At 40.4% G+C, this 56,175-nt stretch overlaps 1 protein-coding gene across 6 annotated transcripts; it reads left to right on the forward strand.

Moving 5' to 3' along the window:
- The first annotated feature begins 246 nt into the window (after nt 1-246).
- Nucleotides 247-53,161, forward strand: LOC137177374 (aryl hydrocarbon receptor-like). Of its 6 annotated transcripts, XR_010926090.1 has the most exons (15): nt 247-1,547; nt 1,918-2,105; nt 3,004-3,209; nt 10,592-10,707; nt 13,702-13,791; nt 15,335-15,461; nt 16,558-16,694; nt 19,324-19,535; nt 19,633-19,742; nt 22,004-22,145; nt 22,231-23,752; nt 28,705-28,908; nt 33,081-33,232; nt 48,167-48,279; nt 53,047-53,161. XR_010926090.1 is itself a non-coding variant. In XM_067583644.1 (11 exons), the coding sequence occupies exons 1-11, from the start codon at nt 2,065-2,067 to the stop codon at nt 28,861-28,863; spliced, it is 2,862 nt and encodes a 953-aa protein (XP_067439745.1). In that variant the 5' UTR covers nt 247-2,064; the 3' UTR covers nt 28,864-32,481. The 6 variants fall into 6 exon arrangements, 1 of the variants encoding a protein (XP_067439745.1); XR_010926088.1 differs by having other exon boundaries at nt 247-2,105; nt 28,705-28,937; XR_010926087.1 differs by having other exon boundaries at nt 247-2,105.
- The last annotated feature ends 3,014 nt before the right edge of the window (nt 53,162-56,175 follow it).

A 56,175-nucleotide genomic window follows, 5' to 3' on the forward strand; every position in this document is an offset into this window, starting at 1 on the left:
AAATCAAAGAATACGTCAAATACATTTTTCTCAAAGATGGTTTCTGTCATTTTAGGTAGTTCTTATTATGCTGATGTTTGTACAAGTACTAATTTTTCGGTTTGTTTTTAATTAGTTCTTTGACGACATAGAAAGGGGGACTGACGTCATGATTGACAGCTGTGACAGCCTCTCTCAAACCTCCGTCAGGCCGCGGATAGGCTGAGGGGGCGTGTTCCGTGGGTCGTCATCCCGCTGCCCAACTAGTGCCAAATGACATCACACAAGCAAGATGGCAGCTCCCAGAAAGGAGATATTTTGGCTTCACTTTTGCATAGCGGCAGGAAGCAGGAAGTGGAGACCTTGGATATATTATAAGAGCTGGATACCGGACTAAAAATGGCGCCCATTCAGTTCAGTAAGAGCTGCTCGGCTGGCGCATATGCCAAAAAAAAAGTTTCGAGCTTCCGGGTTTGCTTCCGCGTTGTGCGGCCCACTGAATATATAAAAAGTTCATAATAGAAAAAGTAATAATTGACGTTGTTTGCAGTTCGAGGTGTCCTGTCAACAGTTTTACAGACGTCTGTTTTACAATGGTGGTCTATGGGGAAAATGCTTTTTGGGCCGCAGGGGGATTTTTCGCTGCAATACCGCGAGTGGCCACTGGGAAAAATGGCTACAAGGCTGAGCGACGGCGCCCTATACAGCTTTTATTATACATCCGTGGTGGAGACATGGATGTATACAGCACTGGAGGCATGGCTGTATTATACATCCATGATTGGAGTGGGGCCCGTTCATTCCTATGAAAGTTGCTCAGTGGCGCATGAAGCCAAAGAAGTTCAACTTCTTCCGCATCTGTTGGGCCCATAGAGCAAACGCACTAGTGACTTTCACCGACGAGCCGGCTACTTCCGGTTTAGCCCTCCGGCTAACTTGAATGGGGATAAAACAATTCAGTGGTGCGGCTCTTCTGGACTTTCGAAATGTGATCGGACTGAACGGATCAAATTCTGATAGTGAGACGAGTCATTTCGCGGGGGGTTGTGATGCTCAAAAAAATTATCCGCTGATTTACAGACATCTCTTTCCCTAGGGATAGTATTTTTGGGCCTAATAGCGTCACGTGACGTTGTAATTACACGGGTTGGCGGCTATGTCAAATTGGCTTCACAGCCCGGCGCTTTTCCTGGGGGCTTGGTGGAGGCGCGTCATCCGTATTTAAATTCAGTCAATATTTCAACTCATGAAATCTTTATTTTTAAATAAAATTGGCGTGAGTGTAAATATTAACACCAACATTGATATGTTACATTAAAGTACACTCATATAATTCAAGTTACAGCTCAAAAAACACGTTTTATTGAGCAGTACCTCCGTAATTTCGACCGTTATTTTTTCCTGACGTCACCTTTGAATCGCTGCGCGCTCCCGAGCCGTTGCCAGGGAAGCGCGCGCCGCGCTGCTGTGGACTGACGGGGAGACTGATGAGAGCAGAGCAGCAGAGAGCTCCGGGAGGAGAGCGGAGCGGGACCGGAGAAGGATGCAGAAAACTGAACTTTAACCGGGTAATTTTTGTGTTTTTTTTTGTCTGAGCTTCACCTCCAGGATGTGAAGTTTAAACGGGGCTTTTTAGTCCGGAGCGTCGGCGGGATTTGACGCACCGTGGACGGGATAACCGGATAGTCCTCCTGTTACATCCCCGTAATACTTCAACTGGGAGCTTTAGTGCGTCTTTTCTGTAGTGAAACCACATAGTGACATAATACATCTTTAGTTATTACATCTATTTTATCTCCTGTCATACTCTTGTAGTTTAAAATCACAACAGGAGCTTGTTTAAACGGTTTTTCCAGGCGTTATTCGGCTAACGGTAACGGGATATTTGACATTTAACGCGATCTTAAAGCTGTTTGTCATGTCTCTGATCCCTGCCAGCTCTACTGCTTTCTATCGGACAGCTACTGCTTTCTATTGGACGCTTTCTACTGGATTCTACTGGTCTTTTTGGGGCATTTTTTATATTTAAAGTTCAGTTTGTTAATGGATTTCCTCCTGCTTCACTGTGAGTAAACTGGTCCCAACATGTATGCTGGACGAAAAAGAAGAAAACCGGCTCAGAAGGGGTAAGAGATGGAAGATTGATGCTTATTTATTTATTTTATCAACTACTGACACTGATTCTAGTCATTTAAGACACATTTCACTGTGTCTGTTGAATCATTACAGCCTGATAAACAGCTATGTGTTATGAGCATCTTGCAGGTTTGGCATGTAGCCTATATTTGTATTTTTGCATATTTATCCCCTCAAAATGACATTAACAGAGAAAACAACCCATTATTAACACCACACAAGCACATAAGTAGCATGCTAAGGTCATAAATATGTGAATTATTCAATTTTAGTGCAGGAAAACATGTCACCCAGTCATGTTTTGTGGAAAAATTGAGATTAAATGCAGCTTCAGTTGTTGTATTTGTGTATATTTTTTATGCAAAACCACATTAGACAAGCAAGCTGATGGAAATAATTGTGCCATTCTAGATTACTTGTGCAGATAAGATTGTTTTCATTGTCTGTCAATCTGTGCAATACATTTTTTTCCACTTTATTGATTATTTATTCACTCTGTTATAAATAAATAATGAAAAATGCCAATCACAGCTTCTTCTATTCAAACAACAGCCCAAAACTCAAAGATATTCAAATTACTATGATATAAAAAGCAAATAGTCACATTTGAAAGGCTTGGATTTGCTATTTCTGCCTGTTAAGCTTGAAAAATGACTTAAACAATGACTCACTTATCAAAGTAATTGATTTCTTGTTGCTCTACTAATCATTTCATCATGACAATAGATCAGTATGGTATTAATATAGGATTATTTATCAGCCTATAGCTACTGTAACAAGATATATCTGATCTTAATTCAACATGACTCGATATTGGCCCACATCTAACCCTTGTTATGACTCACTTTCTGACACTCCTGATGTAACACTAAAGGTTTTATATCACAGCGTTCCTCTCACATCCAGAGTCAAACCGACCCCGGCTGAAGGCGCCAAGTCCAACCCGTCCAAACGCCACCGCGACCGTCTCAACTCGGAGCTGGATCGTCTCGCCAGCCTGCTGCCCTTCCCCGAAGACGTCATCTCCAGCCTGGACAAACTGTCCATCCTGAGGCTCAGCGTCAGCTACCTCCGCACCAAGAGCTTCTTCTCAGGTAGGAAACGCTGCTTTTTTACTACTGATGCTTAAGTCACCATTCCAGTTAATATAACAGATTGTAAAGTACTGCAGCAGCATCAGCAACAGTTTAAAAGTGGTGACAGTGAGCTGGTGAATGTCGGTCTGTAGTCTTGAAACAGCTGCTGGCGCTGCTCCTTCCTCGCCTACTGAAATAGTGAAATGGCTTTTCACACCTGGCAGGACCTGCGGACACAGAGGTAGAAAACATGCAGAAACAGAAAGAGATGGAACTGGTTTCAAGAAGAGAGAAATAAGGTCAGAGAGAGTTTTCTGGAGGCCGAGTTGGACAGGAAGGTTTCAGGTGGATGTGGAGAGTCAGGAAGTTTGGTGCAAGAAAAGGTTCAGTTGGGGAAATGAAGTTGAAAAGCTTAACTTAGATCTGTAAAGATGTTGGTAACAGGGATCTAACTCATGTGTTGCAGGTAGTTGCTCTAAATCTCTCATCCAGCCTTTCTTTTATCTGTCTCTCTGAAACAATGAAGCGTCTTCCTGGAGTTTACTCTCCATATTCTAAGTCAACACTAAAAACTACAGCTCCCATGAGAAAACTACAAGTGCAGCAGCGTGTTTTGGTTTCATCCATGTTTCTAAAACTCCTCAACGCTTTCTTCTAAAGTTATTTCTCAACTCTAGCTGTAATCTTTGCTGCTCTCATGACGTTTAGCCTGCAAACATCTAGGGCTTATGGGAAATGGTGTTCGTTAAAGGCTGCAAAAAACATAAATATCGACTAAACAGTGATATTAGATGGTTTTTCTGAAAACGCTGTGGTTGGATTTTTAGTTATTAGCATAGTTACACACGTCAGCTCTCTGTAATGTCTGTACACAGACAGCGACTGTTAGTGGATCATATTTGACTTGTTTTACTGATCGATATCACACAACAAATATTTAATCTTTGCTGTTTTTATCCCTGTTGGATGTTTCTCTCTGTTGATGTTTATCTCCATATTACTGATGAAATATATTTATATGCTGTTAATTCAACACAGCTTCTCATAACAGCAGACAGTTAAACACAGGATCATTCATAAATCTGACAAAATGACCCAGCCAGGTGTTTGTTTTTAGATGGGAAATCATCTTTTTTATATATTTTTTCAAATGGTTGACTGTAACAACATGATGTTAGAGGTCGTGACCTCTGTGTCTGTGCTGTCTGTGATTTTGAAGTCTTAAAGTGCAGAAGGTTGGCTTCGTCCAGGAGTTAGCAGGCTTACAGGCATAACAGATGTAGGTGTGTGTGTGTGTGTGTGTGTGTGTGTGTGTGTGTTTGGCTGTCTTGAATGTGTTCACAGATTTGGCAGATTGTAAATCTGTCCAAAAAACAACAAAACAACAACCTTCAGAAATCTGCTCAGCCTGAAAAATCCTCAAATCACTGCGAACATTTGGAATATCTGACGTTTGCATCTCTGATCAGCGTTGTGACTCTTCCCACACCTTCATCACCGTTACATTCACTGCACAGCACAAGCTTCAACCCGCGACTCTGCGATTAAAAACCACATCAGACCATCAGTGTCACATGCCGACCCTGCAGAAACAGGCCAGCGGACCGGCTTCTTCATCTTCTTCAATAACACACGTCTAAGTGCATGAACTCCGGACGAACCTCGTCTCATCGTAACGTCTTGTAGGTCAGCTCCTCTCGCCCGTGGCCATGAGACGACCCTTGTCCCGAAGTCTCAGCCTCGCAGTAATGTCGGTCTGAAGAGACGGCAGCGCTGCAGCGAGCAAGGAGGAGGAGGAGGAGGAGGAGGAGGAGGAGGAGGAGGAGGAGATGAAAGCCTTGGAGAATAAAAACACGGCGGGATAATCCACTCACGGCCGGTTTACAGACCTTTTGAAGAGAGAAGGGGGGAGACGGGGGCCCACTTTTCAACTTTTGACTCCCGCAACCTCAGAGAGGCGCCTGTTTTGAGCTCTTCATGTGTTTAACTAACATGCTGATCTCCTCTGCAGCGACAGGGAGGAATAGGATTAGGTTAGGTGATGCTATGATAGGTGTAGGGTTTGGATTTGTTAAGCTTCCAGTAAGCTGCTGGCTGTTTGTTGGGGGAACCCTGATGTTTTATCAGAGACACTGGTCTGGTCTCTGTCATGGTGGATGGATGTTATATATTCAGAACGGGCAGAAAACACGTAGCAAAGACAGAAGATGTTGAAATGTGGACTGAAGTGGCTGGAAAAGTGAAGATTTTACTATGAAATGTGTGAAAATGAATGAATGTAGCTGTGTATCTTCTAGTTGTCTTCATTTCTGCTTTATTATTGTGTTGCTCGTTACTAAAATCAGGGAACAAAGCTTCCAGTTATTACTGTAGTTGACGTTAATTAACTCTTCTGTCAAAGTATAATCAGTTTATATCATGAAATTGAGTTTTTCACCACTTAACTTCATGAAGTCTGAGATAAGAAAACACGTTTTGCTCAAGTTTAAACATTTTCAACTCGTGCAAATTCATCTTTGACGTCAGTCTTGCTGCCCAGAGTGAACAGGTGTCTTGTTTTTGTTCACTTTTGACTTTGAATCTGTTTACACTTCCTTTTAAAATGCGTTTCACAAGTGGACAGCACTAAATACAAGTGTAAACGGCCACCAAGACACGTTGTGATGGTGGTCTGGGACGTATTTGACCACATATCTTTTATAGTGTAAACGCTAATGTCTCCCCGACAAAGACGTAACAGGAAAATACGTCATCAATGCAGGACTCAGTCGTTGTTTTGGTGACGGCGCACCAACGCCAAATTATTCTCCTGCCGATCTCAACAGCTGGAACAGCCTGTAAATGACAGGCTGATGTAATAACCTTCGACCTTCCAGCGGAAGTGACGTAGGCAGCAACAAAACCTGAACACACGTGGTCAACTGGACACTTTGGAGACGCCTGATAGACACAGGTGTGAACGGCGACGTGTCTCGACTGTCCGCTTGAGTTCGGATCACCGCAACGCGTTTTAAAACCGAGTTTAAACAGCTTCTTTATGTGCGGTCGTGTCACATCTTCATCACTCTGTCGATAGCTTTGTCACATCTTCATCACTCTTATTAGTACTTAGACTCTGATGACGTTAAACAGTTCCCATCATAACTCTTCATAACCTTCAGATTGAGGTCTAATCAACAGCTGTGGAGGAGCGTCGGGTCTTTAACTGGTCAGATGATGACGTCACATGACTCTAAACACATTTATAATATCTTTTACAGTGTGGTTGGTTCCATGTATAAACACAATGATATTGACCTTTTTGACTTGTCATAACATGAACAGTAAAGCTGCTGTGACTGGAGACACGTTATTAATCACAGCTTCCTGCCCTGACAAGTCCAATTATCTGATGCGTACGTACTCAGTTATATATTTATATATAATATCATTTATGTTTCATCTGCTAGAAACATAACGACATGTTCAGTCAGTTGTCGCATTTACTAAATTTAGTAAAAACCACAGTTTAGTGCTGCAGGGTTTTTAATGTTTGGATGGAAGGTCTCAGCTGTCGGACGAGAGAAGCCGGCTGGTTCCTCAGGTCGAAGGTCACAGGACTCAAAAACACGGTCGTTTTACTCCGAATTCGGATTTAATCACGCACGCACGCACACACACACACGTTGTCCTAGGTCACTTTTGGGGACGTTACATAGACTTACATTCATTTCCTGGAGACTGAAAGTAACATTAACCACCCAGAAACTTTGCTGAGATTAATTTCACAACGATAAACTGAGCCGAGCTCGTTTGATTCTGTGTTTTGAAAGAGTTTCTGGGAATATTTTCCACAATCTGTGGTTGTGAGTTATTTTAGTGAAGCAGAAAAAAGGAAAAACTGTCTTTGTAATTGTAGTTTAATTTGATTTGAAGTCTTGTAATTAAAAAGAATGAATCATGCTTCCTTTTCGAAGCCTTTGATATGTGTCAGGGATCAGTCGGTCAGATGTCAACAGGCTTTTTTTTTTGAAACTTCAGATCTCAGATTGACTTTCTTCCACCTCACGAAGCAGAAATCAAACATATATAAATATATATTTATATATGCTGCATGACTCACCTGCACCGGACGACCTTTATTCATATATCTGGAGAGTCCAGTCTCTAAGTGTGTGTGTGTGTGTGTGTGTGTGTGTGTGTGTGTGTGTGTGTGTGTTAGCCCACATCTGTCTCCATGTGAAGCCATCTGCCGAGCGCTTAGAGCAGATTAACGCTTACTTATGTAATACAACAGCATTGTATTTTCTATAATTTTCTACCTCTGTCACATGCTGATTCCTTGTTGTTTTCATCCGTAGAGAAACAAAATGTGTGTGTGTGTGTGAAATATGAATCACTATAGATCCATATCATGCCATTAATCTGATATTTTGAGCTCAATTTGTTCCTTTCCTTCAAAATAAGAGCAGCGTTACATTAAATTCAGCTATTAAAACACAATTTGAGAGTATAAATAGACATATAGATTAGATATAGATATATATCTAGATAGATATAGATTAGGTTTGAGGTTATTCATGAATATTTAACACAAACCTCTTTGTGTCCAACACCCACGGACACGCCGCCGTCGTCGTTTGGGAGGTTCCTCTCGTCCCGTCGACTCTGCCGCCCGCACTCGGTTGAACCTTTGAAAAATTAATTTCGGCCGGAGAGACCTCGTGAACGCGGGACGGTGAAGGAGGGGGGCGGGGTGGGGGGGGGGGGGGTGAGAGGTTGAGATTAGACGGGTCATTGTTTGTGTCACCTTCCCTCCAGACTGTCCGTCGCTGGTGTTGAAATATCTGCATAAAGTAAATGAGTCAATCAGGCTGTAGATGTAGATGTATGACACACTTATTAATGCACTTATATATGTGTTTTTTTCACTATATGAGGCTTTTAATCAATAAAACCTTCCATCTTTTCTTCTATGTTTCCTGTGTGCACTGAGTCAGACTGAAGATCGTCTGTTGTGATGTTTTTATCGACTGTTGTTGTCCTCGTCGCCCTCCGTTGTGCCAACAGAAATCCCCTCCTCCACATCCTCCTCCTCCTCCTCCTCCTCCTCCTCCCGGTCGCCTCGGGGTGTTTTTTCATGCCGACGGCTCCCGTTCATGACGTCAGGGCACAAAATACCCCTCAACCCCTTTTCCAGCTCTTAATTATTGATAGTCGACATGCTTTTTCGGCTCTCTCTCTCTCTCTCTCTCTCTCTCTCTCTCTCTCTCTCTCTCTCTCTCTCTCTCTCTCTCTCTCTCTCTCTCTCTCTCTCTCTTTTTTGGGCCTTGTGAGCTTCCACTACGCTGAGCTCTGCCGCCATCTGACTCAGACAAAGGTTGAGGATTTATTTTTGTACGAGGAGTCGGTTCTTGAGAAAAGGTCATTTCGGTTGAAGTCGGGCTAGAGGAGACGTATTTTAAAGGTGCAGTGTGAAGAATCTAGTGGCGTCCAAACATGGCGGAAATGGAATATAATATTCACAAGTTTTAATTAGCGTATAATCACCTGAAAATAAGAATCGTTGTGTTTTCGTTACCTTAGAACGAGCCCTTGTTTCTTCCAGGGAGCCTGCCATGTTTCTACGGTAGCCCAGAATGGACAAACACTAGTTCTAGAGAGAGATTTTCACATTTTTTCTTCCTTTTTTACTCCTCCGCCCTCCAAAAATCAACTTGCGCAGAGTTGAAACTTGTTAATTAGTTGTCAATCAGGTCATTAATGGGAAAAGTAACACCTGTACTGACTCCAAACCACATTTATTTACATTTCTAACCTTCATCTGGTTGAAATTTAAACAAAAAATGGTTTCCATGCCAACAGAAGTGCCCAGGATCAGTAGTGAGTCATAAAGTACATCTCAGAAATACATAAAAACATACATGTATACTGAAAAAAGTGGTCAGCTGGGTCATAACATTGAGATTTTTAGCTTCATCCTCCTCATAATTAAACCAAAATGATGTTCCTCTCTGTGTACGAGCAGCTTTTAATAAGATTTGTGTTGTTTTTTTTATCACAAATCTTAACTCTGGTAAGTCTTGACACCATATCAGGCTCTGTGGTTTGTTTGTGTCCCATGCGATTACATCCCAGGCTGGTGGAAACAAAGACTTGATTCATGATAATAAATAGATGTGGGGTCAGAAGAAGCGTTTTTAAGCTAGTCGAACCTTCGGCCTCTGTATTGTCTGCAGCCCCCGAAAGACTTCCTCTTCTATTAACGTCTCCACCGCTGCTTCAGAAAGGCTCTTTGTTTCCTTCAGACTCGACCCACTCAAACTGATTTTATCCCCGCGGGGTCAAAGGCACAGAGCTGGCCTCAATGTTTTTGTCTGAGAGGGTCGAAGGTCGCGGAGAAGCCCTTTGGTTGGTTTTGTCTGCCTGACTGTACAGGAAATGTTTTAGTCACAATATCTGTCAATAAACGCGATGAAAAGACGACCGGAAAACCTCTTCTCGCCCTCTTTTTTTTTTTTTTTAGGTGTTACTCCCTCCATCTTGTTGCCTTAAATCCCCTCTCGCTCTGTAAACGTGTTACTCCCTCAGGTTTTTTCCTTTTACATAACAGCTGACCTTAAAATCCCCCCCCCCTCCTCCCCTCCTCCCCCCTCCTCCCTCCTCCTGTCTCAATCTGCGGTTCAGTCCGGTTCAAATGTGCTTCTTTGCCTGGAACTGTTAGAAGCTGCCACATGATGCAACTGCAGAGGATCAAGTCAAAATAATATTGCAGTTTATTACTCGCTGAAAACGACTGACTGGATGTCTGTATCAGATTTCAATCAGCTGTTCGTTTCCACACTCGTCCTGTATGAGAAGTGAGATACGGTGAAATATTTCCATGAAAGCAGAATGTAAACATCACATCTCCGTCTTCAGTAAAGACATTTGGAGACGTTTTATTCTTCAATTTATTTCCTCCGTGGCAGAAAAACAGGTTAAACGAGCCTTTAGAAACTTAAACTGAGCTTTAATGCTAACAGGCTAGCAGCATTAATGCTACAAACAACCCATAATGCATCACTCTCTGTAGTATTCAGAAACAATATCTGATCTTGTGAGCACGTAACAATCAACCACATAAAGTATTATTATTATTCAAACCAATACAGTGTTTACTTTACTTTGCTAATATTAAAATACAATCCAGAGAACAAAACACACATGTAAGCTATAAATATGAGATCAACAGCTACTTTAATATTCTGTGTAATTATCTGTAATCAAAGAGGATTCAAATATTTCTCAGTCAGAGCTGAAACTGACGATTATTTGCATCGTTTACTTACATTATTTAGTTTATTGAAGGAATATTTTCTTTTAGAGTGTTTTGTTTTTTTTTTACTAAATGTCGATCTTCTCATCCTCTTTCTCTGAAGTTGCTCTGAAAAACCAGCTGTCCAACGGCGTGACCAAGACTAGCGATCACCATGACGACGGCAAGACGTCAGGATCGGCGGAGAGCCGCGTATCCGAGGGGGAACTGCTGCTGCAGGTAAATAAAGCTTAACGGCGAGTCATCCTTCATGCTCAACGCCTCGCTTAATCAGGGAATTAGTTTGTATTATTATGATTAAAAACAGCTGATGTGTATGTGAAGGTATGTGGAAACATCTGGATCCAGTGTGTCTTGTCAGTGTCTTTCAATACATCCTGGATGTGTTTATAAAGCTATCAACACATAGTTATCATCCAACCACCAATTAGCCCGGCTCTGAGGCTCTGAGGCTCTGACTCACTCTGTGGGGTTTTTTTTTTTTTTTTCCTGCATCGTGCGGAGAGTCTGAACACAACAACACGACCTGAGCTGTTTAAAGTCAGCTGATGGAGGAGAGGCCGCTCCGCACAGCTGGACAGGAGGACGAACGGCTCGTTTTCTTGGACTTTACAGCAGAGACGTCTCTCTCTCTCTCTCTCTCTCTGTTTGCTTCTAGCTGAGAGAGAGATAAGAACATCTCACGCTATTATTACCAAGATTTAAAGTTCATGTATGTGTTAATTAACTTCCTTTTAACTATTTGTTATAGACGATCAAGTGTCTCTGACTGGATTTAATTCACTACATGGTTAAAACTCTCATCTGTTGCTAACGGCAGCTGTAACCTGGCAACAGCTCAGGCCTGCGTCATCATATTTATCCCAAATCAGGAATGTGATAATATGCATGTCATAGATACGACTACGTAACGGACTGACTATAAACAGTAGTAGTCAACATTAGCGCCGTGCGTTTCATACTGTTTATTGAATTCGACCCTTTGATGCCACATAATGTGTTCCAGATACGTCAGGAAGTGGAATAAATCCATCTAAAGGGAACTTTAAAGAAACACACAGTGACCCAGTTCTAATCCAGCGTCTCATGTGTTTGATGATTCATCTTCAACTCGGCGACTTCGGCCGACCGGTTAATCACAGCCGTCGTCGTGTAAACCTCACTCGGAGCAGCGTCTTTAGAGTGTCGTCGAGGTCTAATTGAATCATTTCTCTAATCACGTCTTTTGTGCGTCACAGCAGAGACGCTAAAGATGCTCCAAACACTCTGGCAGCTTTGTGTGATGCAGTCTGGAGAAACATAAACACAGCTGGACGGTGTCATAATTAAAAGCAGCGGCTTGTTTTATTGTTGTAAGGTTTCTACAGACACACAGACGAGAGGTAAACACAGATCCCTCCAAACTAAATCGACTTATTGATCCCGGAGGAGTAAGTGGGTCACCGCAGCCGTGAAGAAACGGAGGATGTGTCGGCGTGGACGGCAGCAGCAGCTTCCTGCCTTCAGCTGCTCTGTGCCATTACAGACACCGGCCCATGAATTATACAGAGCCGGTGAACACATCTATTATTGAAGTGAAGGGGGGTGATGTGTGTGTGTGTGTGTGTGTGTGTGTGGACTCAACTAAAAGCATTTCAAGTATTCTTGGATGCTTTTGTGTACATCACCAAATCTTAAACAAGCCCCTCATGTTTTCATATCATCCACTTATAGACCAGTGAGTTGATGCTGAGTGTGTGTGTGTGTGTGTAGAGAGAGAGAGAGAGAGAGAGAGAGAGAGAGAGAGGAAGGACGGTCGAGTCAGATTTATTTTAAGCACTCGATCACAAGGTCAAACTGAAACGTGGCGACCTTTACGAAAGCGTGGAACAGGAAACGTTTCGGGGGGAAATATATTTCTTTTCTAGTAAAACACAGAGACGGAGAGAGAGAGAGTCTTCCTTCTCTCTCTCTCTGTCTCTTTCTCGCCGTCTCTAGAGAGAGAGAGAGAGAGAGAGGTTGACTAAACATGCGAGTGAGAGAGACGGATGAATCTACAGTAAATATTTATACACAGCGTCTGTGCTCCTCTCTCTCCGCTCCGTGTGGTCATGTATGTATGTATGTTGTTACGGGCGGCGCTGGGTGTGGCCGCACGGACTTTACAGCTCAAATCTTTAATAAATAATTCATTTTATAGAGCTGATTGACAGAAAATTCACCTGCGTTTGCCATTTTCCTTTTAGAACCACTGTTATTGAGGTTATTGTTATTGATCATGAGCGATAGATTCTTTAAATAGTTCTGTAGGAGGAGCTGAGATGAGTTTTTGTATCTGTAGGTCGACGACGTCAGAGCTTGTGCGGTTAATATTCAACCCCTGATTAAAGCACAGATGTTACAGCAGGACACTAGAAAACAGTGGTTTTATGAAAAGAAATCAGAGTTTCGCTTTTTTTTTTCGAGCGAGACCGTCTTGTCTCCAAAATGTCAATTATTCAGCAGCGAAGAAAGACTGTCTTGTTTCAGGCCTGACTGTAATGCATTTTTGACATCATTTAATGGCTTTTGAAAGGAAAGTTTTAACCTGACGTGAATCTGAGCTACAGACGCGGAGACGAGGAGGAGCGTATCATCGTCTTCATCGGTGAGGAGGTGTAAGGAGGATGCTGGAGAGAGAGAGGGACACGGTGTCATCACCTCCTCGCCGAGCCCCGAGGCAGGAAGACGAGCAGGGGGAGAGGAGGAGCGATGATGGAGGTGTTAGTCATCCAGTAGTGACCTCCTTACTCCTCGCTCCTCCTCTCCATGACTTCTCTTTGAACTGACGTCTCCTCCTCATCCTCATCCACCTCCTCTCTCTCTCTCTCTCTCTCTCTCTCTCTCTCTCTCTCTCTCTCTCTCTCTGTGCCTGAGGGGGGAGAAGTCTCATCCATGTTTTCGTATCCTATCATCTCTTATATTCCTGTTTCCCTCCTTGAGTCACAGCTTTTGTTCTCATTCAAACATTAAATACATTAAAACACAGACGCTGAATGATGTTTAATTGATGTCACAGCAGCAGGAGCTTGTTTGTCTTGTGAAATATTTTGGGATTCAACAGGAAAATCCACCTTAAATGCATCTGTAGTAGATAGTTGGTACGTCAGGCTCCACACTCAACACTATATCATCATAAACTCCGTACCGTAAAAACACGAAACAGGAAGTGAATAGCGTGTGTTCTCTCTGCAGGCTCTGAACGGCTTCGTCCTGGTGGTGACAGCTGAGGGAATCATCTTCTTCTGCTCTCGTACCATCCAGGATTACCTGGGCTTCCATCAGGTAAACGCTGCGTCTGCATCTCACCTGTCGCTTAAGAACAATGTGACTCTTTGGACGCTGCTTTGGTTTGTTTTGATGGAGGTGAGATTTACTACACGACGTTCCTCCTAAACATCACCGAGACACTTCAAAATGACTAAAAACACCGTCCAGTGATTGAGCTTCGTCTGATTCATGTGATGATGTTTAGTTAGATTGTAATTGGTTAATGTGAAGCAAAGAAGATTAAACTACAAAAATGCGCTTTGGTGCAGATAAAAAAACCCTCCAATAATCCAGTTTTCTCCACTCTGTTAATTCATATGCTTTGGACACCTTGATGCTTTGATTGTTTGTTAATTGTTTACAGTGTTTTATGTATCTGAACACCTGTAATATAAATATAAAGAGGAGGAATTAGCATTCAGGCTTCAGAGAGGTGGAGCTAAGGAGCGCGCGAGCGAAGGCTTTGTCCTCAGAGCCTGGGATTGGATTGAAACAAACGCACATATGGAGCCAGAGCTTTAATCCAATTGGCTGTCACAACGAAGCGCCGTCGCCTCCAGTCTAATCTCATTTTGGAGAATGTGATTATCAAATTATCCAGAGTCTGTCTTGTCTTGTCTTGTCTGTCATGTACCGTACATAGGTGAAGTCTAAATCTAAATGCAGACTTATTTAACGCGCTCCATACAAACACACGTCTTCCCTCCTCCTCCCCCCCCCGGACAAGCTGCGAACATCACCTCTCACCTCTCGTTCCTCCTCCGCCTGAGGCGCGTCACCGCTGCTCGACAGAACAAACGTAAATCGGTGCTGAAGCTGTTATCGCCGCTCGCGTGAAGTGTTTGGAAACAATATGACACAACAGGAACCTGAGGGGCGGCGGAGGTGGTAACGCCTATAGCAACCCTGTAAACTAAAAAAAAAAACAAAACACTGTTGTGACACCTGTGAAATGAGACAGAAACACACAGGTAGAGAAGATACAGTCAGGACAGGAGAAGAAGAAAAAGTATTGTTGGTCACAGACACAGTCCGATACTGTACGGCTCTACAACAGTGGTTAATTAATTGTATAATTGTCTTGTGCTAAGCTAGGCTAAGCTAAGCTAAGCACCACACCATCCTTTCCAGGAGGTTTGTCAGCTTAGCCACCAGCTAGTCCAGCACAAATACGGTTGTTGAGGAAAAACACCCCCCTCCCCCCTCCTCCCCTTTTTTGTCATTTCAAGCACCACTTCTACCTGTCAAAATTCCTCTCGGGTGACCTGAGTTTGACCCCTCCCACGCCGGGCGGGTGGTTCCACTCTGGTGCTCAGCCAGGTCATGCTGGGTTTGGATCACAGATATCAGGGTCACAGCGAGTCTCTGGCTCGGTTTCAGCTATTTGAATTAAACATTCGACGACACTTGATTTCTTTTGGCTCCACTTCAAGGCAAACGGAATCAAACGCGCCCCTCGGGGTACCTGCTGACGGTCCGCGCTGCAGCAAAACACCCACCTAAACACACATATTCATAAATGAGGACTCACTAAACCAGAACTGTCCTTTCCTGCCAGACTGACGTGATGCACCAGAGTGTGTTCGAGCTGATCCACACTGAAGACCAGCAGGAGTTCAGGAGGAACCTGCACTGGGCCCTCAACCCCCCCGCCAGCCTCGGAGCCCCAGCGGACCCCACCGCAGGTCTGTTGCCTGAGGACACGACCCGTGCTGTGTCTGGTGATGTGATGTTTTCACTGTTACTCTGAGACTAAAACAATCTGGGTTGTTTGAATTTCGTTACACAAAACAGAAGTGTGTTAATCTCACAGCTGCTCTTATTAATATCAAGCTAAGACGGGGGGAAATGTCACCGCCTGAGTCACAATTCACCTCTCCAATTGGCCGTCATTAGCGCAGGTTTGCTAGCATGCTAATCAGCAGCTGCTCGGAATGAAAACATGATCAGAAGAAGGATGAATGTAGAGCTGCAACGATACCTTGATTAATAGTATTTTAATAAACAATTAATCGTTTAAGTCATTTTTCACGCAAAAATGTGTTGGAGAGCTTCTCAAATGTGAAGATTTTCAGCTTTTCTCTGTTTTATATCATTGCAAATTGAATATGTTTGGATTTTACTGTTTGTCAGACAAAACTAGACATGTGAAGAAGTTACTGGGACTTGGAGAAACTTGAGTGGATGGATTTGACATATCATAGACTAAGTGATTCATTAAGAAAATAACTGGCAGATTAATCCACAACAAAAATAATCATTAGACACAAAACTGTCTGACTGTTTCTCTGATCAGTGTAAAATTTGGAACATATGATAAGACATTAAGACAAAGCATATTGTGCGTAAACTGTTGAACTGCAGCTGGCAGGTAAATATGTTATTATCATCCAGTAGTTTTTAGTTTTTAGTGTCCCATGAATGTCTTATTTCTGTGAAATTTCCCAGCTCACGTCCGACAGACAGAAACTGTTCTGTAAACAGATTCGTAGATGTTTCAGACATTTTTTTTTGTCCCTCTGAATCTGAGCCGAGGTCAGAAAAAGGCGAGAAGAGGTGACCTTTAAATAAAACCTCCTGAGATGTCTAAATGTTACAGTACACACACACACACACACACACACACACACACACACTCTTACTGTACATCCAAATACTCACCTGTCATTTTCAATGAGGTGAGCAGTCACACACACAAACACACAGCGGTCACAAGTTGTCTTTATAATATTTATATACATCATAATAAAATAGTAACAAAAAGACTTTTAACGTCCTCAGACGGCGAGTCCGTGTCGACCTCTTCCTGCCTGGTGAGCTACAACCCCGACCAGCTTCCTCCTGAGAACTCGTCCTTCCTGGAGCGAGGCTTCATCTGCCGCTTCCGCTGTTTGTTGGACAACTCCTCCGGCTTCTTGGTGAGACCTGGATCTGCTTCATTACAAGTGTTTTTACGCGTATAATGACCGTTTTTAGAGACATTATTACGTGATAAAATGAAACTACATCAGAGGCTTGCAGTGTTTCCAGGCCGTGAGCGGTGTAGGCAGTATGGCGTGCCACCTCAGAGTCCCTCAGGGATCAGAAGCCACCATTTACTCCTGTAATCCGCCTTAAGAGAGCCTCAGGGTCGTGGGGAAAAGGGCCTTAATCCTCCCACCACCCAGAGGGGACGAGAGCAGAGGGGGGGAACTTGCTTAGTCAGGGTTGGTAGCTCTACACCGGCCCCGCTGCTGCTGCTGCTGCTGCTGCTGCTGCTGCTGCTGCTGCTGCCCCCACTAAGACAATTAGCTGCAGATTGAGAAAAACAAGCTGTGGTTCAATGGCGGCGCAGGGATCAGATCCTTTAAACCTGCTGGGAAAACTGGGGCAGGGAGGGGCTGCCCACGAGCAAAGCACTTAATAGCCGTAGCGTAGAAACGATTAGTCAATCACCAGAACAGAAGCAGCAACTATCATTAACGAAGCAAAAATACAAAATGTTTCACAAATATGAAGCTTCTCTGTTTGCTGTCGCTGTGAACGTAATAATATCTTTGTTTTTAACTGTTTAGCTGCTTTTTCTGACCTTTTACAGAATGAAAGATAATCCTGAGTAATTGTTAGTTGCAGCCTTACATGTCGTAGCTCATTAACTACAAATCTTATTACACACAAATCTTATTAATGCCAATCATTTCCCAAAGAAACTCACTTTAGATCAGAGAACATTTCATGTTTTTTATCTTATTAAGTTAAATGATCAATACAGTTTGAAACAAAGAAAGAAAGTTGGAAAGAAAAATAATGATTAGCTTTCGGTCTTTGTTTTTTAAGCAGACTTGTACAGAGAGGTCAAAGGTCAAGCCCCGCAGCTGTATGTGAATGATGGGCAGGTCTCGTGGGAGGGGGGGAGGGGGGGGGGGGGTTCGAACCCGCGTCTCCCTCCCAGTGCGTTTGCGTGAGCGGTAAGCCAGGTTTCTGCTTGTGTCTACCGGTCGCTATGGCTTTGTTTTTCGTAATCCCTCCTGCTATTCAGGGCTAGATTCCTGACATCACGGCTGCAGGCCCTTAAACCCACCAAGGTCAATTAACCGGAGCTAACTGAGGACGAGGAGGAGGAGGAGGAGGAGGAGGAGGAGGAAGAGGTAGGGTCTTCACACGAGATGCCACGGGGTGAGAGGAGGACGGCAGACAGGATAAAGTGTTTTCAGGTTGTTTTTTTTTTCCCCTCCAGCTGTTAAAACCTCCCCCGTCGTTGATCCAAAACATGAAAACTAGCTCGACTTTAAGGTTTCTGTTGCTTTCACGAAAGGATTTTTCACCATCGGACACAGTTGAAGGAGAAACATGGAGCAATAAATCCAAATGGAAACAAATCAGTTGAATGTTGAAGCTGACGGAGTTGTTATTTCCACCTCCTCTGATGTCTTGATGATGATATTTAAAATGTTTTTTGCTGATTTTAAGGCCTGAAGAGCGACATGTTTGTGATGTTTGAGGTTCATCTTCTTGCCTTACTGGTTTCTGGAATACGTTGGAAATAATTAACTAGTTTTTCCTCATCATCAGTGGGAATTTTCACCTAAATTTGTAGGTTTCTTGGAGCACAAAACATTGTATTTTTACCACCAATGAGTCTGGAAATAAGTTTCATGTAAATCCAGACATGATCAGTGACAGGAAGTTTAGCTTGATGATGCTTTAAGGTCACTAAAATCTTACCCTGAGACTATTAATGTACATGAAATATTAATGTTTTTACAAACTGAATCTAATAAATGTTTTATACATGTTGGTCACAGCATAAAATCTGCTTAGAAAAAGTCTCTATAATAAAAGATTCTTGTTTATACTTAAACATATTGACCTGAAGAACCGTAGTGGTTGAAACGTCGTCACGTCCATGTGGAATTAAACAAGATTTAAGAACAATTTAACACTTTTTTTAAATTTCTCAGCACCTGCAAATGTTTATGGATGTGCTCACTTTTATTGGCTGTATTCTAATCACATCCAATCAAATTACTGCCTTTGTTTCTTTGGATAATGTTTCCTCAATAAGCTACACGAAGGAGCTAATTATTAGAAACTAGAAACTGTTGTAAATGACGCCATTGATTCCCCTACAAACAGCCTCATTTTGGATGATAATGGGTCATATTTTCTCTTAAACAAACTTGAGTAAACACAGATTCCCCACAACAATCATGTCAAGTCTTATATAGTATAATAGTGTATTTAAATGGTGTACAATGAGCCATGTGACCAGAGGGAGTGTTGCTGGCTTTCCAGTAAGAGACACCGATGTTTACAGCGTATAGTGAAGTGGTAGCGCTCTCTACATTACCCAGCAGGATAAATAAGATTAATGGTGCTCGACAGGGAGAAAAGAAACAACACACTCTCTCTCTCTCTCTCTCTCTCTCTCTCTCTCTCTCTCTCTCGTCCGCTGGAAGCTTCAGAATCAGACGCAGAGAAATAGAATTAAAAAAAAAACGATTCAGAGCTTTTTCGTCGTATTTGTTAACGTTTTTTTAAATCTGTCCCGCTGTCCTCTCCTCTCAGACGTTGAACATCCAGGGTCGGCTGAAGTTCCTCCACGGTCAGAGCCGCCAGCAGCAGTGCGACGGCGAGCAGCGTAGTACCCCGCCTCAGCTCGCCCTGTTCGCCATCGCAACGCCGCTCCAGCCTCCGGCCATCCTGGAGATCAGGACGAGGAACATGATCTTCAGGACCAAACACAAGCTTGACTTCACTCCGATGTCCTGCGACGCAAAGTACGCCGTGTCAGAAATATTGTTTATATATTTTCTTAGAACTTGTACTCGTGGCGGTAATTTTTTGAGCGTCTGTTGTGTGTTTTCGGGTTTTCAGGGGGAAAATCGTGCTGGGATACACCGAGGCGGAGCTGAGAGTCCGAGGTTCTGGATACCAGTTCATCCACGCCGCCGACATGCTGTACTGCGCTGAAAACCACGTCCGAAGTAAGTCGCAGCTGTCCGCAGTCTACATGTTAGTAGTTCACAGTTCACATCATCGTTAACGAAGCACGACTGAGACTGGAAGGTTACTGGTGCAAATCACTGGAGCAACTGGAATTAAAACGTACGTGTGAGGGAAGCTGAAAAGGTCTGTCCATCAATAATCAGCTGCTTAAAGACTAGAACAACTTTCTTTAGTGGAAACAAGTACAGATGAGAATGTGATGAAGACAAAAAGACACAAATGTTTGTAGCAAGTTCAGTAAATACATATTAAAAAAAGGACAACGAGCACTTAAAACTCTTCCTCCCTTAGTTTTTAACATATATATTTCTTTGTTCATTGATGCACTGTTTTATCACTGCTGGCTTGTCAAACAGCATGTTTAGGGGAAAATGTTGACACAGCAAACATCTAAAAGATCAATAGCAAGTCTATTTTAGGCAAACATGACCCAACGTCTATTTTAGGCCTGGACACAGAGTGATGTTTATCACATCAGGCTGATTTATTGGTCTTTTCATCTTAACAAAATGTCACTTTTGCAGCTTTAAACCCATCTAGGATTAGTATATATTTAGAGTAAAAGTGTACTGACCCCTGTCTCATGTTTGCACAACGTTACATCTGTGACACATGCAACAAACAAACAAACAAACAAACACTCTGTGTGTGTGTGTGTTGATGGAGGAAATCTCCGAGCGAGAGTGTCCTACTTAGCTTGTGTACCGGATGACCCGGTTAGTCGTAACCATGGCGCCCTGAACGCCCGCATCACTGCGATCAGACACGCTCAAACACAAACACACAAACACACACACACACACACACACACACACACACACAGACGCAGTATGCTTGTAGTCATGCATACAGAAAGGGAAATACATGAATATGCATTTGGAAACATGTAACACAGAGATACATACATGTTCAGCTCTAATGCACTCACAGATGGGACGACAGGTTCCATATTACACATAAACACACAAACACTCACAATAAATCCAGACAATAATATCATATGATGTCGTTTTCTCTCTTAAACATTATGAGCAGAGGTGTAATATTAATAATTATATTAATTTGGAGGAAATAATTTATTTAAACAAAGAGAATCTAGAAAAAGGAGAAAGAAATATGAGGAAATTTGAGTAAATCATACACAGACTAATGCAATAACTGTATATGTTATTTACAGTAATGCACTAAGACAAAGGAGTAGATTGACTTGATGATTTGTACAACACATATTCAATCATATATTCAGTAAAAATGATAATAAATCATGTGTGGGCTCAGTAGAGATGATCAGCTCAGGTGGAGAAAACAAACATTTTCTCCTGTAATGCTTCAGATCACAAGCAAAAACTTGTGGAAAGGCGACTGTAGGCAAAACTAAATGCTCATCATTCGTCTGTCTGGGTTGGAGCTGCAGGAAAAAACGAACAGAAACAGCAACTTTACAGGTCACAGAAGCTTTGAACTCAGCTGTAGTCCACGTAGATATTACAATTCCTGCTAAAGTTCTTCCAAAAACATGCAGTGATGTTTCTGAAACTCTCTGCAGATACAAAAATAAATATGTCATAGTAGATGTTATTTATGAGTCTAAAACAAATGATTTTATCATCTTTTACTCAGTTTTTTTTCCTTGACAGGGTGTGAAAGCCTCTAAATTGGAACATAGTTGGAAATTTTTTAGTTTAAACCCAAAATAATAATATAACAACATCATGTTTGATACCATATTTTAAAGCCTCTGAAAAAACATCTGCACTAAACATTAAAACTCTTCTTTGACTGCAAGAATAATGAAATTCTTTCATCAAATTAGACAATATTCATCAGCTGATGGTAACTTTGCCATCTGGTGTATTAGTCAGACCGACAGTCTTTCTATTAAAGCACCTGAGACCGTGATTCACTTTAAAAATTCTTCAGGAACTAGAAAACACAGAAACATGAGCTCGCACCACATTTCACTCTCACCGGCAGACACAACACTGAGCCCTGGAGATGAGGGATTAAGGGGAAAGAGAGGTTTGGATGGGTCTATGTATGTGTGTTGGGATGCAGACGTGTGTGCAAACAGTACTTGTAACATGTGCATGTAGCCAAAGTGAACATCAGCGTGTAGCCTCCGTCGCAGCGGCACGCCTGACCGAGCAAATGCAGTGTGAGAGTGAGCACACTGCAGGGCGTACAGAACGTAAACAGCAGTGACACGGAGCCTCCTATGTCTCGTCTGATGTTATTTTAGTGATAAAGACGGGCGAGAGCGGCCTCACCGTCTTCAGGCTGCTCACCAAGGACAACCGGTGGAAGTGGGTCCAAGCCAACGCCCGGCTCGTCTACAAGAACGGCAAACCGGACTACATCATCGCCACACAGAGGCCGCTGGTGTAAGTGGACGACGATTCCAGCTTGATTTTTAAGTTTTACCTTAATTATCTGTTAATTTTCTTTCTCCAACATCTGTTTCCACAGGGACGAGGAAGGAGGGGAACACCTGAGGAAGAGATCTATGCACCTTCCCTTTACCTTCACCACTGGAGAGGCGCTTCTCTACCAGACAGGTTATCCGCTTCATGGCTTCCCTGATTCCTTCCAGGGCAAAGCCAAAGGCAGCAAATCCAAGAAGGGCAAACTAGACAAGAGCTCCTCAGATGACCTGGATCCAAAGTCCCTGCTGGGAGCGCTGATGAGCCAAGATGAGTCGGTGTACGTCTGCCAGCCGGACACGGAGCCTAAGATGTCCTACCACAGCAGCCTTTTCAGTGAGCAGCAAGGTGAGAGCGGTGGTTTCGGTGGCTTGTTAAGCGGCGACAGCTGGCATATCATATCTAACGGGGAGACGGGGAGATGCAACAGCAAAACGTCCAGCTATGATCCGCTGTTGGCCACCTTGGACTCTCTGTCGTTGGATGGAGACGAGACGTGCTCCAACAGCGAGCTCTTCAGCGCCCTGGAGAACCTGGGTCTGAACGCTGAAGATCTGGAGCTTTTGCTGCTGGACGAGAGGATGATCCAGGTGGAGCTTGACAGCAACCACATCCCAACGCTTAGCGACCTTCTCACCAACAACGAAATCCTCTCCTACATCCACGACTCACTGGAAGGTGGGACCAAGGGAGAGGAGCAAGGGGACACAAACGGGTTCGGACCTTCGACCCATGCGCCAAACCCAGTCTCAGCCCAAAGTGCCAGCCAGCAGTCCCAGGCGTGCCCGACGCCTGCCGTTCCCGCAGCTCCTCCCAGCAGCAGGCAGCCCATCGTGCAGCTGTCGCAACAGATGCAGCAACACATCAGCGCAGGTGAGCGGGTGAAAGCTCAACCGTCTGTCTCCCAGCCTGGAACTGTGGACACCAACATCCTGTCTGGGTTTCCTAACGGTCACTGGGTGGTCACCACCGAGAACATCCGTCACCACAACAACCACACCCATCACCACCCTCAGACTGTAGCCAAGGCATCTCAGGTGAACGGGGAACATAAACACCTGAACTCACTTCTGGAGTCGAGTCAGCAGTGGCAGCTCCAGCAGCAGCAGCAGCAGCATCAGCTCCAGTCCCGTCAGCAGGTAAGCAGCCAGACCGCTTTGTTGCCGAGCTTCCAGAACCAGACAAACGGAGCCTACATCCCAAACGGACACGCCGCCTTTCCACAAAACATGGAGGTCAGCCACGCAAATTACAATATCTCCAACACGCCACATGCAGGTGGCTCCGCACTAAACGGTGTGACCATCCCGGACGTTTGTCACTACCAGAGTTTGGTGGCCACCACCCGGCCCTACCAGCTGCAGGGTCACCAGAAACACCAGCAGCAGCAGCAGATGTTGCAGCAGCAGACTCAGGTTGCACCGCCTTGTTTGCCCCAGTGTCCCACCCAGAGCTCTACACTGGACCTGGAGCAGTTACTGGCTCTGTCCCAGCCGCAGCACAGCCTGCCGTCATTAGAGGCCTACAGCATGTTCAACACCGCCACACAGGATACAGCTCACAGCAAGGTAAGACACCAGGAAATAGGATGCAGATTGTTAATTATTGTGTACAGTAATAGTAGATAATAAACATGGTCAAACAGGTCTAGTCTGAGAGTCTTAAACACATGGAACATATACTTTTCTGTAAAAATAAAGAATCGTTTGGCTTATTAACACAGCAGCGCTAAATGACGATGATGACTTCTGTCAGTAATAGTGATCTCATACAGAGAGGGCTTTGCTGTTTGGACAGTAACTGGCTACAGAGGATTAATATCATCAGTGACTTGTACAAATTGTTAAAGTGATCTTAATCCTCCCTGTATGTAATGTTTGTGGTTATAATTTTAGTTTTAATGTGAATCCAACTGCAACTTTACAAAATCTATGTTGGCAGCACGATTCCTTTCTTCTACACATCTTTCTGTCATGAAGAATCGACTCAGACGCAAACATCAATTTTTGATTAGTTATATTAAAATAAACTGAATTGTTAAGTGTTAAACCTGCAGCCAACAGTGATTTCTAGAGATTATCTAAATATCCAGTGACACCAGTTTTAATGAAACATGTTAGCGGTGACGTCTCCACTAATGCTAGTCCCATGAAAAAAGGGTTTATGCACGAATGTAGATGAGTAATGTTTCCTCCTCCCTTAACAGTCGTCCCGAAAATGAATCCCGCTAAGACCTTCTGTCTCGTGTCAGTCCTATTCTGTCTTTCTCTCTCTACTCTTACCGTCTCAAAACGACTTAAGCTGCCAACTCTCCTCAAAACTGTTTGGTCTCGGAGCCAGATTCTTGATTCGAGCCCATTGACGAGACCTGAAGTCGGTGCTGCCTTCGAATATCAACAAACTGAGAATCTACAACCCAACCCTTCAACCCTGCGCTGTTCTCTTTCACCGTCATGAAAATGGATTTTTTTTTTTTTTTTTCCGAGTCAGCACACAGAAGCCTCGGGCTGGTTTGGAGCTCAGCGTAAACTGTGATGATGCGACCAGACATGCCATGTAAATAAGACAAAGGGGGGAGAGCAACACAGTCTGAAAATAGAGTTCAGTAGAATCTATAGCAGTAGAGTCAGCGTAAGTAACGGGGGTTTTCTTAGATGCTCAGGAGACGTCCGGTGGGGGTTTTGTGTTTTATATCATGTGCTTCTGCAGTGTTCAGTGTTTAGGCGGATTACAGCTTCTACACCAGGCAGCAGAGTGTGAGCCAAACGTGCACTAAGTAACTTTTACAAATGGATTGTTTGATTTTTATTATGATCAGTTTAACTGTAACACCGAGCGAAATAAACAGAACAGAACAGATTAAGATTTAATTGGAGATTACTGAATGATTAATGGATAAGTCTGGTGATATTGTACATTATTCAACAAATCTTATGAAAAGACCAAAATTAACTATTAATTGAGCTATTAATAAGTACCGTCTGAGTCCAAAGAAACATCTAGTGTCCCTTGATTTTGTTTCTGTTTAATATCACACATCAAGTTATGAGGATTATCTTATAGTCAAAAACCCCATGAAAAGACCAAAAGCAACAATGAATTGATCTACTATCAAGCAGTCTGATACATCTTATTCCTCTGTGCTGTAAACCTCCTCCCTTCACCACCATGAACACACACATCATGTTTAATTTGACTCAGTCCAACACACACACCGTCCCGCTGCCAGAAATACTCACTAGAGCACCGAATGTGGATTCATCCGCCATTGAAAATAGTCCCCAACAAATGCACTCCTGTTTGAGTAACGTTTGCTGAAACCACAAAGTTCTGAGCTGTTTTTCAGGATTTATATCTTCAGTGGGCTGGTAGCTGAGAGCTCCAGACAAGGATACTTACATTAGAAAACATTTTGAAAAGGACTTTAACAGTTTATGCTAATGTGCACAACTAATTGTAGAGATCTGTGTTAACTGTCGGACTCACAGCAGCTGAGCCATCACATTATTTGGGTTGTTTAATGAGACCGTATAACGCTCAGAAGAAGCAGGAATTCGTCTTTTAAGTCCAACAAAAACCTTATTCCAGTAAAGGCTGGGGAACATCATCCTTAAAAACTGTGATCAGTTAGAGAACATAAAAACACGTAGCAGGAGGTCTACAGAAATTCCCATCGTAAAACATAACAAGGTAATGAGACCTCGCTAATTAGTGTTGCCAAATATAAAGTTTGAGGCAGGATTTAAACCAGGAATGTCTCCCCACAAATGGCACTTTTGGTTTATTTTTCTAGAACAAGGCTGCATTGTTAACTTAGCAGTGAACATAAAACACACTTTAAAACAAAGACCTGTTGGTTAAACAAGCAAAGTAAAACCTCCACAACATGAAAGTTTAAGTCTCACCTTTGCTTTGTTAATATTTGTTTCACACATTGTCACATATTTATAACAAATCATTGGACTTCATCTCTGGACTCTCCACCATCTACAGTATGTTTCAGTGTTATTGCTGCATCGCGTTCTGTGTTTTCAAGCATGAAGACCATCGCCGGTGTTCAGGGTGAAAAACAAACTCGGGAGATAACAATGGACATATAATGAAAAATGAGAGAAAGAAAAGCAAATAGGCAGTAGTGAGAAAGAGTACAATAATGAATAGAATAAGGTCGGGACGGGCCCAGAGATGGCCGACCCCGGCAGGCATCCATTCATCCCCGCCCCATTCAGCCTCCACTGTTATTCTTCAGGGTCAGTGACTGTCGCTGAAAGAAAAATACTGGCAGGCTGGCCAGTCAAGCATGAGCAGCGCTGACCTACAATTTGACTGTCATCATTACCTAATGCTGTGAACGCAGGACGGAGGGGGAGGCGGGCGATGCACCGAGAGACTATTCTCAGCTCGGATAGAAGACGGGCTCTACTGTAGTTTGATTGACTTTCATTTTATTCAATGTGTCTTTAAGTAAAAATAGTCTCCTGAAAAACTTCAGCAAAGACTAAAGGAAAGCATAACATAATGATGTTTTTATTTCACACTGACACATACAAAAGCAGCAACTATCCTTGCAAGGCTTTTTGTACTAGTATAACACAGAGGACACTAGGATTAGTATTAAAAATATACTAAAATATGTAAGGTTTTGCAATATTCAACAATTTGCTAGCAACAGATCAAGTTAATGTGTCGTTCTAGCAAAAAAATAGAGCTGAAATGAAATGTTTCTGTCTGATGGAGGGTATAAAAACAATCAATAACCTTTGTTTGCTCATATAAAATGTATACAGTGCAGTAAAAAGATATATGCACATACCAAAACAAAAAGCTGAAAATATATTAAAATATGCAAGGAAAGCCTGCAGTTTAAACTATAATATTTGGCAAATCCATACAGTACTTGTATCAGCAGCCAGTTTCACCAGTAAGATACAAGACTGAGGCAGACAACAGCAGAAGTGAATGAAGCCAGAGAACAGGGAGGTGACGTCTGTGCGACTGAGTAAGAAGAGAAACACACTGACACTGGAAACATGACTAATTACTCAGACACTTTATATGACTAATGCCACTCGGAGTAGATTAACAGCATGCTTTATTAATCATAGGATAGTAACAAAGCCACAAATGCACAGTGGCTCAGTGTTTTGTTGTCTTACATCAGCCGAACAAAGAAACTGCTTGTACTGAAAATCATTTGCTTCATCAGTTACGTCAGCAAATATAAGCGGACACATTCTGCGGTCTTCTGAATGATGGAAAAGTGTGTACAAGTTGAGCTCATGTCTTCCCCTGAATACAACAGAAACCTTGTTTATGTCAATGTTTCTGTTGTGTTTTAAATGCTCATTTCATGTAATTGATATATTTCATCAGTTATTGACCGGATAATTGTGTCTTGTGTTTGTGATTTCGCTTTTTTTTTATTGCTTGTCGCAGCTTCTGAGACAAATTTAAATGTAGTGCTGATATTTTTTTTGAAAAATTAAAAAAGTACCCTGTTGTAGATGGTGTAGCATGGTGAACAAAGTCTTAATATGAAAAAATGTAGCTTTATATAGGTTTAAGTGTTAATAAATTGAGGTTTGCATCATTGGTCACTTCATACGAGAGCATCAACTAAATGGCTTAAAGAAGAAATCCAGGTTGTTGTGAAGCGGTTCTCCTTCAGTAAGAGGATCTGTTTAGACTCACTGAAGGGGATTACAGTCTCTGTGATGCCTCCTACTATAGGAAACTCCTCCCTTCTTTCTTCTTTCTACACTTCTTCTTCCCTCCATCGTTCCTCCTCTCCCTCCCTTCTGTCCAGGTCTGCCCCACTAAACATCTGCTGCTGCTCACTGCCTGACCTGACCTGCTTCATGTGATTAAGGTCAACAGTGACTACTGCACAGAGCAAATAACAGAGAATAGTGTCTGTTGTTGTAGACAAACAGGAACTTGTTGGCGGTTCCCATGTCGAGGTGTAAGAATAAATGACTTCTGTATCTTCTTTTAAATCACTTCTGAAAATGTATTTTTACTTTATTTCCTTAGTCAGTTTGGGTAAATGTGTCTGCATGTGTGTATTTATGTATTTTTCCATTTCTTTTTCATTTTGTCCTTGCAAAGCACTTTATAATCTCTGTTTTTTACTATATAAATAAACTTCTGCAGTTTAAAAACTCAAATGACAAACAGGAAATCACACTCTTAACCAGACAATATTTACTGGCTAGCACTGGTCTTATTGATTAATAAAATTAATAATTTGGTTATTGTCCTATCTAAAAACTACTGTAGCAACCGTGTCATCACTCAAAAGTCTTCTCACCACCACCAAGGCCGTGGTTGGAAAAATATTTGTTGGTTGGAAAGATTGATCCTCTTTTACCTTAAAATTGTTCTGTGGTTTTTAAGGCAGCACTGCTTGTCTGAGTTTCATTGCTGAAACAAACAGAAATGGTGATAAAACATAAGCTTAAAAGATAAAATCATGCTAGTGTTTTCCTTTAAATGTGACCTCCTCTGTGTGTGCTTTCAGTTGGAGAACGGCTGCCTCCTCAGTGCCACCAACGCCGCGTACATCAGGACTTGTCTAATGTCCAACGGAGACGGAGTGGCGACGGGCGACATCCCTGTCTCGTGCTCCGACGGACTCCCCGCCCTACAGGACCCCCAGAAATCTGGATTTTTCCTCTGAGGGGACGATGGAAGAGTATCAGAGGAAGCTAGAAAAGAAGAGAAGGTACAGAAGGAGCAAAGAAAGAGGAAAAAGTAAATGTTCTCTACCAGATATGACCCATTATAATTTCATGAAATTATTAGGAAGAAAGAAAGGAAACAGATTTTAAACCAGGAAGACTTTATATCAGGTTTTCCTTCATAGCATTTGTTTTGATGTCCCTTAGAGACGTCTCACTCATGCTACTCCGAGAACCTGAGTTATAAACGTAACCTACAGAAAGATACGATAAGGAAAGAGAAAGTTTTTATCTGTCACACTGCGTGTTGTTATATTACTAGTCGTGCGCTCACTAAAAGTTTTGTTTTCATATTTGGATTTGTGTCCTTTACCGTCAGTCAAACGTTTCCAGTTAGACTGACTTACTGGAACATGTTCATGTACCAAAACGCATCACCCTCTGATCTGTAAATACACTGTGAAGTACCGAAGAAGAGAGAAGAAGAAGACACTGTGACACTCAAACAGAAAGAACGGTTACTATCACAAGTGGTGACACTTCATCTGGATGTTGATACTCAAACAGAAAGTTGATCACTACAAAATGTTAAACTTAAAACCAACTCAGAGATGAATCTTAGCTCAGATAATCAATTTTTACTCATTATATCACCTTCCTGTAAAAGGTTTTAGTGCCATTAATGAGTTTCAGTGCTGGACTATTCCACTTTCATAATGAATCTTACTGGTGTTCAGTTTTTTAATGTTAATAATTACACCCATACATCACATTAATACCATCTCCTAAAGCCTAAAGCATACTGTAAGTTTTAGGGTTCTTGTCCTACTTTGCAGCCAGCTGTTGGTTTAAGTTCATTTCAGTCTGATATGAAATTCAGAGACTTAATCCATCAAAGTCAATTATTTTTAATTTTTTTTTTGTCAGATTTTAGCAATATAGCTGTAAACATACCATTCCCGAAATGCCTCCTTGATGATGATGATGATGATTCCTTGGAGATGGCCTCCAACATACCAACAGTGAGAATTTAACCGCATTTCAATTAATTGAGCTTTTATTGCTCATTTTATTCAAACATTAGTGAACTTAAACCAATGGCTGCCTGAAAAACGTGTAGTTTTCTAAATGCAAAGTGGTCCGCAGTTATATGAGAGAAATTATTTGCAGTTAATGGGCTGAAACGTGCAAAAACAGCAGTGGAGCTTTTAGATGTCTCTACAATCTACAGTAGTTTAAATGAGAATATTTGTGGAAATAACACTAATAACAACAACTTTATACCAAGATAAAAGTTACAGGAGTTTAAGAACAAGCTGCTTTCACTGGTGTACTAATCGCTCAGAAGAGGGAACATTTGTTAGAAGACATTTATACAAACAGCTGTGAGATTTGGACTAAACACACCAACAGATTATTTAAATGTTCGTTCGTCATGTGTCACTTTAGATGTAGTTGACCTTTTAGGGTTAGTCGATGTCGTTTGTCTTGGTACTTTACATGTCAACAAAACAGCATTTCATTCTTATTGTTGATGTTGTTTAGATGAGATTTAAACTGAGATTTCTAAATGGGATAAAATGAAGGATAAAATCGGAGAGGAAGAGTAGTTGAAAGATTTTGATTGATTCGTCGCTGCCACAGAAAAACCACGTTGCTTTCCTGTGGCTGGTGGCCTCCCGACATTTATCATAATGCTGCATTTTAGCCTATTTGAGGTTTACAACAATGTTGTGCACTTACATGTATATTACAGGCATAATCAGAGCAGATCTGATATGTCAATCAGTGGCACTGAAATCAAACATTAAAAAGCATTTTTAGTCTCCTGACTGGAGACATTGTGAAAATCTCCCGTTAATGCCTTGTCTCAGCTGGCTCGGCCGGCCCGACTCCCACTGACTTTATCCTGCAGTCGTGTCATGTAGGAAACACTGAGTGCACTTACATGCACACAGTAATCCATTAAGGACCAATTGTAAATAATAGATGACAACTGAAGGCGGAAGAGGAAGTGCATGTAAGTACTTCTCAAGTTTTGTGTTCCTGTAGGATTTCAAGTGGTGCAAACACAGACCCAAGTTTTGTGTTTGATTTGCTATAAAAACCCACGACGTGCATGTGTGAAAACCAAACTGTCAGAAAAGAAAAAAAAATCTAAAGCAACGTGAACATGTGAACACTTCAGAACTGTTGCTAAATGTTAGGTTTTTTAAAGTACTGACGGGTTCGTTCCTTTGATCAACAGTATTAGACGACTCAAATCAAGCTAATCTGAGCTAACGGATAGCAGCTGTCCTCGTCGTCCAAACAAATAGGAGCTTCGCTTTAAAGCGTCGGCTTCTTTTTTGTCTTAACTTCAAGGGAGAAATGCTCTGAAAGGAGACATTTAAACTTTTATTAAAGCCGCTATACAGTACTGTAAATAAGGTTTGAAAACGTCCTACTTTGGTCGTAGTATCGATAAAGATACTGTGACAGTCAACACACTCCTGAGACTTAAACACAGCCGACCTGCAGACAGTTTGGTGTCTTTGTTGCTTTTGTTTGAATGTTACACAGTCAAACAAACTACTCATCAGATGCTTAATCTTATCTTGTGAAAGCTCAGAAATAGCAAAACCTGGTTTTCACTCCATGAATACTCGTGCTGCGTTCATGTCATGTCAGATTAACTGTAAATTAGAGCTGCAGTTTCTTGCTGGAAGTTATTATTACGGGGAAATAGAGATGTTTGGAGTCTTTTTTAAAGGTAGCAAACAGTAAAGAGGAAGTTTTACAGGGTCATGCAGGTCAAAACATAGCAGAGAATAACATCTTTTCATATATAAACCTACAGTATATAACACCACCATCTGCCCAAAAATAGAGCTTCAAATTCACAACATGTTTTTAATGCATCACAGAAAATCCAGCTGTTAATCGCCAACGTCCGAATCGGCAGCGCGAGATTAGAAAACGTCCAATTTCTGTTGTTCTGATATAACGTGACGGCAGCATAAATCACATTTTGAAATACTTCAAAAAGGAAAAAGTGCGGGGAAAAAAAAAAAAGCGGCTTCACTCACAGAAGCCCGAAGCTGGACGACGGACCAGACAGCATTTAGCATTTAGCACCGACTCAAAAAAAACCAAATGAGAAACATGTGAACACACGTGTGTCTGCAGTTGCTCCACTGTTGAATGTCTTGTGTAAACTGTAAAGGCGTTTGAAACATGAAGCTTTTATTTCACTACTTAAAAAAAAAAAAAAAAAAGGTGCTTAAAAGTCGATAACAGTAGATAACAAACGACGAAATGCATTTACAGGTTTGCCTCTTTGTTTGTTTTTTGCAATTTTTTTTTTTTTTTTGTAAACTGACTTTTCGTATAAAACAGATTATTTAAACCAGTTGTGAGATCAAATGCTGTATGAAAGATAAAAAGTATAAAATGACAATCATTTTCCAAGACGCTTTAAAAAAAAGAGAAAAAAAAAGAAAAAATAATGGTTGTGTGTGTATATAACTGTGTTTTTTTAACAGCGTTGTTGCAAGCACTACTTTAAAATCACTGCCCTATAAACTCTTTCTCCAGCACTGAAAGTAGTCTTGTAGAACAAAAAAAAAAAAAAAGAAGCATTTTATGACTCCATGTTGTATGAATATTGTTCTCGAGAGTCGTGTGTTTTATCTTTATGTCATATTTGAAGACAGTTTGTCACTTTAGCTCAAAACAATATGGTGCCATACAGGTAAGCCAGGTCTTACCATCATTCAGTAAAGAGATACAGTATATTTCAAAACACTTTACATAAAAGAACATTTTTTTTTCCATCTTTTAGTATCTTTAAAACCCACTCTGTCCACCAGATAACCTTTAAAAGTGACTGTTAATTGTTTTATATTTGTGTTATCAGCCGTTGACAATCTGAACCAAACTCTCCATAAGCTGTCTTGTTGTGGTTCTTTTTTTTTTTTTTTTTTTTTTTTTTAAAGGCACACAGACTTTATTTTGCTACTTTTATCACTAAAAGGTTGTAGTTGTATGTAAACTAAATTTTTTAAAATGCAGTTTGTCTTTGAGCCGTGTGTTGAAATGTGCTCTTGGATCCTGGAAATAAAGGATTTTGTGCAATCACACACAATCGTCTCTTTCTGTTTTTTTTTTCCTCTTCTTCCTCTACTTTATGTGATTAACCTGTGTTTGTTTGCGCTAACGTCTCCTGTCTTTCCAGAACCTGCCCACCAGTCGTCACCTGTTCCCCCAGCTGTTCCCCCAGCTGTTCCCCCAGCTGTCCCCCGTCCCCTCATCAGCTCCTCAGGCAGGTGTACAGAGTAGCCAGCCAGCCAAACCCTCCTCCTCAGTCTGACACTACAGGAAAGTTAGGTAAGAAACAGACAAGATTAAAAACATGTCAAAGTAAATGAAATGAACAGCAACACACCTGCACCTGTTGATTTCTGTGTAAACCAAAGATCAACATCATCAACTCTCTAAAAAAAGCAGTAATTTTTAGCACATTTACCTGCAGGATTAGTCACGCTTGATCACATTCTTCATAAATGTTATCAATTTATAATTTGATCATCTTGTTTTTCCTGTAATCTGTAATGTTTACTATCTAGTCTTTTCTGTACAAATGACATCTATTTCCTGAAGTGGAGAAGGAGGTTTGGCTTCAACAATAGGATTCTCAGCGGAGTGTTAAACCCAAAATCAAGTAGGCATGTTCCCAAAATATAAATAAAGATAGCACATATCAAATTTCCTGGTCAAGGAGGACAGAATATTAACATTTCACTTGTTTATTTGGTTCGATCTATTTCCTGGAAGATGGATCCCTCCTTTGTTGCTCTTCTGGAGGTTTCTTCCTTTTTTTTTCCTTCCAGTATATTTTTTGGGGGGATTTTCTTCCTTATCCTAATCCAGGCTCTAAGGATAAAGGATGTTACATTCTGATGTGTGTTGCATTTCACAAATCGGTTTCATGAGTAAATTCACAAATATTCCTCAAAAAACAAACTAAATAACAAATTTAATTCTGGTCTTGATAAATAAATCCTTATTTTTAATAATAATAATTAAATGCTTAATTCTTTAGCATATACCAAAAACAAATCAGATAACAATATATAGATCAATTCTTTTATCTGTCTTTCTTTTCTTTTTCAGTAGTAGACACAGTGGAGGCAGACAGGAAATGATGGGCAGACAGAGAGAGAAACATCTCAGTATATGATGTGCGTTTGATTTTTTTTAACATTTCTTTTAGATATAGCAGCTAACATACAGTAAATAGTGATATAATATATGTTTGATAAGATGACATGGACTCACTGTAGCTGTCAGGCTCTAATAATAATAATAATTAAAGCATTTATAGTTTATTTATGTTTGTAAATAACAAGAGAAACAAGCAAACAGTCAAATTTATAGTCAGTAAAGAATAAAATGGGGGAACAAGGTTGATAGAATACTGCAATTAATCAATTAAAATTCAATCAAAAGCAACAAGAGTGAAAAAAAATATGAGAAATTGAAACGCACTCGTCTTGAAGTCTCAGCTGACTTCAGGTGTGTCCAGAAAAATAAGCAGCGAGCCGAGCAGCGTACGAGACCTCAGAGAGTTTAAACACTGAAGTGACGCACGCCACCGACAACCTGAAGATGCTTTTAGCTGCTGTCACTGAACCTTCCCCCAACACACACACACACACACACACACACACACACACACACACATCACCACCACCACCACGGTCCATTTCCACCCCTCCGCTCACTCTTACGCTTTTTGCACCAGAAAATGTGTGAAATTGCACCCGGCCAAAAGCAAACAAACACACACTGATACCAGAGGCGATCTGCCGGAGACTAAAACAACTATTACTGACAGACAGCAGAGACGCAGTCATGAAAAAAAACTGAACCAAAGCCTTAAAACCACGTTTTCATCTCCAGATTTTAGTTCAGAATACAGAAATTTCACAGTATAACAGGAACAGTTGTCACAGAGTTAAAAATCAAACCTCCCTCATCACTCCGGGGCTGAGAGGAAAAGAGGTCAAACTGGATCAATTGTGTTTTCCTGGAGCATTGAACCCATTCAGCTCCTTTTTCTCCCAAATCTGAACTGATTTCTGCTTCAAATGTAACAAAATTTCACATTTCAAGTCAGATTTAAGCATCATGACGATCCAGAAAATGATTTAAAAACTAAAAATCTGACTGTTTAAAGGAAAGATTTTATCCTGAGATGACCCAGACGCCCTTAAATCAGCTATTCAGTCATTACATAAGAGAAATAATAATAGAATAAAAGAGTATAATAATACTTTTTAAAAAACAGAAGCAGCAGCTCTGAAGCTGCACATAAAGCCTCCTCTCCCCGAGTGCAGAACGCTGTCTGCTGCTGACTTTACATCTTTAATGACTCTCCCAGAATCATTTATGAGAGTTTTTCTTCTCCCGCAGTCTTCAGCCGATTAACTTTGCCTGCTTGTGACGTGATCAATCATCCAAGCAAGATGTTGTGTGTCCCACTTTAGCTTCCCTGGGCCCGCTGCGTCGCACGGCCCGCCCGCCACAGCCTGCCGGCGTGGCCCGCTGGGAGAGCTCAGAACTCACGGAGGCCGACGGAGCGGCAGCTGAGAGCAAAGATGTTATTGTTATGTTGGTCATTGAGATAATTCACTGCATTGTAACCGCTCCTGGAAGGACTCGCAGCCATTTTTATCAGTTTCTGCTCTTTTCCTGTTGCGTTTGCGAGTATTTTTTTGTACTTTTCTCCCCGAAGGCGCCTCCCCAACCTCTAGAACAGCTGACGGGGAAACACTTCCTGGTCTGCACTGACACCTACCGCACTGGTGTGTTTTCTCTGGTTTAATTATTAATCGATACTGAACGTTTTTCATCAGATCTTCCTTTCAAAAGAGGTTTTCGGCCTCATTGGAACTCGCCTGGTTAAAATAAAGGTTGACATTGGTCAGGTAAGCGAAGTCGGACGTTCCCAGATTAAATAAAACTTGTGGTTCCTCCTTAAAGAAAAGGCAAAACAATTTTATTTTTAAGTAAACGCAATGCGCTTCGTGTCAGTGCCTGTTTTTAAAACGCCAAAACGAAGGAAGGAACACAAACCACAAATCAGTGGTACGCACAAATAGACCAAAGCTGATATTTTCAGTACGATAGTCAGACTTAATTATAAGTTTGTTTGATTTACTATTTGAATATCAGCAGAACAACATTGTTTTTCAGAGACTTACAACTTTGTTACAAAGAAAACGAGTCGTACAGTGTGACTGTTTTCTGTTTTAGGAAACTAAAACTAGTTGTTAGAGAAAGATTGTGGTCATAGTTCAGAGAAACCAACGCTGACTGTTGTAGGAGACGGTTCAGACCACAGTTTCGGGTGTCCAAGTCCTCCCAGACCTTTTGAAGCTTTTTGAAGCTTTTTGCAGCTTTTTGCAGCGCTAAAACATCAAAAACCTCCTCAGCAACATTAGTCATTATTTTCCCGACCATTGAATTTCCTCGCCACAAAAACATCTCTTCTTTGTTCCCCTGGTTTCATTGTTGAGGTCAAATGTTTGACTGCTTTGCCAAAATGTTTAAACTCATACTGACAACATATCATATTTAAAGCCATTCTGAGCACAGCAGCGTACCGTATATTTACTCTGTCAGATATTTAACACCTTGATCAGGAGTCTCTCTGGTTCTCTCTGCTGCATAGAAAAAGATATAAAATATTTAATCACCATCTATAACCACTCAGGCCTTTTGCCTGATGGAAAATATGGACACTGTGCTGTTTCTGCGAGCGAGTGCAGAGCCGCTGACCCGCTTACAGGACGACACTCCTAACACGGTCAAACTCGCAGCCCAAAATCTGATTTTCAAAATGATTTTTTTTTCATGCTAAAAGCTGCTAAAATCGAGCCGAATTCACAGGTACTCTAGTTCTGTTCTGTAAATGTGATTTTCCACTTTTCTCCCGGAGCCACTGGAGCGCCGATCGATCGTTGGCAGATTGATTTTTCCATCCAAGTCTGTTTCTGTTATTTTTTTTTTTTTTTCTTTTTATTCGTCCATATGCAGAGCTGCAGCAGGAAACACCGATCTCTCTCTCTCTCTCTCTCACTGCACCCATCGGGCTGTCAATGTACATTACCTCCAGCCCAACAAACAGATACTCCTGCACTTCCTCTGCTCTGCTTCCTGTACGGAGGTAAAACACACTCCTCACTGATCTAAAAAAACACAAAAAAACAGGAAAAAGCTCCGTGAGAGGCAACAATAAATAATGAACACAGACTTTATTTGTGGTAGCACTTTACAATAACAAACACAAAGTGTTTTACACACAATAAAACATGAATAAATAAACTGAGGTTTAGAGGATCAGAATAAGAATTAAAGACAAAAAGGTTTTTGATCTGAAAGGTCTTTAGAGGTGACCTCAGCGTGACTGTGCCCAAGGAAAAAAAACCCGCCTGATTTCCTTTAATTTATCGTTTCATCTCTGCCGCTCTGAAATCTGAATGTCTTTGCAGCTGAGTGACACAGAAACGTCCAGACGGCCGAGCAGAGCGCAGTGTAAGCTGTCATAAAGGTTTAAACATAGAGCTAATGGCCGGTGTTAACAGGCAGGGAGGCTTTTAGGGAAGAAACACCCCCCCCCACACACACACATCCACATCCACATCCACCTCCACCTCCCATCGCTGTAACCCAGATCTGAGCTCTGACTCCCTGCAAGCTCCTCAAACACTCACACAGCTTTAATTAAAGACAGATTCAGCTCATATTTACCTTTGAAGAAGAAATTCTGCTTTTTATTTGTTGCATTAAAGCTGTCGTCTTCTCACAAAACCACCAGAGGTTTCTAATTCAGCCAGTAAAAGGAACAAATAACATCAGAGCTACAATCACAGTAACAAACATCTCATTATCTAACCCTAACCGTCCCTATTTAAACCAAAACAATTTAGCCTGAACTTGAACTTAATCCCCCCAAAACTAAAAAAGTAGTTATGATATTATTTCTGTGTTCTTCCTACAGAGATTTCAGGTATCAGAGAAGTAAATTTCCTTCGTTTTAAGACCAAATATTAGAAATTTGAGACTATTTTTTAGACAAATTATGTGAGATGGTTTCAGTTGATTTCTCCTTGCAGGTCACTATGAGGTGAGTCATGTTGTTTATATAGAAAAGGTCTTTTACCAGCAGGGAAGTATAGAGGTCAGCATTAGGCTGATGGATGTTATTGGCTATGAAAATGTATTTTGCAGCCAAAGAATCAACCAATACGGCTGCAACCAACGATTATTTTCATTATCGATTCATCTGTAGATTATTTTCTCGATTAATATATTAGTTGGTCTATAAAATTTGAGAAAATGGTGAAAAATGTCGATCAGTGTTTCCCAAAGTCCGAGATGACGTCCTCAAATGTCTCAAAGATATTCAGTTTACTGTCATAGAGATTAAAGAAACCAGAAAATATTCACATTTGAGAAGCTGGAATCAGAGAACTTTTGCATTAACTTTAACTTAAAAAGAGACTCAAAACAACTAATTGATTATCAAAATAACTGGCGATTAATTTACTAAGTTTCACCAGTGACAAAAAGAGAAATATACAGTATTTATAAATTAAGTCACACATATTAAAGCCTGTAAAATATTTGTAAAAGTGCATGGGATTTTTTCCAGTATAGTGCAAGTAAAGATTCACAATGAGCAAAACAAATCAGCACAACTCAATTAGTTGTAGCTTTGATATTTCAGACTTTATATATGTAGAATTATAAAGGATGAATTTCACTTGTCACGGTATGTTTAGATTTTGATAAATAAATATGACTTTTGATCACGTTTTCAGCTGCACCATGAGAACAAGACTGTTTTTGTGCTTTCTAAAGACCAAACAGAACAGGACTCATGAGTTCTTCTATCGATAATCAAACTGCATCACATCAATCAGATCAGACTGAGTCAAATTCAATAACAGAACAATATCAGCCCAGATTTCCTAGAAATTTTGGTGGGTAGTTGTAGGTGGTCAAAGCTAAAAGGTCACAAAACCTCCAGAGGACTTGGTGTGTGTGTGTTTGTGTGTGTTTGTGTGTGTAACTGCAGGACGCTGCAGTTGAATGTCCTGACCTTTACTGAGTGTCAGTGTTCGGCCTGCAGGCTTCGACCTCAGCGTGACGCTCGGGTCAAACCACCACAGAGTTACTGTGTCGACCAGACGTTTGACTGACAGCTCACTGACACACACACACACCAAACTGTGATCTTCACTAAAGCTGCAATATCACACTTCATTAACATTTTATCCGTCACTTAAGGACTCCTGACACATGTAAGCTGCTATAAAGACTCAGAAAATATTTATTTTTGATCCAGTTTCATAAAGTTTTGGACAAATATTTACATGATATATTAAATATTCTATATACTAAACTACATATTAATAAATCACCATATCATCAGCATACATTTGGCAGCCAGGACATCTCGCAGGTAGGTTGTAATAAATAGCAATGGACCTAGAACAGACCCCTGTGGTATCCCCATGTCGAAGATGTTTTTTAAGTCTAAAACGACTGCTCCCACAGCACGACCTGCATCCAAAAACCTTTTATTGTTTCAGTTAGCTGGCAGTTTGCAGTCTCAGTTGGATGTTTGGGTCTCAATACGAATTGTTGTTGATGCAGTAACTTGATTTGTCTCTGGATGTATTAACTTAAAAACTGACGATATGTCGGTGCTGCAGCTTGTTTCTGCTGCCCCCAAGTGGACAAAAACAATCCGTTAATTATTACTGAAAATAGTTACGCTAATCTTAACCCAAAAATTGAATAAAATGTGAAATGATGTGAAAAGAAATCAAAACCTTGCTGTCAATGGATATGATATGAAAAAGACAATATGTTATTTGTTTACCTTGGCTGTAAATATGTCACCATGGAGACTGAAGGGACTCTGTTTACTTTCTGTTTTGATTTTGTTTGACATGAAAATGTTTCTCTGTTTTCCCTCCGTGTGACGCTCCACTGAGCACCTTCTCCCACACGGTTTGACCTTTAACCTCCCCACACACACACACACACACATCACACTCCCCACCGGTCGTGTGTGTTGTCATGGGCGATGCGGCTACTATTACCTCGTCCTCTGTGTCAATATGCCAAAACGGGTTGGATCAGCGCGTTTGTTTTGTCAACCCCAGTAGACGAGGCAGGTGGAGAGGTTGTCAAATATTGATGCCAGAAGTTGAAAAACACACAACTGCTCCCCTCAGAGGAAAACAGAAAATTCAATATTCAAAACAACTTTATCTGTTTAATTCACTTTACCTATAACTGTATCTGTCAGTCACCACTTTGTAATTTGACTATTTCTTTATTAGCGACTCTCTGGTGCATATTAAGCATCTCATTTGCATTTTTGTTGTCGCTTTCTGCAACTCAAACACTTTCTCGAAGATTTTTGGAGCTTGTCATTGTCACAAAAGGCTGTTGTTTACTTTAAACTATGGTGAACTCTGTATAAGTGCAGCAGGAAACACAATAATAATGAAACCCGGGTTAAGATCTGTTAAAATGTATCTGCTGCCTTTAAAAAATCTGGGAATTAGTGGGTGAAAGTAGGTCAAAACCAGGTCTGAAGGTTCTCAGTCATCCAGGTCATGGTTATCCAAGGAGAGTTGAAACAAGGGCAACTGGACTGAAGACGTTACACCTCTCATCCAATGGGCTTCAATTCCCAGGTGTCTAACCTCTATGGGGTTATTATCAAGGTCATAGTTCATTACTTGGTCTGTTAGTGCCAGGAGGGTTACCTTCACCTGAAAGATAAGCGACACCCTTTCCAGGACAACAATGTACATATTTTGATTGGGAGGACAGATGGAGTGAAAGAGGAGTGAAGGCGGCCATCTACGTCAAAGTAGAGAAACCATCTCTCACCAGAGGAAGAGGTCTACCGCACCACTTACCCCCCACTCCCAGGAGACTTAACCACCATTCACACTTGGCCTCACGTGACTCCAACGACTCTATCGACTGTCGTTACAACAACTAGGAGCACTAACGAACCGAGTGGTATCAATGACCTTGATAACGACTCCACAGAGGATAAAAACACGGGACTCCCCACCAGTCATAGTCAATTATCTTCAACCGAGACCATTTGTCCTTGATTCAACCCTCCTTGGAGGTCAAAACCATTATCAATAATCAGTAACCGTCCTCAAAAACCTGCCAAAAAATAATTATAAAGATTTTAGTCACGTTTAATTCATGTTCAATTTATTTTTTGGTTGAAATTAACAATGTAGAATCTTTTATTATATCAAGTTAACTTCCCTGTCAGGTAATAATCACAAGGTCATGAATTGCAAACAATTTTGTCCTTGTTATAAAATGTGTTTCCCTGCAGAATTAATAAAAACTAAATCAACCGTTGAAACTAGTCTCAGGAAATAAAAGTCTTAAACTTCAGGACTTGAGATGACATGTTCATGTGTCTTTAGACAAAGAATACAAAGCAAATTGTAGAAGCGGCGTAATTGCATTTTTTTTTAAAAAAGGCATGAGTGGACGCTAACAGGCTGTTGTGTAGTGTCTTTCAAAACGAGCATATTTATTATCCTCTAACATGCTGCAGCTTATAAAACGGGGAAAACAAAAGGCCAGGTAATTTCCTGGAAACCTTCAAAATAAAAGCATTTCTGTTTAACTGGAAACCAGGCATTTATAGTGTATTCTACATATAAACACTAAATAATTACCATTTCCAGGTTTATCCTAATGTGTACATTTTACTGTAAATAAATGTAAATACTGCATTCTGTATTTTTAACATACAACTCAAACTAAACACCTATTTTATTCGCTGTGAGCGATGCAAACTGAAGACGAGTTGAGTGAAACATTTGCACTTATCCAATATCAAATTTTAGTGTAATTTGCATAAAAATCAACAAGATACTTAAACTTTAAAGAATCCAAAATTAAAAAATATACAATATCCAGTGAATAAAAAGCTGTCATTGACATGTTAATCCTGAAGCTTCACGACTCAAATTCATAATTGACAACAAGAGACGAGTCATCCAGACAGACACCTGCCAGCCAATCAGAAAGCAGCATTTCCAGTTGTTATGGTATAAAACAAAGTTGCATCTTTAAGCGAACACCTGCAGCATCGGACCAACAGGTGAACGTACTGATGACCCGTAATCCTTTCATCCTTTTTATGCTCATTTGACAGCTTTTTAAACGTCTCGTTGTATGTTGTGCTGACTTTGATATGATGATGTTGAATAATTCAGAGTATTTTCGGCCTCCTGCTGCTTTTTTTTTTTTTTTTTTTTTCCAGGAAGCTGCCGAAGCTCACAGATCAGCCTGACCTAAAAGCTCTGACATCTCAAGGGGCGATCACACACTGAGCTGCCAAAAATACTACGAGTGTGTGTGTTTGTGTGTGTGTGTTTGTGTGTGTGTGTGTGTGTGTGTGTGTGTGTGTGTGTGTGTGTGTGTGTGTGTGTGTGTGTGTGTGTGTGTGTGTGTCAGTGCATCACTCGTCCAGACTAGACAGCAGAAACACAACCTTGACCTAGATACTGAAAAAACAAGCAGAGGAGGGTTCAAGGAGAAGAGGAGGAGACACGAGGAAGAGAGGGGGAGAAGTGAAGGAAGAGGAGGGAAGGAAAACAAAGATGGCAGAAAACGAGGGAGACGTGAGGAAGAGAGGAGGAGAGAAATGTGAAACAAGAGGGAGAAAAGAAGAAATGAGAGAGGAGAAAAAGTTAGGAGAGGTTGTAGCAAAAGAGGAGGAAAGAGAGAGAGACATGGAAGAGGAGGAGAAAGACAAAAATGCAGGACAGAGGGTAACAAAAGAAAAGATTAAAAATTAAAGAAATGAGGGGGAGGACAAAGATGGCAGAAAAAGACAAGTAGAAAGAGGAAAAATGACAGAAGGAGAGGAGGGGATGACAGAGGAGAACATGAGGACTGGAGGAGATATAATGAAAAGAGGAAGAGATGGAGAGGAAAAATAGAAGGAGGGAGAATAAATGAGGGAAATAAAAGGGGAGCAAAGAGAGAGAAATCCAGGAAGAGAAAAGTACAGGAGAGAAAGACGACAAGAGGAGATGACAGGATAGAAGAGAGATAGAAGAGAGGAAGAAGGAGAACAGACAAGTCAAAAAGAGAAGAAGGAAGAGAGGAAACGGAGGGATAAAATTTGAAAAGAGTGGAGGAGTGTTGGTTGGAGGTCACGGCCTCCCTCCTGTTGATCTGATGGATCCACACTGACAACCAGAGACCGCTGGAGACTCTGTGTGTGTGTGTGTGTGTGTGTGTGTGTGTGTGTGTGTGTGTGTGTGTGTTTCCCTGGAGGTGTTTTCTTTATCGACTGTGGGTTTGTCTGGAAACACACACACACACACACACACACACACACCAGAGGTCAGAGGTCACACTCGAAATATTTCTCTGGTACAGATGGCAGGTTTCAGATCCATCAGAGTGTGAAAGGTCACAGTGCAGCAGCAGTCGTAGTTTCTGCCTTTGCAACAGTAGCAGCAGCAGTTTCAGTAGTAGTTATGGTATTTGTGGTAGTACACATGGTAGTATTAATATCAGTACGGGCTATACTAGGTGTGGTAGTGGTTGTAGTAATAGCAGTAGCAGGAGTTTCAGTAATAGTTTTGTATTTGTAGTAGTACGTGTAGTAGTGTCAGTAGGGGCTGTACTGAGTGTTATAGTAGAAGGGGGAGTTTCAGTAGTAGTTATGTATTTGTGGTAGTAGATAGTAGTATTAATATCAGTAGGGGCTGTACTGGGGTTGGTAGTAGTTGTAGTAATAGCAGTAGCAGGAGTTTCAGTAATAGTTATGGTATTTGTAGTAGTACATGTAGTAGTAGTGTCAGTAAGGGCTGGGTGTGGTAGTGGAAAGAGGAGTTTTAGTAGTAGTTATGTAATTGTTGTAGTAGTAGTAGTACATGTAGTAAAAGGTGTACTACTACTACTAGTACTAATATCAGTAGGGGCAGTAATTGTAGTGTGCATGCAGATTTTGTAGTAGTAATATTAGTACCAGTAGTCATAGTAGTAGTATTAGTAGTTTTAGTAGTAGCAACAGTACATCCAAATATATTTTCAGTAGTAGTAGTACATGTAGTAAAAGGTGTACTACTAATAGCAGTAGTAGTTGTAGTACTGGTCTCTCTACGGTTAGTGTTACATCCCCGCCTCCCTCCTGTGAGTCATTTCTTCACCTCCAGCTGAACTAATGTAAATATTTGTATATGAATCAGAAACTCACTGACCTTTTCACCCTTCTCTACCCCCCGAGACTTCTCTACACACACACACACACACACACACACACACACACACACACACACACACACACACACATACGGGAAAACACACTTTGGCGCAGCCTTAAAAATGTTTTGTTTTTCATATTTCCTTCCTGTTGCCACATTTTTTTTAGTTGTGGCCTATTTGACATAAACTCTTGAAACTCCTGAACGCACAGTAAGTGTTGCTACAGCAGCCCAGCGGCCTGAACTGGCTATTGATCAGCAGCCATTAATTTGAGTCTCTTAAAATTTTGCGTAGTTAATTTTTGTTGCCAGACAGGATCTAGATATTCTCCCAAAAATCCCCCATTTCTATAATCTCTCTGTTTTTTGCACTTGATTCTGTAAACTTGAGCTCAACATCGATTAAAAATAAGATAAAACGTCGACGATGGTGATGATGGAGATGATGACACTCAGGCTGACAGCGCTGACAGTCACGGTGACGACGACGATGATGATAATGACAGCAGTGATGACGTTTATTCAGAGGAATGGGTTCACACTCAGCGAGGAGTCGATATCAGAGTGTTTAATGTAATTACATGATGGACGTGTGTGATCTCATTCACTGGAGACAGTTTGGACTGGAGCAGGTTGGGAGTCAAAGCTTTACGTCTTATGTTAAAACTACATGAGATGTTTGGAAACTTGTAGGAAAATATTTCTTTCTTCTAGCACATTCACTGTCAATAAAGAAAGAAAATAATGTTCAAAATACTCCAAATAGGAGTTTTATTAAGAGGAATCTGAGTATTTTTCTTACCTTTTAGACACAAAGCTGTGACAGTTTAGATTTAAAGTTAGTTTTTCCATTTTCATTCTCCTGTAACGTCATCAGTTTGTGTCTCTACACGTATTAAGATTTTATTATTAATTTACCATTTTAACAGACTCGTTTTTGAGCGGCTGATTGGGAGGTAATGAGGCTAACAGGAAGAATGTGTTAACCTCAAATTGGGGAAAATGTGCAAAGTTTGTAGAGGTAACCTGCTGTTTTGTAGGGTGTCTGTTGTATTTATGTGAGATTTTGTTTTCACCAGAACAAAACTCAGCCTTTAGACATGACGGTATGTTGTCGACTGGTGGAAGCGTTTAGTCGTTCCTACCAAAAATACTTTTTTAAAAACATAAATCTTTGCCAGCGTTCATGTAGACTGTTATTGTAGGATCACAGTCTGTCATGAAACGGAAACGTCTTAAACGTCTTTAAAAAACACAGCAGCTCCGTGCAAAGACGTCGGATTGAAGATGCGAGCCGGAGGAAATTCCTGCCTGCTCGCTCTGAAAGGCGTCTATTGTGTTGTGATAATCCACTTAACCTGGACACATTCGATCATGTTTGCACAAACAGCTCGCAGGCCCTCCTCTGTTTACCCAGCAGCACACACCTGCTGTAACAGGCTCAGATAAATATTCTCAACTGTAGAGCTGAAACCATTAAACTGCTGCAAAGTGAAGGACTGACAAAGTGGATCTGAAGACAAAAACATTAGAAAGAACTAAAACTAAACTTATCTAAAATAAAATAAACCTTCAAATATAAATACTGTATCACACACCTGGGTAAATCTTACATCACAGCCAACAACCAATCACAAAGGGTTGTTTATTTTCAGATGTCTTGATTGGTCTTATTTAATATAAATTAGATGTTTAGATGACACATTTGTTACATACTTAAATTTTATGTGTATTTTAGAAAAAAAATTCATAGGTATTTTACACCAAATCTATCTAAGTGCTAGAGATTTATATATATATTTAGTTATTATTTGTATTTTAATATATTTATAATAAAAAGTAATTTAACTAGAGAAGTCTACTATATTTATACTTTTTAAGGGAAATTTTTTTGTAATTTTCTGAATACTTATGAATGTGTTTTATGACAAACTCATACATTGTTTTAACGTAAATTTTAAGAGAAATAAAAGTTCATAGTTACAAATGTATTTTAAGATAAATTATTTAAAAAATGCTACAGATTTGTAACAATAAGTATATAATAATAAGTATATTTATGTATATATGCTAATAAAAATGTAATTGTATGGATTTTAAGTCACATTTGTAAAAGTGTTGTATATTTACAAATTTATAAGTTAAACACATTTACAGATATATTTGAAGACAAATTCATAAAAATGCAGCATATTTATTAATGTTTTAAAGAATCTTTTAGTTAATTTAAAAAATGTAAAATGCTAAACATATTTAAATGCACTTAAGAACACATGTATGAGAGCTGAACACGTCTTAGATTATTTCATTTTAAGACAAATTATAAAATGTTAAACATTCTTAAATGAAATATAAGCACAGCAGGTGCAGCAACAGGTGTAAAGATTTAAATCTTGTAGCTGCTGATACAGTCAACTACAGATTAAAGACATAATTATACAAGTATATTTGTAAACTGTACTTGAACTGAACTATGAAATTGTGCATCATGACTATTAGATTACATTAGATTCAATTAATATGTGAGAGACGGATGTAAAAAGTTGACATAAATGCATTTAAAAATACATTTTTTTAGTAATTAATCCTCGTCACTCCCTCACACAGTCTGGCTGTTAATAGCAGCAGTAATTAAATGTCACATGTAAAACTCGTTAGCGCTAACAACACCCTGTCAGTCAGATCTGAGGACCTGATTGAAGACCTGACAGCGGCAGGGACAATCTGTTCCAGCTGTCTCGCTCCTTGTTTTTCCGACCTCGTGACCTCTCTTCCTGGCTCTTCCTGTCACCAAGTCAGAGCTGCCATGTTGGATCTGATGCAGGGCGCGAACAAGCCGCCATGCTGCACCACCACTGTCGTATTCATTAACACCTCCACCTGTCACACACACACACACACACACACACATTCACACGTACAGTACAAGTTTATACACACACCTACTGACTGTACTGCTCTGTGAAGCAGCTGGACGTCAACCCTGGTTTTGTTCAAAGTGCTTTTGTAAATAAATTTGAATTGACTTTATTGGAAAGAGGTGTGAGTGACAGTTTTGGGGTGATTGACAGCTCAGTGTAACAAGGTGTGTCAGTGTGTGAGTTTCAGTACTACACTGCTACCACTACTACGACCAGTACTTCCAATACTGGTACAAGATAGTAATGTTACTACAACTGGTATTTCTACAATTAGTCAGTGGTGGGAGAAATATTTAGATCTTTAAGTTAAAATAGTAAAACTAGCAAGCAAGGAAACTTTATTTATACAGCACCTTTTTAAAACAGACGAAGAAGAAAAAGGGAACGAGGGAGATAGAAGAGACAGAGAAGGCCCAAAGTCTAAAAGCCAAAGACAACAAAGATGTTTTTTTTTTAAAGATGTGCACCGATAAAGTTTCTCAGAATCTGTTCAAGAATCAACGAGCAACAACAGCAAAAAAAGTTGGAGTCTGGTAAAAGCAGGACGGATTCCTCTTGGACCTCAAAATTTACATTTTGATCACAAACAGCCTGATCAAATTTGACCAATAAAATGTGAATAACAGTATCTGGGCCAATAATTCCATTCTATTGTAGTAAATACTCATATTACTGTTGGATTGTTGGATTATATTGATGTATATTGATATTGTAGTTGGATACAGTGAATAATTTTAACTACTTTATACACTGTTGGTAGTTTCTACATCTGTATCTTTAACACAGCATCATATTTTATTCATTAATGCTAATTTGCAGAAGTAAGAATTAACTGTCTGATAGATGTAGTTAAAGTATAAGAATTGATTCAGATATTAAGTGGAGTAGAAGCATAAAGTAGCAGAATATAAGACAATGTAAGTACAGTAAATCACGTTCCACCATTGCTACAACTGATGCTACTACTGTTGTTATTACTACTAGTACTATTACTATAAGCTCTACTATTTACTCAGTAGAGGAATGAAGCCTCTTTTTATTTCTAACAGGTCTGTTTCGCCCTCTGCTGGTCACCAGTACAACCTGCAGTTTCAATACAACACTGATGACATCACGGCAACCTCACCTGCTCTCAGACAGGGGAGACAAACTGATATATGAGGTCAGTGACGACCTTTTATTGATTGAATTGAATGATTGATTGAAGACATTTAGATCAGTGAGAGTTCTAGTGTGAGAGTACAAAAAAATGGTGTTTTAGATGTTTGTGTTACTACAGCGTGAAAATGTGTAATTTAAAGACATTAAATATGAAAATATCAACAGATTGAAGCCAAAAATATTAATATCATTCTTGTAACTGTGTAGTTTGTTCATAAATTAAGTTTTGTAAAGTGAGAACTTAATAAACTAAACTTCACCCTGCAGCTTTTTAGTCATTACTAAAATCTGTTTTTGACATTTTTCACAATTTTTATTATCATTTATTGTACCTTAAAACTCAATCAGTCAACATATGTATTATTAAAAACCTGATGCAGTTTCACACCCATCTCTCTCAGAGAAAGAAATAAATGACGAAGAAAATATGAAAGAAAAAACTGAAAGAAACATGTAAATAAAATTATTTTCTGTTTTTCTTTTTCTCCAAGTTTCTTAAGTTTTAGGTTTCAAGGTGAAACTTTTTAGCAAAAACACATTTTGTATTAACATGTTCTACTTTTTTTTTGTTTTTTGCAATATTTCTCTTATTGCTCTCATATTGCTTTGGACAAACATGTCTGCTAAATTAATGTAATATAATGATGATTTTATGCTCTAAATATATGAAATACTGTAAAAATAAAAAAATTCCAAGTGTAAAAAGTACGAAAAATAAGCAATAAGACATTATGAATGTAAACCACCCAATGAAAGTGATGTAAATAAAGATGAAGTCAGACCTTAATGTCCCTTCTCAGCGGCGGTAGAACATGGAGGTAATCCTCGTCCGCAGGGATTAACGATTAGCGTCTTCATCGAGACTCGAGCAGCTTTCATGAGCTTCTCTCAGCGCTTCTGTCTTACTGTAATCCTGCAGCTCTATGACAGTCTGCAGGGTAATAACATAAAACACAGAGACGAGAGCGTCACACACACAAACACACACACACACACACACACAGTATCTGTGTACTGTAAATACTGCGTACGCATACTGTGTATGTTGGTATTTGACAGATACACAAATAAATACTAATGTTGGTAGATGATCAGTAATCATTAACTGTTAAGTCTGTTATTTTCTTGATTTATCACATATCTTCTCAAATTTATCAAGACAACACAAGTATTAGAAGTAGAAGTACTAGAAATAAACAGCAGTAGAAGTAGTGATAGCAGTTGAACAACTAGCAGTATGAGAAGTAAAAGTAGTAACAGTGTTAGAGTAGAAGTAGCGAAACAGGTAGTAATAGTAGTAATTGTTGCACCAGAGGTAATAGTTGTTGTAGCAGTAGTAGTAGTAAATGGAGTAGTATAAATATAACAAGAGAGAAATGTAGTAACAGTGGTAAGTGTAAAAGTAGCAGTAGTTGTAGTACTACTAATACCGCTCCTACAGGTGGTAGTAGTATAAGTACAAGAGGAGACAGATAGGGAGTACCAGTAGTGGGTGTAAGAGTAACAGTACAGCAGCAGTTGAAGTACTATTAGTACCACTCCTACACACTCCCACAGGTGGTAGTAGTACAAGTACAAGTACAAGTACAAGAGGATATAGACAAGAAGTACCAGTGATGGGTGTAAGAGTAACAGTACAGTAGTAGTTGTAGTTCTATTAGTAGTAGTACCTCTACTACAGGTGGTAGTATATGATATAGTGGATGTATAGAGTAGTAGTAGCTGCAGAGTAGTAAAAGTTTGAGTAGTACTAGAGGTGGAGGAGTTGTAGTACTAGTAGTAGATAGTTATATATATATATATATAGATTCACATTCACATTCACATTTTGCTCATATTTCTGATTTTACAGTTTGTATTTTGTTAAAAATTTAAATCTGGATCCAAACACAGTAAACTGAAGCTACAGAAGATCAGACTGGTGGTTTAATACTAAATATATAAAATATGTATATTATAAATTGTACATAATCAGATTTAATTTCATTCTGTCCAGTAAAACCTGGTTTAAGATGTTTTCTGTTCATCCTCAATTGAAGACGTCACAGTTTAATCTCCACTGACACCAGTCGTCTGTTGGACTGCGTCAACATGGTCAACATTTATGTGTAGCTTATTTTTTATTTGAGTTGTAGATACTTTGAGTTCGGCCTTTAACCTTCTCAACTCAAAGTCAACTCTGTTTCTTTACTCTAAAAAACGTAAACTGTGCAGATGGAAGATTTAAAGGTAAAACCGTCCTCGTTGTCAGTCAAACCTCCTCCAATAATCAAGTGAAGTGAACAGCAGGAAGGTAACTGAAGTCGTTTTTAGCTGCGTGTTATTATGCAGCGCAATTATTCAGGTCAAGTCAAAGGCTGCAGTGAAACCGGATCACCTGCAGACACCAGATATCTGTGAGAGGAAACACTAGTGTACCATCACCGACACCGTCTGGACAGTCTGCACCGCCAACGTCTGAAAAAACCTCCAGAGAAACAATCCAGAGCACAAAAAACAAGCTCAGCGACTGTAAAGTGAAGAAAAATGAACAGAAAAACAAAACATCAGAAAAAACAGTGAAGAAATAAACTGTATAAGTAGCATCTTCTTCTTTATATTGTTGAGTAAATTACATCCAACATAACGTTAATAAAACCCTTATTTTGCAAAGAAATAACCAAAATACTCACTTTTCTATTATGTTTTTAATTCCTGATTGAAGGAACCTTTAAATAATTATTTCAGCCTCCAGATTTTGACGCATCGTTTCTCATTAACTGTTCAGTAAAACATTATCCATTAAATATGTGTCGTTTGTTGTTGTTGTTGAGTCTTTTCTCCTGAAGGTTTGTTAATATTTGATGATGTCAGCGGAGGTCTTTGTGTCGGACCAACAGGTGAACATTATGTCATGTTCAGTTCCAGCTTTTAACAAATAGATGAAGGAAAATCATCAATGTTGTTGTTCAAAGTTAGTTTAATGCTCTTAAAGTTCAAATTTATCTGAATTTATCTAAAAATTTTAAATAATTCCTCAGAAATCTGGTCTTTATTATTTAGCTGTGACATTTCAAGCCATGTTTCACATCAACAAGTAAATAATAAACAACAAAAAATGATTTAATATCTTGAATATTCTCCAAGTTTTGGGGGTTAAATGTCAGCGAGACATGAAAACACAAACCTCTGTTGCCTGAAATGTTGTGAAAGCTGAACTGAAATTGGGTTAAAAAAAAAAAAAAGAAAACAGGACTTCACGCTCTGATTCCTGAATGAATGGAGGTGGAATAAAGGGCCGGACGGCAGAGAGTGGTTTATCTGAGCCCTGGATTTGGACGGTATTAGTGTAATCTTGTCTCTCTGCGACCAACAGGTCCGCTCATCATCTATCCGATACGTCCGGCGTCATCCTACAGATGATAAATGTCACATCTGGGGGCTGCAGCTCGACTCGTATCTGTCGGTGAAGAAGAGTCACAAAGAGTTTACTCTCCTGACACTGTCTTATTTATTGATACCTTTTAAAGTCCCTGCTGTGTTTCCTCAACTTAATCCAACATCACAAGGCGAAGGAAAGAGCACACCCTGACCTTTGACCTCTTTCATTTTGGTCGCTTGTCATGTTTAAATGTCGAGGAACTGGGGTTTAAATCGTCTCGCTGTTACTAAGTTTTTCGTCCTGTAGGCGTCGATTTAAGGCTAAAAATGTACAAATACAGTTTAAATATGTTTCACTTTTAGTGGGAAGTTTTGCTTAAGTTTCTTTTCTTTTAAAATAATCCAAGAAAACACAATTAATGGAAAAATCATGTTTGAGCTCATCAGTTTATATAACAGATAAATAATAAATGAATAATTTAACAATATATATTAGTGCTTGAGTGAGTATTTCTGATCTTTTCATGGGATTTGATGACAAATATCCTTGGAGTTGTAGTGCACTGAGCCCTCTGGGCCACCGTACGACCTCTTTTCATAATAAACAAACTGACTAGAGAGACTGTGGATCTCTTTCTTGGAGAAATGTGTAAATAAAATAGAAAATAAAGTAAATAAATCTCTTTTTTTTATACAGTATGTCCATAATTTTGTCTTGGAAGCTGATTAAATTATGAAAAATTAAGATTATAAACACAAATATAACTGATGAGCTAAATGTTTGTATTCAGTGGTTTTAATGACGCTTCTGTTTATCAAACATGTTGCTAATTAAATATTAAAATTCATTTCAAGCACCTTAATATTTAATGTTTTTATAACGTTAAATACAGGAAGTGCAGAAAATGATACTGACATGATATTTTTCATGTATTTTCTAAGTTATTTACATCATAATCTTTGACTTTAAAACAATTATTAACAGTCTTAAAAAGCTTTTTTTTTCATTTTTCACATCTTAAAATGTGAATATTTCTTCTTGCAATTGACACAAATCTAAATGAAAAGTAGAACGAACTGTAAAAACAACTTATTAACACTCTCTTTTTTTTGTTATAAATAAATAAATCTATAAATAATCAGGAACAACCTGGAGATAAACACCCCGTCTGCAATCAATCAAATCCATCCAGACCTTCTAATTCTCGGCTCTGTGGCCCAGTTTGGCTTCAATCTCTTAAACCTCCCCTCGGCTCTCGTAACCCCCCTCCCACAACACGACATAACACGACCACAGAGCTGCGTGGTGAATAATTGACGAGCTCTCCCTCCCCTTCCTCTCCTCTCTTCTCTCCTCTCTCTCTGTGTGTGTCTCTTTCCATCTCGTTGTCTTTGTGGTGTTTTCCAGGCCGTGACAAACTCGCCCTCCATCATGTCCAGTTTCCACCTGCTGCTGCCTGCTGCTGGATGTTGACGACCGTCAGCAGGTAAACGCACGGAAACGAGAGGAGCAGCTGCTGCCGGTAAGACGTTATTAAACAATTGTTTCCAGGAAATAATGCAGAGAAATAGCAGCTTTTTTATCATTTTCTATACAGCAGATTTTGTTTAAAAGCCTTAAACAGACGTTTTTATGACGTTTCATGAAGATCTTACGTTTATATTAAAAACCATCAATATTCCAGAGTAAAAAAAGACTTTTAATTTACTTTTCTTTTCTTTGTTCTGTCTAAAGAAGAACATTTCTTTTCTTTTCTTCCTCCAGATGAACTTAATTGTTCCTTAAACTTGAACTTTTGCAGCTTTTACATTCTTTTCAGGTCAGGATATTATTCTTGTATTCTCATCAGAAGCGTTTTTTAAAAGCTTCCTCGTGTTCCTCGACCTCCGCGACTCGTCTTTAGAGACATCAGAGGAAAATAAGAAAGAAAATATTTCTGTGAAACCGAGTTATGTTTATTTTTTCTGGCTTTTCTCTCTCTTTTTTTTTTTTACTTCCTCGGGACTGCGAAAACAATTCAGATCAATCAGTTTTTGGATTTTGTAACGTTTTGTAAAGACTATTTATGAAACACAGTTGGAATCGAACCCACGGAGCGACTTTAACCATCAGCCTGAGATGTGGAAACTTTGAGTCTTTGTTGTTGAGTTTTGGAGGTTTTATGTCAGGAAGTATTTCAGAGTTTTCAGTCGACTGTTTGGTCGTAAAGACGTTTAATTTTTAGTTACTTTTAAGTGATTATTTCCAGGTGTAGTGAGTTAGTTATATTGATTGATTTATAGTGATATCAAGCCTCGTTTATTCAAGATTTTTACACACAGAAATCCCCAAAAAACAAGATTTCACAACAAGGTTTTTCATATTTATATCTGTTCTTATTGTCTGCAGCTGTTACTACATTCTCTGTTGTATAAGAAGAGATAAAACTACTTAACATCTCTTTTTTGTTGCATTTTTTTTTAGTTCAATCTGTTTCTGGTACAAAATGACATCAATGCCGTGAAAAAAAGAAAAGAAAAGACACTTAATTAATTTAATTGAACCTCTTCTGTAGTTCAAAGTTTACAAAGAGGCTGAATTTTGAGGGAAATGATGTAATGACGCAGGAGCGCTGGAACAATAACGATTATTATTTTTAGCGTCACTTAATCTGCAGATTATTTTCTAGATTAATTGAGTAAATGTTTCGTCTGTGAACGGTCAGAAAATGGTTAAAAAAAAAAAAAAACGCTTGTTATGATGTCAACCAGCTCAAGGAGATGTAGTCACATGTCTGGCAACAGAAATCAATCACTGTAAAGATTATTTATGCATCACAGGTGAAGCGACTTTAATCATCCTGAGAAGTCAAAAAGTTCCTTTCAGGTCGTCGTTTGCAGAGTTTTGGAGGTTTTTATAAGTTTTCAGTAACTGTTTCATCACCTAAAACTTCTTAGATGATTGATGAAAACAGCAAGTTACTTTTAAGTGAGTGTTTCCAGGTATTTTGAGTTATTTATAGTGATTTAACAAGTTATAAAATAGTGAAATTGTGAGTCTAGCACAAACTCCCTGGTTCTGGTGAAAAGGTTTTTATTAAATAGTACAAATCACTGCAGATGTTCTGAGTCAGAATCCTCTCTGGTTGTTTCAGAGAGCTCCGCCGCCATGAAGGAGTTCCTGTTCGTCCTGTTGGTGGTGACGGAGGCGTCCTCCAGGTCTCACAGCAGCTGTGAGCCGGGCTGTGACTGTCGGGGGGATCTGAAGTTCACCATCTGCTCTCAGGCCCTTTTCACCCAGCTGCCCGGCAGAGTCCCCGCCACCACCGAGCTCCTCGACCTGTCCGACAACCACATCGCCGTCATCCCCGAACGCTCCTTCGGTAAAAACCGCAAGCTGCGCGTGCTGCTGCTGCAGAACAACAACATCAGCTCGGTGGAGGACGGCGGCTTCTCGCAGCTGGAGTTCCTGCAGAAGCTGGACCTGAGCTGGAACCGGATCTCCACCCTGAGCGAGGGTTTCTCCGCGGGCCTGGCGTTCCTGCGGGAGCTGCAGCTCGCACACAACCGCCTGACCAGCCTGGACAGCAGGAGCTTCCTGCACCTGGACGGCCTGCAGAGGTTAAACCTGAGCAGCAACGCCATCCACACCATCCAGGTGAGGTCGTTCGCCTCCATGAGCTCCCTGAGGCAGCTGCACCTGGAGGACAATCAGCTGACGTCTCTGAGGAGCGGCATCTTCTCCATGCTGCGCTCGCTGGAGGTCCTCAACCTGGCCGACAACCAGATCAGCGAGACGGAGATGGGCGTCTTCAAGCCGCTCACCAGCATGATGCTACTGAACCTGGCCAACAACCAGATGTCCACCATCTACTTCAAGACGTTCCTCGGCATCCACACCTACAGCACGCACATCCTGCTGGAGGAGAACCCCTGGAACTGCGACTGCGACCTGCAGAGAGTTTTCCGGAAGCTGCGCAGCATCCAGCGTCTCTTCCTGGACGACTACTACAACCTGACCTGCAAGGAGCCGCCCGTCCTGCAGGGCTACCGGCTGATGGAGGTGGACACGGAGCTGTGCATCGCCGAGACGGTCACCGTGCTCATCATCACCGTCACCGTGGTGATCACCGTGCTGGCCGCCATGCTGATGGGGGAGAGGAAGAGGAAGAAGCAGGAGAAGGGGAAGCACTGGACGCAGCAGGGAGAGCTTTCGGACGAGTCGGACTACTGAAACATCTGTTTTCTTCTTCTGTTTCTGTGTGAAATTTATCACAGTTCTTTTATCTTTTTAATATCCTTTACTTAAACACAGCATATTGACTTTCAGGCCTCTTCTTCGTTGCTTAAATCCCACACGAACATCTGCACGTCTGGAAAGAGATTTTGGATCCTGCGGTTCATTTTGTCGGATTTTCCCATCTGCTTCATACCAAAAAGCCTTGAAAAGCAGTCGCTTAATCACAAACCGTACATGGAATTACTCTAAAAACATCTGCTTCACAACAGAAACACTTGTAATGAAGTATATTTACAGAGTTTTGTGTCTCACATGCAG

The sequence above is a fragment of the Thunnus thynnus genome, chromosome 24, assembly GCF_963924715.1.
Source record: "Thunnus thynnus chromosome 24, fThuThy2.1, whole genome shotgun sequence".
Taxonomy (NCBI): domain Eukaryota; kingdom Metazoa; phylum Chordata; class Actinopteri; order Scombriformes; family Scombridae; genus Thunnus; species Thunnus thynnus.

Excerpts from the sequence above, each read along its gene's own strand:
- LOC137177374 (XM_067583644.1), top strand. The coding sequence starts at position 2,065 with ATGTATGCTGGACGAAAAAGAAGAAAACCGGCTCAGAAGGG. Across the intron at positions 19,536-19,632 it reads CCGATGTCCTGCGACGCAAA|GGGGAAAATCGTGCTGGGAT; the intron begins GTACGCCGTGTC and ends TCGGGTTTTCAG. Across the intron at positions 22,146-22,230 it reads GCCACACAGAGGCCGCTGGT|GGACGAGGAAGGAGGGGAAC; the intron begins GTAAGTGGACGA and ends CTGTTTCCACAG.